Source organism: Corvus cornix, chromosome 4, assembly GCF_000738735.6.
Source record: "Corvus cornix cornix isolate S_Up_H32 chromosome 4, ASM73873v5, whole genome shotgun sequence".
Taxonomy (NCBI): domain Eukaryota; kingdom Metazoa; phylum Chordata; class Aves; order Passeriformes; family Corvidae; genus Corvus; species Corvus cornix.
The window spans coordinates 45,570,647-45,642,735 of NC_046334.1; the positions used below are offsets into that span (position 1 = coordinate 45,570,647).

Below are 72,089 nucleotides of genomic sequence, written 5' to 3' on the forward strand. Positions count from 1 at the left end.
GGGGAGAAGGAGGCAGGGGACATGGCAAATGCCAAAGGGCCTGTAGAGGGCTAGCATTCCTCTATCTTGGCTTAGATATGCTTAGGACAAACAGTGGTTATTTGTTTCCATAAAGCTCAGGCACCACAATAATTTTCAACAAAGAAAGCAGCCACCCCCCTCCAAATCTCTCATTTAATAGCAATGACTCTGCATGAAAACAGAGCCCAAGTGGTATTGCAGTAAGCTGTAGCTGCACATCATCTGACTGAATTCTAGAAAAGTTACTTGTTAAAATCAAAATAGGGGCATATTCTCTGCAGCTGCATTTTGGAAGCTCATATAGGAACACAGAAACCATTAAAGTGAGCTACCTGCAATTTTACTGTGTTCTGAATTGTTTACTGTGTAACAATTTCACGTAAATAGTTTTTAACTTACTCTGACAATTTCATCTTCTTTGTTGACTACTTAAACTGCTTTTGAGGCAAACACTTCTTGCAGGTCATCCAACCCTTACCAATTTTTTTTCTCTTTATAGTCAAACCCAACAAAACCAGCATCACCACAAACCAAGTTACCAAACTGGCTTTTTTAGCAGTAGGTATGTTTGGTTTTCTCTAAGTATCAGTCACTAGCATAGAAACCTTAAATGCAGCCTAGTATCAGCAAGGTCAGTAGTTGAACTCACTGCCTGAGTTCCCCAAATCACTCAGCAATACCAATGACCTGACACGCAGTACGATGGAGGAGGGGGGGATATTAAGGAGGGCTGCCAATATTCTGGTTTAAGAGCTCATACGAATAGCAAGCGCAGTTTTTATTTGCATGGTGCTGACTTGCTGCCACTTGAATCACATGAGTCTTATTTGACTTTTCATGGATTTTATTTGATCTCTAGGAAAACTTTGGCTTCTCCCATTCCCTGTATCTTTCTGTGAGCAACATGGGTGTAATTTCAAAGGAAATTACACTCTTTCCCCAGTACAGTAAAACAGCTGGAATTGCATTGCATGCAAAATAAAATTACTGCTTCATTAACTTAGTCACTTGTGGACAAGCTCCCACACAGACTTGAAGGGAAAGAGGAAAAGGTAGCCTGTAGAGGTGCATATACATATATGCATGCATATATGTATACACAGCTGTGTTTTTCTATGTACCTGATTATCTACCTTTTCATCTACGTACCTCTCATTGCTGATCTATCTATCTATCTATCTATCTATCTATCTATCTATCTATCTCCCCAAGAGGCTTTATATTATGTGCATGGATAACACATTAATAAACCATGTGTTTATTTTTCTCAAAGGACTACCTCACAAACTTCTCTTTAACTAGTTAATAGTTTTGATTAAAAGGTATAGTTCCGGTTGGGGGGTTCATTTTTGTAAAAAAATTCCAGCGTTTGGTGTGAGAAGGCAATGGCTAGTGCCACGGGGAGTATCCCACAGCGCGCAGGATGCGGATGCTGATGGGTGGGAAGGGTGGCTCTGGCAGGCACTTGTTGGATCCCACAAGCGGTGTTGTGGCCAGCCAGGGCGGTTGGGTACGTGCTACCCGGCTAGGGGACTCCACGGTGTGAACTCAGCACTGATGCTGCCAGACACTTCAACCCGGGGGTACAGCCGCTGCCAGCAGTGACGTGGCTGTGTCTCACACGGCAGTACCTCATATGGCTGGCCTTTGGGATCTTTCTTTCCTGTTGAGGGGATTTTAAGAAACCCCAAAAAAGCACGATGAAGCGCCAGAAGACGCTGAATTTTACTGCTGAGGCCCTCCTGCCGCCGAGCAGGGAGGAGGGAGAGCTCCCGGTGCTCGTCCGAAGCGGAGCATCCCGCTGGGACGCGCCGGGGGAGCCCGGGGCCGGGCCGGAGGGCGGGGCTGTGCCGGGGTGGGCGGGGGCTCGGCCCCGGGCCCCTCCCCGGGCACGAGAGGGGCGGTGCCGCTCGCCGGGGTCCCGCATCCCGCCGGGCGCTGCGGGGCGTGCGGAGCGGCTCGGCTCGGCTCGGCTCGGCTCGGCTCGGCTCGGCTCGGCTCGGCTCGGCGGACGCGGCGCGGCTGCCGTCGGGCAGAGGGCTCGCTTGGCGCCCCGCAGCCCCGGCGGCCGCGGGATGGAGCTCGGCGCGGCGCGGCTGCTGGCGGTCCTGCTGTGCCTGGCTCCCGGTAAGCCCTCGGGGAGCCCCGCGTGCCCCTGGTCCGGGGTGTCGGGGAGCCGCGGGGTCCGGCAGCCCCGCGGGACCCCGAGGAGCGGGGGCGCGGGGATGCCCGGGTGCCGCGAAGGGCGCGGGTGCCGCTTTTCTATGGGTTTGTCGGGGCTGCTTGAGCGGATGAGACAGTGCGAGCCGCCGGGTGGGACGGGACGCGGGCTTGCTGACCCCTCCTGTCCTGTCCTCTTGGCCTCTCCTGTCCGGCCGGCTGGTGCTGGCCCGTCGGAGAGGGCTCCCTGCCTTGGCATAGTGTCCTGCTCGCTTGGCTCCAGCATCAGCTGTCGTTTCCGAGAGCAAAATGTCCCTGGAGCCAAACGCGGGAAACCTGTCATCAGCGAAGGACCTGCTCGGAATGCGAGTGATTAAAGCACGGGGAAATGCTGGCGAAATAGGGAATGTCCCGGTCTGGCCACGCTTTCTTGTTGCCCGTGGAAGCCGGCCGAGCTGTCACGGTCGGAGCTGCGGCTCGGCCCGGTGAGGCGGGATTCCTGAAGGTGATGGCAGCAGCTAGGGCGGACTGAAAATCTCTCCCTGTGGTACCCCCCAATGTTGCACAAGCTGGGCTTGTGCCTCAGAGCAAGCACTGCCACCCAGATCACAGCCCTCACAAGCGTCAGTGGCTCCGGGTGCGTGCAATACAAGCCGTTGTGCTAAGAGTTCAGTAGTAATAGAGTTTTGCCTAACTGCTTAGGAGGAGAGAGAGAACCTTAGAAAATCAAGGGATAAAATAAATTCATGGGATCTCAAATTTGTGATGAACTGTTAAATAGTTTCTTCACATAATTCATTGACCAGCAGTCTCAAAGAAGTATATTCTATTTATTATAAGAAAAGTTGGTAATCCCCAAGGAGTGAGATCATCAAATGAAGGTTCACTTCGTTTCAATGTCCCACATCCTCTTGTTAGACCTTGAAGTTGGCAACACAAGAAAACAGGAACTCCACCCTGGCTGGCTGAATTGTAATGCTCTGCAGCTAGCTCCTGACCATCTGCCTTTGCTTCCTGTTATGACAGAGTTTTTGAACTTTTTGGGATGCGTGAAAAATCATTATTTACCCTTCGCTGCTAAGTAGGTGATGTGAAAGTGTCCATTTAAAACATGCTGCATATCCCTGTATATAATACTTTTCTGATAGAGTAGCATTTACTTTGTTTAGTGGGTTGATTTGAGGGGTTTCATACATGTTTTCGCAGGTTTATTTATTTCTCTGGATCAGCCAACCCTTAGCATCCAAAAAGATGTCCTCACAATAACGGCAAACAACACACTAAATATTACTTGCAGGTAAGATCAAATCTGTTAGCATGATTCTGATGATTGGTAATTTATGTAGTGAGATGTGATCTTCCTCCTGTCATTACTCCTGTTTTCTCCCCACTCCCTTTGTGCCTTCTGCCTCACTTTCCCCTGACAAGTTTTAGAAATTATGTGGGAGGGTTGCAGCAAGAGAGAGCTGGGGAGTGTAGGGTGGCTGGGAGGAGGAAGAATCAGCTGGGTCCTTGTGGATCCTGCTGGTGAGCCATAATCTCAACACTCTCTTTTGGGTGCTTTGTCACTTAGATTCAGCAGAATGTAAACCTCAAGTAGCTTCCTTGTAGCTGTTAACAATAGGGTGTGTATGTGAATTTGTCTACGTGGTTTGACGCTCTTTCTGTGTGATGGGGTGAAGCCCACCCCTCTCCATAGCCACAGAGGGGCTGGGGTTCACCACCAGGGCATCAGTGCTGGCACATATCACAACTGTGTGCTCCTCTAACATTTGCTTTCCCAGCGGTCAGAGACCACTGGAGTGGTCGTGGCCAGGCAAGCAGAGCAGTGCTGAGAAGCGTATCTCGGTGACAGACTGCAGTGATGGCCCCTACTGCAAGACACTTACTCTGAGCAAAGTCATCGGCAATGACACGGGGGACTACAAGTGCCTTTACAGGGACAACCAGGCAGCTACAACCATTTATGTTTATGTTCAAGGTAAGTGCTTACACTCTCAGGTGTCTCTTTCCCTAGCATCAAGAGAAAAAAAGGGTATCAAGTGTCTCAAAACAGTTTTGATGCTAAAATTTATTAATCCTAGAATTTTTGATCCTATGAAAATTTTTTCTTGTTTTCATGTTGAGTAATTAAATTCAGGTATGCTAGTTGCCATCAACACAAAAGCTTTCGTACCTATAATTCTGAACTTATCGGCCATATGCAGTACGTGGTCTGCTGATCTCCACCCAGAATGTAGCATACATATCTCTGCTGAGCTCTGAGCCTGTCCTCATGAATGCAGAGCTATTACTGACCTCAGCAGGAGTTTCATACGAGAGAGGATTACAGAGACTGTATATTTGTTAAAAATTACAGATCCAATCCCATGTATAATTTGTACTGATACCATTAAAAAAACTCAGAGAAACCACCCAAACCATAAACTTCCCTACATTTGCTGACCGTGGTGGTCAAATCTATGTAGGCTGTTAGAGCTCAGTTTTCAGACTCGGGCTGTCAGTTGTGCTGGCAGCAGCACAGCTGAGTGTCGCAGACACTGCAGAGCCTCCAGTTACACGCTCAGCTTCAGTAAGTGCATTCATTGTGGCATCTGCCTTTTTGCACTGCTGGCTTCACCCTCGTTCCCATGTGCATCCTGTTTCCTTTTTATCGTTAACTTATAGTTACCACTTGGAGAAATGAGATGTAATCATGTACATGAGTTAGCTTGTTTTATAATGTCATGGACCTATTTTTTTTGGTTTTTGGTCTGACTTTGAAAAGGATGCTGCCATCAAGGGAGCCAGTGTAACATGTCACAACTTTTAACTGATATTTCCTGTAATACTTATGCAAGGAAAGTCACACTAGGGTAAATCAGTTTTTTGTTGGCAAAAGGACTGCTGTAGCGGGAAGCCATTCTCCAAAGCGCACTCTGCTGCTGATAACTGTTTTGAGAATAATGATACTCTAAATCTGGGGGGTGGGGTATCTATAAAAACATGTACCTCCCCTATTTAGTCTCATTTTCTCAGTGCTTTATGACATAGAAAATAATAAAACTGATTTGTGAAATAATAGGGAAAGAAGAAAACTGGAAAAGTTTTCTCCATAATCATGTGCCAAATAATACCCATTTATCTATTGAATATTATTCTAGATTACAGATCACCATTTGTGACTTCAGTTAGTGATCAGCTTGGCGTTGTATACATCACTAAGAATAAAACTGTGGTAGTGCCGTGCCTTGGAACCGTATCAAATCTCAATGTATCTCTACATGCGGTAAGGAAAAAGCCTGTTATTTTTTCAAGAGTTAGTTGAAATCACTGTGGCATAAATATGTTGCTTGAAGTATAAATATATTTCTTAAAAACTTCTTTCCATCCTTGTGAGTTTTATAGTCTGTGATTACAAGGTGAGTGCTGTACCTGTACTTGTCTGTGGCACTGCACTCTCAAAGCGTGTACTAATTCCCTGAGCTAGGATGTTAAAATGGGGGCCCTGCAGTTGTGGACAATGCTGGAGGTGACAATTCAGGGTTGTTTGATTTTTGACTATGTATTTTATCAATATTTCAAACAGAAATATCCAGAAAAGATATTTGTTCCTGATGGTAAATCCATTTCGTGGAATAATAAAAAAGGCTTCACTATACCCAGTCACTTAATCAACTATGCGGGCATGGTCTTCTGTGAAGCTAAAATAGATGATGAAAGCTACCAGTCTGTGATATACATAGTTGCAGTTGTAGGTAAGCCAAAGTTTTTTATTTCTCTATAACCAATGTTCTTTTGCTTTCTACAGCATACTGAACCAATTACCTTTGGTTGGACACTAGGTTATTCAATACTGACAATGCAGCTAATGCAAAATGGATGTTGAGATTTATATCAGTTTTCTTTTAAATGCAATGTATTGTGTTCTTTCTGATTGGTCGTTGGGATAAGTGCTTCTATTTTTAGTGTTTTACATAGATGCCAGGGATTTTGATTTTTTTTTTTCTGACAATGCAGACCTTTTTCCTAAAATCACTTATCCACAATGCAACTCATAGTTGAAGGAAGTGAGAGGCAAGCATCCATCAGCAGCAGATGAAAAGAAATTGCTCTGAAGGGGTACCAAAGGAAGGGTGGATCTGAAGGCTGCACAGCAAGCTGGGTTATCTTGTCTCTCTAAAGACCTGTATCTTGACTCTCACAGGGTTTTATGCTTTCCTGGTATATTTTGTCAGTTGTTCATCCAACCCCAGAAATAATGTGATAATTCTGTGGAGGCTTAAGTCTGAGCTGAAACTCAGCAGCTATTTCTCCTTCAGCTGAGGACACAGTGACCATTTAAAGTATCCAAATGGCACCAAGGCAGTCTCTCCTGGCTTGTCAGGAAGGCATAGCAGCCCTCCCCTCTTTACTCTGTGCAGAAGGCTTTTACTTCTCCACCAAATTCACAAGTCCTCCCTCTGATTTGGAGGAATTTCAGAATATCTGTAGAATTTCTGCATTCAGAATACTCTGTTTTGAGTTTTTTTACTGCACAAAGTAAACTTTGGATAATTTTGCTAATGCTCCACTGTTATTCTCTGTAAAGTTCTTGCTTACTGCTGGGAATGGGTATATATCTCCTTTAGTTTTAGGTCTCATAAGGATAAGAAGAAGGTGTCTAAGGCAGAGGAACTGTGTGAGTCACTGTCTCTTGCTTGCTCCCCCCACTGGAGGGGCTCTGATCAAGTGCACACATTCTGCCGTGTCACTGTCTGACACAGGGCTCAGCTGGGAAGTGCTCAGGGCAGGCACATCACTTCTCTCCAGGCTCCTTTGTACACCCATTATTGTGCTGCACTGGGGTATCAAGGAGCTTTTTTGTAGCTGGGGTTTCGGTAGAGTTTTGGTGCATTCACCTGGGAAATTTGGTGCTGAGTGCCATAAAGAAAACTCTTCTTACCCCCGTGTTTTATGCGTGCCTTTTTCTTCCTCTAGGGTACCGAATTTATGACCTGACAATGAACCCGCACGATGAAGTAGAGCTGGCAGTAGGAGAAAAACTTGTTCTCAATTGCACTGTAAGGACAGAGCTGAATGTGGGAATCGATTTTAAATGGGACTACCCTTCCATCAAGGTAAAGTTGTACTAACTTACAGGTGCCTTCATCACAATGCAATTTGATCTAGGTATAATGTCACTTCCCCCTTCAAAACATTGAGAAAGAAGATGATAATATACAACGAAATTTCTGGCATATACAAGTGTGCAAAAGGTGACAGAAGGAATTACAATGACATTTCCAAACATTTCTGTCTTTTGTCTATTACAGGAAAAACGTGCCACTATTAGGGATGTAAAAACCACTGCAGGAGAAATAAAGAAGTTTGTAAGCACCCTTACCATTGACAGTGTGTCCTTAAGTGACAAGGGTCGATATACTTGTGCAGCATCCAGTGGTCGTATGAACATGAAAAACAGCAGTTACTTTATTATCCATGGTATGACATCGTCCGCTTCAGTTTTGTTGGTTGTTTCAGATTTGGGATTAATTACTGGGATGCAGAAGGCATCTCGATGATGAATCAAATGACAGAAATGAACCAAACTGCAGCTACAGTATTTCTCTTGCAACTAGTATGGGATTATTTTTTTATCACAACCTTAGTTAATAATAAGATTTTAAAGGATGCTGTATGTTACTGTAAGCTGTAGAATCCCACCAGAAAGTGGGCAGTAGAATAAACTGATGTAAGCCTCCATCCTCTTCTGCATTGACTTCCTTAAGGTCCTGTAAAACTCAGTTTGGGTAGGTGGCTTTGTATAAGGGCTGCCTGTTCTCACTCTTGGTGAACTAAGGCTAGATTTTGGTGGCTCTGTGACACAAGAGTCTGGGTCAGCATGAATGAAGCTAAGAAAATAAAACTTTCAGCTTTTGCGTTATGAATAGATGAATCAAATGCAGTTTTGGTCATACGGAAATGATGCAAGGGAAACAGCTTTGGCTAAGTGAATAGATAAGTATGAGGCCACATCCTACACCCTTTTCTCAACCCCCTCTTGGGCACAGCCCCAGCTCCACTAACTTACTTATAGAAAAAAATTACCAGCATGAGAATGGCTCATTTTTAATCACCAAGTCAGACAAAGAGATTTGTATTTTGAAGGAGACTGGTTTTCCTGAGGTCTGATTTCAGGAGCCAGAATATTAATGGAACTTTTAAGAAGAATCACTATGCCCACAATAAGTTTGAAAGTTATTTGTTTCAAGATATACTGAATTTTCTGCTGGGTTCTTTCTGTTCTGCTCTTCAGGAGCCAAAATGAGATCATGTGTTATACTGAATATACCAGATACTAAGTCTAAACCATTCTAAATCTTAGTCAAAAGTCTAATTCAGTCAAAAGGCTAATCACTGTCTTATGTCTGAATGCAAGTTTATAACTTATAACAAGTAATGTAAATAATTTCAAAGTACTCTGTGACCGCAGTGGTTCAAATACATACTTGAGAATAGTCTGAGAGTATCTAACTTTATCACACTGTAGTTTTGAATAGTCTAATTTCCTGGAATGAGTATACTGAGAGAGTTTTATGATATGTATATATGTGTATGTGTATACAGGTGTGACAGTTGGCACACTTTCCTGAGAGCTGAGTCTTGTCTCTGCTCTCCAGAGCTCCTCGGTGAGGGAACTGGTCTGTTCCTCTGTGTGAAGGAAAGGACTAGGTTTTCATGATGGCATCTCTCCAGAGTCCAGTTGGGAGCCAGCTGTGCTTTACCAGTGACCCATAGCCCTATCACTAACTTCTATTTGTCATCTTCTTAGGTGCTAACCCAAATGGAAAGCACTTTTGTTTTGGTCCACAATGAAGGACCATTTAGTTTAATTCCTTTTTTTTTTCCCCAGAAAGTCCTTTTATTCATCTGGAGAGAATGGACAATGTCGTTGAGACAAGGCTAGGTGACACAGTCAAAATTCCTGTCAAGTTTAAAGGATATCCTCCACCAGAGGCTAAATGGTAAGAACTGGGATATAATGTGTTTGAAAAAGTGAGATTTTCTTAGTTAAAGAAAATAATTAAATATTCAAAGTGCTCTGTATTTTCTTCAGGTATAAAAATGGAAAAGCCATCAATGCGAATCATACAGTTAAACTTGGCTATGCATTAGTGATCACTGAGGCAACTGAAAAGGACGCAGGGAATTACACAGTTGTCCTTACAAATCCCATTAACAAGATGCAGAAAAGACATACATTTACCCTGCTGGTGAATGGTAAGTGGGGTATCAGAGGTGCCTTTCTTTCATGTGTGGATGTGGTATATTACCATCCTTAGGCTTAATTCATCCCATAGCTATGAAGATTTAAGTACTGAGGAAGAACAGCCCTTGAATCTCAGCCCTGGGAGGGCAGAGGTGACCTGTCTCTCCTGTCTCCAGGATGTGTCAGTCAAGAGGCTGCGGACTCTGGGTGTTGGTGTTGTGATGATACTATGTGTGGGGTGGGTTTTTTTGTTTTGGTTTGGGTTTTTTTCTGTATATTATTCTTTGCCTCTGTGTCCTGCTCTTTTCCTGCCCTTCTTGCTGGCTGTGCTGCTAGAGTCCTCCTCCACCCCGCTCCATCCTGGTCCTGTCCCGCCTCACCCATCCTTCCTGCCCCACACAGGCTATCCCTCCTCTTCTGCCCTGCCCTCTACAACCCTCCTCCTCCTCCTCCCCTACCTCCTCCTTTCTGCTCCCCAGGAAACAGCCTGTGCTTTGAAGACAGCAGGTCTTGAAAAGGTCAGCGAAGCTACGTGCAGTGGGATCAGGCCTGGGGAATAATGTGCACTTAATGGCTGGGAATGGTGGTGAGAGTCCAGGAACTGCATTTGAAACCATGGAGGATTGAAGGGGGATTTTGTGGGAGACCCTAAGTATCCCGATCCTCAAAGTGTTGGGCAGGTTCACTGCTTCCCCACATGTCCTTGGAGATGCTCTGTGTTGCACTCGGGGGCATGGTGTGAATTGGTCACCCTGGGTCTAATGGCATGCACGCTGGGGAGCCTTCAGCAGGAGGTGTGACCTGCTGCTCTCTCCTGCAGTGCCCCCCCAGATCGGTGAGAATGCGCTGATGGCCCCCGTGGACTCCTACAAGTACGGCTCGGCACAAGTGCTCACCTGCACCGTCTACGCTGTCCCACCGCCCACCACCGTGCTCTGGCACTGGCAGCTGGAGGAGGAGTGCACTTTCAGCCCCCAGTGAGTGCCACGTCCTTGCTATCTTCTCAGCTTATGTAGATCTTAAGGGATGTTTGTGTTGGGTTGGGGTTTGTTTGGTGCCTCCCTCATCCAGGCTCATTACTGAGTGCAAACCCAATGGCCAGTGAAGAAAAGATTGTTGTACTTAATTTGCAGATTGCTGCAGGCAGGCTCTGCCAAGGTCGTTGTTGGCAGAGGCGAGGGCCACCCGCAGAGAGGATCCAGCAGTGCTGGCATGTTGCTGTCGGGCTCTCTTGAAGGGCATCTCGACTTGCACGGGGTTTCAAATGCAGCTGTTCACATGCCCTTCCCTCAGATCCCCCTGTGGGCTGCAGGCCCAAAACTCCATCCCAAACAGAGGAAATTTGCTGTTTATGCTAATTACGCGTCCTTGTGGTGTTTTTTTTCTTGTGCTCAAGTGCTGAGTGTGATGGTGCTCTTTATCTGTGTGAAAGTGTATCTCAGAGGAAGTGCACTGATTGATGTTGGGGAATGATAGAGAGTGCCTGACTGAGATTCACGCAGCTTCCCTTATCTGGGCCTGCCATAAGCCCAGATTTCCTTTAAAAAAAAAAAGGCCAGGGACAAAAAAAAAAGCATTCTTCTTTCCTGTTGTTGTTTTTAAAATGATTCCACTAGTTTCTTCCTTTGGTGCCTGGTTGCTTCCTACACAATAGCTACTGTCCTCAAGAAATTCTTCTAGGGAGTTCAGTAATTTCTATGTCTCTCTGTCTTCCTTTGAACTAAATCAACTTGGATCATCCATTTATGAATGGAGGTTTGTTCCCAGAATAGCTGCTTTCCTCCAACCATCCCGACTGAGCTGACACAGGCAGATTAATTAGGAAATTCACCTTTAGGCTTGGGGGTCCTTTACTTTGAAGAGCATGAAGGTGTCAGGAGGTTATAGGGTGAAATTTAATAGAAATACTTCCAGAAGCATATGCTTCCCTCACAGATGCAAGCTGTGGCCAGTGATGCATCTGACTTACAGATACCTGCATATTTTAAGGAGAACCCAAAATCACTCTCTTGAAGGGCAAATATTCCTCTTATCTAATGCATATGTGTCTACTTACATTTCAGGAAGGTTCGCTCAGGAGCCAATCCATATGCATGCAAGAAATGGAAAGTGATCTCAGAGAGAAAGGGTGGGAATCAGGTTGAAATTAAGCACCGGGTCGTTACTATTGCTGGGAAAACAAAGGTGAGCAGATTTTCTTTTCACTTGGCTGGGGATGATTAACCCTGTTCAGGCAGTCCACATATCTGGAAATACATCACTAGAGATGAGACTCTTTTCACCTATTGTTAAGCTCAGGGATCTACTCTTAGCTAGCCAGGCAAGCTCCTGCTGAAGCCAAGGGGCAGATACACACTTTCAGGTCCTTTGAACACTGATCTGAAGAGAGTCTTCATGGAGGAATATAACTGACTTAGATTTCAGTAACTACCTTTTAGTGGTCTGAAGTTAGATGAGTTAATCTTGCCAATTAACTGTAATTAGAAGCTGAAGAGACTGAAAAGCAGAAAAAATTGTGTGTACAATATTTTTTAACACGTATACCAAAGTCCACCTTCTGCTTCTTCCCGCTTCCTTTTACCTGGTTGTTACACAGTTAAGGACAAAAATGTAAACTTCAGAAGGGGACTGTGCTTCTACCATGCCATGGACTTGTGCTTTGGAGGGATTTTTGGTTGTGCAGATATCTGCAGAGCCCTTTGCTGAGCTGTTGAGGTGGTTGGGTGTTACTTCAGCACTGATGTGGTATGAAATTGCTTGATTGTTCTTTCGTAGACTGTGAGCACCCTCGTGATTCAAGCAGCAAATGTATCTGCTTTGTACAGATGTATGGCTACAAACAGGGCTGGGTCAAGTGAGAGAGTGATCTCCTTCCATGTGACCAGTAAGTGCACCCTGCCAAGGACAGCCATGTTAAATTAATGTTATTTTGTCTGTTTGCTAGTGAAAGGCACTTCAGTGCTGTTATCTGATTCCCGTCCTTTATGAAATCCTTTAATTCTTTTGGATTTTAGGTTTACCTAAGGTTTTCTTTAGGCAGCCTTTAAAGTTGCCACTAATTTCAGCCAAGTGATTAGTTCTGCTAGTATCAGTGGAGTGGCGGGCCAGTGAAGGTGATGCAAGATGGGCGCTGTTCTCCCAAGAGTGACTACTTTTAAGCTTTTACAGTCACTTAAAAGAGCTACAGAGAAAATATGGTAATGTCACAAAATGAATGAAGACATACTGTAAGAGCTAAGACTAACATTTTCAAAACCTGTGGCAAAGAGCTTCTGTCTCCTTAACAATCGGTCCCCATATTCACACGCCAAAATTTTATTTTAATCCAAATTTTAAAATTAACTATAAGATAGTGCTGAGAACCATCTTAGGTTGCTGTAAGTTTCTACAGGAAAAGCAACTGTATTCGTTACACAGTCTTTCATTTGATCCATTTGAAATATATTGCTTTTAATGAGATTGTACTCCTTAGATAATTGATTGGTTAAATGACTGATTGATTTGATTGCTCTTTTTCAGTGTTTCTTTTCCTTATTTCTAACCAGATAGGATGACAAAATCTGTATTTCCAAAATTACTTTTTCAAGTTAATGTTAGCCACAAAATGCAGAATCAAATAGGAATTTCTTTTACTTTTTTAACTTGCAGGGGGTCTTGAAATTAATCTCCAGCCTCAGAATCAACTGACAGAGAAGGATAACATGTCCTTGCGATGCACAGCAGACAAATTCACCTTTGAGAAGCTATCATGGTACAAACTCAGTGCTCACGTTTCACAGACTCCCTTTGGAGGGCTGCCCATGCCTGTTTGCAAGAACCTCAATGCTCTCCAGAAGCTGAATGAGACAGTTTCAAATACCAATGGTGAAAACATCACCTTGGAGCTCATCCTTCGTAACATCTCCCTGCAAGATGGAGGGGACTATGTTTGCATTGCTCAGGACAAAAAGGCTAAGACACAGCACTGCCTGGTGAAGCACCTTACTGTTCAAGGTACTAATCTCTTACTCTGAAGCAAAATGAGTGGTTGTGTATGAAAATCATTGCAGTAGTGGCAGTTTTTGGTGTGTTCAGGCTTTGCATGTGTTTGGTTAATGGTGCACTCAGTGTGTTAAATAGATTTAAACCAGTTGTTGTAACACACACTTCTGGGGCTTGTCCAGGCAGCAGGGACTCTTTCATTAATGCCAGTGAGGAAACACTGACTGAGCCACTGTACTGTGCAAGGAGATGTGTTTGGCTCCTGCTGAGGTAATGTGTTTAGCTCAGTAACTTCTCAACTCTACTTTTCAGAACACATTTTTCTCTGTAGCTGTATATGCACATGTGTATTCATAGCATTAATGCTGTTGCTTTGTGTGGCTGTCTCTCGAGTCTGAAGCAGTGCCTATAATTTAAAACTGCCATAAGTGATACTGGTATTCAGGCACAAGCAATGCAAGCTGATAATCAGTCAGATTTCACAAAAATAGTGATGACTTTGCTTTGGGACCTAGATGTCTAGGTTGATTAGGGAGATTCAGGAAAATACTTATACATGTTCATGGCCCATCTTGAATGGATGTTTAATAGACTAAGAGTGTCAAGCCTCTCATAAGGACCCTGGACGTAGAAATGTGAGGGAAGCAATTTCTCAAGTATTCCCTCTTCCCTCAGCAGTCTGAGCAGTTACAAATTAAATCAGCTAAAGCAATTTATATCAATACTGTTGAAATTTTCTTGGCTATATTAATCCTTTCATGTCATGTGGAAGTTGAGCTATGATCTTAACATGAATGCTGTGGCTCTTGGTGTAATAAAAGGATCTGATACTTTGTTACTGGGACATGAATGGCTACTAATTCATCTTTTTATTAATAATCAGTAATTTTACTGTATTTTCAAATCAACAGAGCCCATAGCACCCACACTTGTTGGAAATCTGGAAAATCAAACAACAAACATTGGTGAAACTATAGAAGTGTCATGTGCAGTGAATGGCATTCCTCCTCCAAGCATCACGTGGTTTAAAAATAACGAGACCCTTGTGGAAGATTCAGGTGAGGATTGCTGCCTTGCTATTGTCATTAAAATGCTTTCTTTCATGGGACTGACTGCTGATTTTCACCATGAAAGTTTCATTTTGAATTCTTAACAAAAATTAGCATAAAAATAGCAAAATTAAGAACCATAATTTTTTTCCAGGTATTGTTTTGAAAGATGGGAACAAAACACTAACCATCCGTCGAGTGAGGAAAGAAGATGGAGGGCTATACACCTGCCTTGCATGCAATGTCCTCGGATGCAGTAAAGCAGTGGCTTTTTTTTCAGTGGAAGGTTGGTGTTAGCTTCTTTCCAGATTGTGCATAATACTGGCTATCCTGATGGGAGATCTGAAAATACGCTATGAAATTTGTGAAAAGTCCTGACCGTTCCTAACAAGCTCAAATTTGGTGCTGTCATAGCTGTCATAAAACAGCTGTTGAGGTTGATGCTTTCTTCTCCACTATGCTGTTTAGAGCTTTTCAACAAAAACTGCATCTATCTTACTTTTTTTGCAAAGAAAACTCTGCCAATCTATATTACATGCAAACCCATACAACAGAGCTACATAAACATGCAGCTATCCTGGGGCATCTCTGTTGTCTAGGTAACATAAATGACATACTATTTTTTTTAGCATAGGATGTTGTACCTTTCAAAATTATGTCATTGTTCTCACAGCATCTAAGAAAAACATAGTGAAGAGTTTTTGCAGTCTGTTGTGATTGCTGTCCCATTTCATTGAAACAGGTAGTGATTTTGAGTTAGGGGACTCCAGCTTTGGTCCATCACACTCTGAAAGCAGCATTTGTGAGACCCATCTGTCACTTGTTCCAGTCCTGTTGTGGCACACCAAAATACAAGTTGCAATGACAAACAATAAATCCTAGCAAGAGGTTAGTCTGTAATGTGGGTAGCTGGGACCACGATGGACTTTCAAAAGTTGCAACAAGAAGCCTCAAACTAAAAGCTCCTTGCTCTTGGTATTAGTACATTTGCATATTTTAGTCACTGAACCCTTCACAAACCTCTGTCTTTACAGTCAAGGTGGTTGTCTGATCTGTTCCATTAAGGTAATTAAAGCAATATCATGTTATCCTCATAGGTCCCTTTAGGATATTTAGATGTTGGGCAAATGTTTACATGGGGTGGAAATTATCTGCAGATGATATCGATGTAGATCTCAGCTGATGTGGTAAATATGGCTGGGGCACGTCTGTAGAAATTTGAAATCTGTGTGAGACATACTGTTTCACTCCAAGAAGTTTTTAGTGCAGCTCATTGGGGTCATGCAATGGAGTGTGCTACTGTGTGGGAAAATCTCTGTGGTGCAAAGGATGAAATACAGGAGCATGATGTGGCAAACAGGAGCTGAGGAAGAGAGCTGCCTCTGTGCACTAAAAGATGTTCAAGTGGTATCTGCTGGCCACTATTTTATGGGAAAAGGAACGTTGTAAATAAGACCTTATTATCATGGGTTCTTGTAGATCCACATTTTTCATGGCCCAGATGAATGATGTCAAGAGACAAGAGAGAGATTGTTCCCTGGGTCATTCTCACAGCTCTTTATTTTCTATATGATGGGGGTATCTTTCTAAAGAAAGAGTAATTAGTTTTTGGTATTCTAAAACAATTATTTCTTTCCAAAATGTGAATTTTACTTTTTTTATATTTGTCAAAGGTTCAGACACTGTCCTCGGAACAAAGTTGATGCTGAGAAATTGGATGGTGTGTAAAGCAACATGGAACTGTAATATTCCAACGTAACCCCCCAAGCTTTTTGTTTTGTTTAGATTTCGTTTCCTTGCTCTATGTTGCACTTTTAAAATGAACCTTCAGAACAAGGAGCTCCATTCTTTACTTTAATGAATGAACAAAACAAATATGCTTCCAACTATCACTCAAATATTCATTTATTTCTTCCCAGGCGCTGAAGAGAAAACAAATCTGGAGCTCATTATCCTCGTTGGCACTGCAGTGATTGCCATGTTCTTCTGGTTGCTTCTCGTAATCATCCTCCGGACCGTTAAGCGGGTAATGAAAAAATTCTCATACTGTCCTATCAGCACTGGTCTTGCATGACAAATGAGAGCTGACTTGAGGCCTTTTGTGTTGCTTCTTTCCATTGTTCTTAAATCAACAGACACATTTTTTCTCTCCATGCCATAACATTCTTCCCTGGAACCAGGAGTGCAGAAATTTGTTTTTAATTGAACAGGCCCTTGCAAGAGAAAAATGTTTCATCTGGTTCTGTTTATTAAAAAAACAAAAAGAGAGAGCGAGAAAAGAAAAGTGCCAGTAATTAACAATGATCGCACTCATGATGACATGGTGTAGGGAAATGGTAGCCTGGCATTTCTGGGAACTAATGAAATACTCTAAAGTGAGAAAATGGCATTTTGCCTGCAGGTTGCTAGCAAAAAACTGTGCAACTGCAACTAATACCATTTTCCAGGCCAACGGAGGGGACATGAAGACTGGCTACTTGTCAATCATCATGGATCCGGATGAAGTTCCTATAGATGAGCACTGTGAGAGGCTCCCATATGATGCCAGCAAGTGGGAATTTCCCAGAGACCGGCTAAAGCTAGGTGAGTTTTCATTGCATAAGCCATTAGTGATGCTGCAGCCAGCACTATGCTGGAGGGTGTTTTGGGTCCTGGCTCACCACGGGACTGCTCTGCTGCATGATCCCTAAGTGGGCTCTGTGTTCCCATAGGATGTGGTGCATCCTGTCTACATTTCAAGTCCTCTGTTAATTTCTGCTTCATTAACTCATTTTGGAGTTGCTTTTTATTCTACAACTTTTGCCTGCTGTGCCAAGCGAATATGTTTGTGTTCTCACTTCAAGGTAAACCTCTTGGACGTGGAGCTTTTGGCCAGGTCATAGAAGCAGATGCGTTTGGGATTGACAAAACTGCTACCTGCAAAACAGTGGCAGTCAAAATGCTTAAAGGTAAAAATAGTGACTAAAACTTCAACTTGAATATACAATATAGGGATATTTGTCAACACTATAACTATTGTACCCATTGTTGTAAAAGTTTAGTTTAACAGGTGTTATCGTGAAGCAATGATTAGAGAAAGTACGTGCCTTTCCCTCACTGATAACTGGAGCAATAGTGGTTTCCTAGCCACTGCTTTTATAATTCCACTTAGGTTCAGAACATAAAGTTGCTCCTGCAATCAATTTTCACATGTCCATTTTTGCCTTATGCATCCTCGTGGGAAGTTTTCTGCAAGTCTCAAGACAATGGCTTAGGCACGCTCCAAACTGAGTTGTAATTTGGAATAGCTTTCTCCTCACTTTAAATCATATTATACTGCCTCACATTTGCCACAGGAAAGTTGAAATGTGTGGTTCCCAGACACATTGTTCCTAAAGAACATGTAATAGGGCAGCAAAATGGGGCTGCCAGCAGCTAGGGGCTGTATTCCACCCTGTGCTGTACTGGCATTGCTGACACAGCCTACCAGCCAACAAGGCTCCTCACATGATGGGCTGGATAAATACCAGAAGAGAATGGCTAGGAGGGAAAAACCTTTCTGTCTATGATGCTCCTGACCTGTGTTGCTTTACCTCTGCAGAAGGGGCAACCCATAGTGAGCACAGAGCACTTATGTCAGAGCTGAAGATACTCATTCATATTGGCCATCATCTCAATGTTGTCAATTTACTTGGAGCCTGCACAAAGCCGGGAGGTGAGTAACTTCTTAGTGGGTGAGGAGGTGCTAATAAAAACCCTATTTCTTCCGTTTCTGCTGCATAGGCAATTAAAATTCAAATTGAGGATTGGAAAGAGTAGTTCTTTCTTAAAAAAAAAAAAATCTGATAAGAGTGAGCAGGCCAGAGGTGAAATAAAGGTGGAATAAGGGCCATGCAGCTCCATCCCTTAGTTGTTCTCTCACTTTGCTTTTCTGTACTTGAGATATATCTTTATAGTGGACAGCCCATGTGTAACAGACTTCAGAGCTGAGTCTAACACCAGATTTAACCAGTTACTCTTAGTCTTGTCACCAGCTACAGCATGACTGCAAGCTGGGACTTCCCCTTTCTGTCTTTGGATGGGCTGTTGGTGCCTCTGTGTGTGTGTAGGAGGGGAGATTTCAATTTGGAGTCCAGCTCTGGGTGGATGAACCTATTTCACTTTATAATCAGGGACAGATGTTTTGTTTAGCAAATCTAGTGCTACAAATTAATTTGGAAGAAATTCAGTGTAAAGTAACTCAGTAATAATTTTTCAGGGACACTAACTTGTTGGCTTACAATGGGATGAAAATTTAATTTGTAAAGTTCCATGACAGAAGTCAGTAGTTGAAGGAAACATAATCCATAAATATTTATTTCCTTGTTTATTCCATAATAAAATAGAAATGGCCAGTATGTGAAACCTAGGATGGAAATTTTTCACCACAGCATATGCCTATATGAAGTAAATTTGAACATGAAATACCACATTTAGATTGTACATTAAAGCATCTATGTCTGAAATCAAGATTCCAGTTTTAAATTTTTAGTACTTTAACTGCCTGTAGAAAAGTGCATGGATAATCATGTGTGTATTTTATTGCAGAGGTTAATTGCACTTAAGTTCATTCAAATATTTATGTCACATCCTTACAATGTCAATTAACTTGGGCTGTTATTGGTGCTTCAAGTATAAGCACACCACTATACTTTCTGGCATGTGAAACTAAGCCTGTGATTTTCAAAATTATGTGCTTTGTTTTCTTCCCTTAAACAGAAGAAAAATGAATAATTTCAGTGTTTTGATTAGATTTTATTTTTTTTTATTACTGATATTTTTTAAAACCTTTGGCTGTCAGAATACTCTTTGAACTGTATGTGTTTCTAGCTGGAAGTTATGCTGTGAGATAAGGTGGGATATTAATGGTCTAATGAATTGCTTTATGCGTTGTACAGGCCCACTCATGGTGATTGTGGAATATTGCAAGTTCGGAAATCTGTCAGCTTACCTACGGAGCAAGAGGAGTGAATTTGTCCCCTACAAGGTAAGGAGTCAAGGTTAACAGTAGCATGTTTGGTTTGGTGGGGTTTTTTCCACACACAATGTTTCTTCTTCTAGTGCAGGCTGAAGCAGCAATCCTTGGGGACGCTGAATGTCTTAGTGTACTTCTCATGGGAATGAGAGATGGCAAAGACATCAGAGGTCATCTAGTCTTTCCCCTGGCCCCTGCAATGTAGCTGTTTTGTTATTGTTAGCTTAAAATGTGCAAAGGAACTGGGCTTCCACTATTTCCTTTGGCAGACTGTTCTACACTTGGCCATATCTTTCAGGAAGTTTTTTCTGATTATCAGCCTGAATTTTTTCCTTTCCTTAAGCTCCAGACCACCTTAAATAACTGCACTCCTTTTTTAGTGTATATATCCATCAGATATCCATAGGTATCTACTATCACGTGATTATCTGTTCCCTTGGCTCGTTGCTGAACGAGGCTATACATTTCTTTTGCTGTTAATAGTTTTGTATAATTGATGTAACTCATGAGTTTACATTCAGCTTTTCAACTCCCAAGTCCTTTGCAAACAGGAGCTCCATCACAGCACCCCCTCTGCACCCTGATTTGAAAGAAGGGGGAGGATGAAGACCAGCATTTTCAAACTCATTTCTGGGTAGCTCTGAGAGGAGTATTATTTCTTTACAGGATCCCTCTGGAGGATCCATGCCCTCTGAGGGTCAGATTGCTGTCTGAAGAACTTGGCTGTGTGTACCCAGCACTCAGGGTCACCCTGGGGACCCAACCCTTTTCCACCCACAGCTAAGAGGGAGGCCTCTGGGCTGTGCTCTGCCATGTTGGTAGACTTGAATCTTCCTGCAGCTGCTGTGTTTAGATCAGAGCTTCTTCCCACTGCTTGTTGGTTCTCCAGGGGGTTATTTTTCTTTATCCTTGGAGAGATTGTTTACTATTTTGTATTGGCAAAGGCAGCTCACTGCGTCTTCTTGTGAGGTAAAAAGATAAACAAATATCTGAGAGGCCTTGAAGGAAGAGACAGGGTTTCATGAGGGTGCTGACCCTTGCTTACACAAGCGGCAGGAATGGGATTTGGCAATGGTAAAAAACAGCTCTGCCAGTGAAAAAAATCACCAAACCAAAGCAATGGAGAAAATGAAAATGTTTTGGAAGACGCCTCTGGGGCTGAATTCCTCCCTAGAGGCATGCAGTGGCTTAGGGGAAGAAGGAAATAAGTCAGATGGCTGTTAGAGTTTTGGCCAAGGTAGAGGTTTAGCAGGAGGCTCTTTGCAGCAGCAGGAGGTAAAGCCATAGCAGTACGGAGAGGCTGGAGTGTATGAGAGGGTTTGGCAGCATCCATCCATGTTTGTTTCACAGGTGGGGGGCACCAGGGGCTGAGGAGACCAGCTCCTCAGTGGGCATTTAGTCCCCAGCATGTGGAGATGTTGCTGGGTTTGGCTGGGACGTGGTGAAAGCAGGCAAAAGTTGTGCTGTGGAGTGGCAGAGGGTGCTCCAGCTGGTGAACCTGCATGGCCATGGGTTGGGTTTTGCTGGTACTGTCAGTGCACCGGCCTGGTGCCCCAACCAGCGCTGGCTTGGAGCAGAGCAGCTGATCATGCCTTCACTGGGTTGCTGTCCCTGCCTTCCCTGGTCACCTTGGCACAGACCATAGGGAGCACCACTGCCTCTCCAGTAGAAGCTTCTGGCATGCTTTCAGCTTCTGATTTTTCTCACCCTCCCCTCATATTTCTAGACCAAATGTGCCAGATTTCGGCAGGGGAAAGAGAACTACGTTGGTGATGTCTCTTCTGACCTGAAGCGACGGTTGGACAGCATCACAAGCAGCCAGAGCTCAGCAAGCTCTGGCTTTGTGGAGGAGCGGTCCCTGAGTGACGTGGAAGAGGAGGATGGTAGGATATGTCTTCTCCTGGTGTTGGAACATGTGTCATTGGTGGGGCTGATGAGGGACACTGGGGACTCTGTGATTTCTGAAGCTCCCTCAAAGCTGTGTGCAGGCTATTCTCTGGTTGACCAAAGTTCCTGAGCTATGGATTATCTAGATCAGGATCCCAAACCCCTCAGCCCAGTCCCAGATAATGTCCTGTCTGAAAAGGGTCTGTTTTTAGTGTGAAGCCTTTTGGAGATGTGTGTGTTTAATGCCCCTATATCTTCCGGTAAAATCACAGAGCACAAACTCCAAAGGCAGTGCAGAGAGGGATGCACCAGGGTGCTAACTGAATTTCCTTAAAGTTTACCCAGAAGTTAAATACTGTGAAATGCTATTTGCTTCACTGCTTGTTAGCAGAGAGCTTGCTTTGCCTTCCCTCGGCCCAGGTGGTCTGTCAGGAACAGGAAGCCTGAATTATCCGCTCATTCAAAGCCTCCCCAGGATGCACATATCCTCTGCAGTGGTTTCACTGATACATTTGCCATGTCCTCCTTTGGCAGATGCAGCACAAAATGCTCAGTGCTGCCATTTCAGAGGCTGCTAATTTCACCTAGGGTGACATCATCATCAGTATGTGAACAGGGAGAATGATCTTGCAGTTTCAATGCAATCCAATAGGTAATGTCACACATACATTTCCACACCATCATGGTCCCTTTCCAGTACTCCCTGGTGTAAACATTCACCCTCTGAGCTGGGATGTTACCTGAAGCAGCCCTTAGGTTAAGGTTTTAGCCACCAGTGCTGTAGTTCTTGGTAGATGCCTGCTTAAAATGAGGAGCTGAGCAAAGAGTTGTTTATTTCAGCATGAACTAAATGCCTAGGTATCTTTGGATATTTGAGTACATTATTCCTCCAGGTTACTAGAGGATGAGGTTAGGGTTCTTCTACACTAAATTAGCAGGGCTTTTTGCTGAATTGAAGTCTTTCTCCCTATGGCACATTCTTTCCTCATAAAGACTAGGTGGGGCCTCCCTCTCCTTCGTTTCTAAGTTCAACTGAAACCACAGAAAGTTTTACTGTCCTAGGAACTTGTGAGCTGGGTTTCAGTTGTTTTGCTTTTGGGATTGTTTTGCAAATCTTTCCTCTGGTGGGAACTCTGGAAATAAGCAAGGAGGCCTAGGGTATAGCCCATCATCTCAAAATTTATTTTACACAGGACTAGTTTGATGTAAAATGGGTCGTTAGTGATAATTATACAGACAAAAAAAGTGCTTGATTTGCTCTTCCAGTCCAGTGTGGCATAAGGTTCACTTGGACTTTTACCTAACAGCAGTTATTGGTGAAATCAGTGACAAAGGGCATGTTTGACTGTCATCTGATTCTTTGCAGCTGGTCCTGAAGACCTTTGCAAGAACCCTTTGACCATGGAGGACCTCATCTGTTATAGCTTCCAGGTGGCAAGGGGAATGGAGTTCTTGGCTTCACGCAAAGTAAGGAACTTCTCAGGAAGAGTGGCATGTTATTTATTTGACTGTAGGAAGTAATGCTGTAGGTCTATAGAAGGAAACAGCATGTTCATCTTTGGACTAGCAGTCACCCGCAACATTTTCTTTTTGCTCTAAGACATACCCAAATCATTCATGCTACAGAGTGAAACAGCGTGTGCATTTATTGACACAAATGTTAGTGATCTGTATAAGGTTTATGGGCCACCACTTCACAGAAGAATGGTTAAGTGGTTGGAGGAGGGGAGCTGACTTCTAAGGACAGTTAAGGGAATTAGGGACAAATCCCTGGTAACAGGAGCTAAATGAGAATAAAAGATTTTTCTCTGAGGAGCAAAAAGTTTCTTGTACCTTGTGCACTGGGATTGGAGGGGCAATGTGAGGAGAGACGATACTCAGCTATGAAACTTCATGGATGACTCCTTGGATAATCTCTTGCGGAAGACACCCTGGCAGTCAACAGCACCTCACTTGCATTTTGGCCTTCTAGAATTATTTTTCTGTAGTTTGAGCCTAAATATGTAGAGCACATATTTCAAAGGATGACAATTCCAGCAAGAGTGAGGAATTGCCTGCAGCTGTATAGAAACAAAAAATACTTAGAAATGGGAAAAGAAAATAGAAGCAGGAAATACAACACTGCTCTAGAGTGCAGGCTAGGTGTTCAAGAGCAGACTTCAGAGTCTTTTTCTAAAAACATGCTCTTGCCTGCCTTTCATGCATCTTGATTGATGTGCATATGTAAAAATACCTTCTTCCAGAATCTGCAGTTTCAGTCCATACTAGAAGCAAACCTGTAGCCACTTTCAGAGCCTGATTTTTTTACTTCAGGCTATTGAGGCTTGAGTTTTGAACTGTTTGGTTGTTAACTAAGCTGTTGTTCTGCATAGGTAGAGATGTGGACTTCTTTCTCTGTAGTAAAGATTAGTTTGTGTTGGAATCAAGTCAGCATTTTAGTGTGGTGTTTTTCAGAGAAATAGTGGAGTACACAGATTTGAGTGAACCTAAGTAAATCTAAAGGTAATCAGATCTGAACCTGTTTTGTGTCAGCTTCTTAGGATAATTAATTAGCTAACTTCAAAGGCCCTCTCTGCACAGTGGATAAACAGATGTATGTTTGGACTTGAGAACACAAGTCTCCCTGAGCCAAATCAGTTGTGACCATCAAAAAAGCACTTAAAATCAGCAACTGTTGATGCTGAGGTTTCTTTTTCTTAAAAGGTTTTAAGAATTATCTGCCCTTTGAGAGTAGGAGAGCACATATGTGAAAGAGATCAGCCCTGTGGACAGAGCTGTGACCACAGGCAGCATATGATGTTGTTTACTTCTCTTTGCAGTGCATCCACAGGGACCTGGCTGCTCGTAATATCCTCTTGTCAGACAATAATGTGGTCAAAATCTGTGATTTTGGCTTGGCTCGAGACATCTACAAAGACCCAGATTACGTCAGGAAAGGAGATGTAAGTTTCAGATTATCTGTTTGATAGAGAATTAATATGAAATAAGGACTTCTTTTTTCTTTTTTTCCCTTAAAGAAGTTTGTGGAAACTCAGTGTTTTGCTAAACTGTGATACCATTTTGTTTATGAAAATGCTTTTAGGCCAGACTACCCCTAAAATGGATGGCACCAGAAACCATTTTTGATAGAGTGTATACCATTCAGAGTGATGTATGGTCCTTTGGAGTTCTGCTGTGGGAAATATTTTCGTTAGGTGAGTCACTTTAATTTTACTGAACCATCTCTAAACAAAAGAGTCTGAAGAAAACAGTCAAAGTGTTCTTGGATCCTCTGTTGCATTTTCTTTTTACTTCTTGAAAAATTCCTATATATTTCCTCCATCAAAATAAAACACCAAAATTTTCTTCAAAATGCAAATGTAGGAACGTAGGCTTGAAATGCTTCTTCATGCAATTTCAGTACGTGATGATGTGCCTCATTTACTCAATCAGTTGCTGTTTCCATCATAAGTATAAATTGTTTACACATCCAAATACACCGAATTGCCTTATTAACACAAACCATAACAAGTTATTTGCTTGAAAATTAATCCCAAAATTTTAGAGTCTAATGCATTAAAATTACCGTTGCTTTCATTTTAGGTGCATCACCGTACCCTGGAGTGAAAATTGATGAAGAATTTTGCAGAAGACTGAAAGAAGGAACGAGAATGAGAGCACCAGATTATACAACACCAGAAATGTGAGAAACTGTTCTTCCAGCTGCCCACCTTTACCCCACACTACTACAGGTGCAGGAGCAAGCAATAGGTGCTGTTTTCTTTATGCTGGTATTTTAATTGGTTTTGTTGTTCTAGGTACCAAACAATGTTGGATTGCTGGCATGGAGATCCTAAGCAGAGACCAACTTTTTCAGAGCTTGTGGAGCACCTGGGGAATTTACTGCAAGCCAACGTCCGTCAGGTACGTGAACTGTATTCTCTGGTTGCTAAAACCACCAGCTGAATCTGTCCTGTTCTGCCAGCCACCACAGCATTCCATAGTTGGGTACTGTCTGCTGGAGCTGTCACGGAGCCTGGGCTTCTTCTAGCGCTCCCATTACTGACCACCAGCTGGGTCTCCGACTAGCAGAGAGTGACTTGCGGTGTAAAGATCCCGGAGGCTGTGTTGTGGTAACCACAGGTCACTCCGCCCTGCCAGTAAGCCTTCCCATGACACTACTGCTGTCTTTGCTGGGGAGTTGTTGGCACAGGCTCAGTTCCCTGCTCTGCTGCTGATTTCTCTGCATGCTGCAGACGCATTCCAGCAGGTAGCTCCTGTTGATCTTACTGTGCCAAAGATGGTTATCTTCGTGTATGTGAGGTTGTGGGCTGCAATGCTTTTAATGGCTATCCTGGAAAACAAGGATACAAAAACTTCATTGCCTGTGAGCAGCTCCACGCAAATTAATGTATTAAGGCATGACCTGTGTGCAGGCATTCCAGTAAAAGAGCCCACTGCGACCAGGTGGGTACATGGGCTTCCCTTTCAGGCTCTCCATCTTGTGGCTTCCTCTTCAGTTACTACAGAAGTGGACAAGGCTGGGGCAGTAGATGGGAGCCCACTGAATGAAGGAGGATTTATTTGGCTGTGTGCTCCCCTATTAGACAAACTCTCCCTTTCTAGCCTATCAGTGATGATGCAAATTACACTGCCCCTCTAAAACATCAGGTTCATTTTCTTTGTGGCATTGGGACTCAAACATTATTAAAATCTACTTCTATTTTTTCAAAGATGTCAATAAAAAGTCCAGTTTATACATTATGTTACAGTAGATCATATAAAAATCTATTTTTTTAAAATTCAAAACTACTTGAAAGTGGTTCTTATTAAGCTTCTTTCTTTTAATGTAGCTGCTCCTGCAGAGGTGGTATACTGTTCACAGTTTAATAAAACACCCACATTGTTGGGCTGATGCATTCGCCATGTACATGCATGTATCTGTTTATGTCTGTGTGTCTCTGTAGCCTATTTATTTTTTGTATTTTTTCACTGCATTCTACAGGATGGTAAAGACTACATTGTCCTTCCTTTGTCAGTATCACTGAATATGGAAGAGGATTCGGGTCTCTCTCTCCCAACTTCACCTGCTTCCTGTAGGGAGGAAGAGGAAGTCTGTGATCCTAAATTCCATTATGACAACACAGCAGGAATTAGGTATTTTATATGATGGACATCCTACTGGGGCCTCTGGGAAGGTTTTGTTCATGCTGGGGGAAGGGAAAATGAAAGGAAGAGATTTCAGCTGCCTGGTCCATATTTAACCTTCTCCATAGGGATAAGAAGGAATTTGTAAAGCTTTTGTAGGCAAAAGCTTGTTTCTTACCTTCCCAATTAGTGATTTTCTTATTTATTTTAAATGTTGCTACCCTTTCAAGATTTGGTATTCTCATTCAAAAACAAACAAACAAAAAAAGCAAAAAACATGACAATATCTGTTATTTGTTTTTGAAGAACCAGAACATATAGAAGGTTTTACTGGTCCAATTCAGTTGTGTTCGCAGTGTTCTTGTGTTGCAGCTGCCAAGAGTATTAATGATGATAGATCTGTCATTAATAATCTCTCTGGCGTTTCTCCTCCTAAAATGAAATACTGGAAAATAGGTCATGAATTGATAGCCAAGAGGAACGTGATGTAAATAGTGTTGTCATTGGGTTTTGTCCACTGCTTGCTTCTGGTGGGCTCCTAGGACATCCATAATGGTAGATGCTGTTGGGTATCATGGCAGAGGTGACTTTCCAGTACGGAGTTTGTACTAATGCACTTCATGGGCTTATATTGGACACTTTGAGGACCTCTGGCTTGGGATGTAAGGGAGAAAGGCATTTTCTCATCCAGCGCAGCCACTGAGATGCTGGGAGCTCTGGGTTGCTCAATCCAGTCTCAGAAGAAGGAGGATAGAAAGAGATGGATGCAACCATCAGGGTGGAGACAGAGTCTGTTGGCAGGTTTCATGTGGTTTCCATGAAGCAGAGCCCTCTGCCTCGCTGCGTGTATCATACTCACCACAGACGGAGTTCCCGATGATTTGGGGTACAGCAGGAGAACATTTCTATGTGGTCCTAGAAGAGACTACCTGGGCACAATACATTTCACACTTCAGCTGAACTTATGATCCTGCAGCTGAACCCATGTTTTAGTAGTGGGACAGTTCAAACTATACATGTTTAAAAGACAAAAAAGCATGATTTAACACTGAAAATATCACACTTATTTTCCACTTTTAATACTTCCTATATGGCTTTTCCTGGTCCCCATTTCCTCTTATGAACAGAAGTAAAAGCACTCTGTCAACGTTTGAAGGAGACTTTGAATCTCTTTTTTCTCGTCTTATAGGATTGTGAAAGCACTTGTGGAAATCATGGTAGGAGAGGCAAAGTGAGGAGGTTAAGTCATGCTTAGGGGCTTTATTCTTACGTTCTGGTAGCTGAAAACGATTTTGTAAGCATGGATCTTGCTATATAGGTAGTGGAAAAGATTGATCTGTTCAGAGATGTCTTTTTCAATCTTCACAAAAGTACTAACTATGAGGAAAGGCTGATAAATATAATCTCTTAATCAAAGCTGGAGGAGGATAACAAGCACAGGGAAAACATGGAGAGTCTTAAAGAATTCTTAGATTGCTGATGTAAATTAAAATCAGCAGGATGTCCTAGCATCTGCCATATTTCGCTTAGTAAATAGATATGCAATTTCTGAACCTTGAAAGATTGTCATTAAAAACAGTCAGGTGAGGTACAGAAGAGTTAGTGTAAAGTGTAAAGGTAATGCCTACTCTTAGAAAGAACAGAAAAAATGTAATTCTTAAATCAGTTTAATTTGAATTCTGGGAACGATTGTGGAATAAATGTTCAGATAAATAATGGTAAATGCCTACAGGAAAATAACTAAAAAATGGCCAGCATGGATTCATCAAGAACAAATCAAGTCAAAGTAATCGAAGTTTCATTCTTAGAGAGAATAATTGACCTGGAGGATAGCAGAGAAGATGCATTTTGATTTCCTGTAGAACATTTTTGGCCTTTTCTTAATGGGACAATCTAATACAAAATGCAAGCAAATGTCAGGAAATACTCTGAGGACATCAGCTGAGCTCTCACTGCCACCGAGCAGGAGTCAGACTCCATGCATAGCCTCTCTCTGCCTGCACACTGTTTCTAGTCCTATTTGAACAGTAGTTTGCTTAACCAGGAGGATCTCATTCACTGTAGCCCTTGTAGGCTGCCTCTTGTCTAGGCTGAGCAGAGGCAGGTCTCCCATACTTGGGAAGTCATTCAGATCAAGAGGCTGGGCTTCTCAGTCCTCACCACCCTGGAAAACTGTAGTGCTGGCCATGCAGCTCTGTGCCTGGGTGGACATTTAAATGCAAGCACAGAGGGAGCTTCCAAACTTAGAAGGCAAGTTGTGGAATAAACTTCTAGTCGTACAAGATCAGGTTGTCCAGGAGGGTGAGTGGACTAGATTGTCCATTTGATGGTTTTGGTCCTGGTAGTGTTGGATGGGAAATAGATTAGATACCACTGCAGAGGAGCAGAAGACATGGCCAGTGCAGAGAGCTTGAAAAGAACTGGTTTTGTTAAGTTTAGGAAGAGAAAATAGAGAGGGAACATAGTAGCAGTTTTCAGTACATGAAAATTTGCTCCAAAGAGGGTGTTAAATAATTGTTCTGTGTCCCCAGCATTAGGAAAAATTTGATTTGCAGCAAATACTTGGGTTTAATATTTGAAAATCATTCTAAAGTGTGATTGAGCACCTGAGCAGGCTACAAAAGGAACTTGTAAAATCCCCACCAGTTTAAATAAATTTCTGTTGGAGATAAGCAGGATTCAGCAGAGCTAGACTCAAAGCTGGGAAAAGGGGTGAATGATACTCTTAACTGTCCCTAGCTTTGCACTTCAAGTGGATGCAGCTTACTCTACTAACTCCATGGATTTTCCTTCATTAGCTGTTAAGAACATAAATTTGCCCTGTTTAACTGGGACACCATCCATTTCATTCCATATTCACTTAGGCAGAAAGCTGAGGGTGCCGTTTTGTTTGCTGTATTAGTATCTCCATGAAAGTAAATTTTATTTTTTTGTCCAATATTTTTTATGGATGTCATCCTGAACCAGAGGGCTTCTTTTGGAGAAGAGCCTTCAAGAGAGATTTAGCACTCCCTGTCCTGATCCCCACGGCTGAAGGGCAGCAGTGTGCTGAGTCTGCTGTTGTTGTCCTAGGTCCAGCCAGGGGTCTCAGAAGTGCTGTCCGAAGGAAGAGACACACGTCTGTGCTCCAGGCTTCTCTGTTTATTATACTTCTAAGCAAAGCTTGCAGGAAGTGAAGCCCTCCAGTGTAACTGAGGAAAGAAGCTGTTTTCTCAAAGTCGTTTCTTAGAATTTGCTCAGAGATCAATATTGTCAGGAGCAGAAGGTCAGAAATATGCCACTTTCTAGGCTGTTCATCCCTTTCAATAAATAGATATTTTGAAGTTTGCATAATATGTTTTGACAAAAGGATTAACTTCTCTGAAGAGAGATAAAAGGGTTCTGATATCATTGTGCTGTTTGCAGCCAAGTTGTGGATAGTGGACACAGAATTTTATTGTTTTGTTTTCTTTGCAGTCAGTACCGACAAGGTAGCAAGAGAAAAAGCCGCCCAGTGAGTGTGAAAACATTTGAAGATGTCCCTTTGGTAACCACTGTAAAAGTTGTTCAGGAGGTGAGTTTGTCTATTTATACATGCTTCCTTCTATTATACATTTTTTTTGTGTTTTTATTCTTTTTCCATTTAATGCATTTCCAACATCTTTGCAGGAAAACCAGACAGATAGTGGGATGGTTCTTGCATCTGAAGAGCTGAAGGCATTGGAAGAGAATGAAAAACAAGTGAAAATACCCTTTAGGTAAGGCTTATAGGATTGAATATGACCTTTTACCTGCAGTATGTCAGAAGACTGATTGGTTTGTAGAATTGTTTGGAAGACAAAATCTTTTCTTAAAGTATTTTCAAAAACAGAAAGCAAAATTGTGCCCGGTATGCCTGGTCATCTGCATTTGGTATTAGGAGAGGAGAGGTAATGCAGCTTTTGGAAGCCCCAGTCAGCACCCAGAAAGGACTTGTATTTATCAGCTGCAATAGTATCAATCAGCCCTCGAAGCTACTGAGCTGGTGCACAAAACTGAGCACAAGGACCTGTCTGAACTCTTGGTTTTGGTTTTCTGCGTGCTTTTTCTTTCTTTTTTTTTTTTTTTTTTTAAATAGCTGACACACAAATTTTCAGGGTGTACCTAGGTGTATTTTCAGAGCATTTTACAGGGGTTTCATTGTACAGTTCACAGGAAGCACAGTGGTGTGCATGGAGCTGAAACCTCACGTATGCTGTCTGAGAGCTTCTCAGGAATTATTTTTTTCCAGAACAACTTCAGTGCAGACTAAGATATACTGCAGTTACAATTGCACCACAGCTGAAGTAAAGCCTCTAAAAGCTTTCTCTTAATTTCATCTGTGGTTGCAATCTAACTCCTTGTATTGTCATAAAATTAAACATCTTTTTCATGCATTAGTGAAGTTAGGGCATATGAAAAGGTTTCTCCTTATAATCAAATGCATGTTTAAAAAGGCTTGAAGCCAGGTTTAAGTACAGCCTTTTGCTTTGGTTGTTGTTGTGATGGAAAGCAGCTGCCATCTGGAGTCGCCCAGCTGCCCTCCAGAAGACAGCTCTCTCCACAGCTCTCTCAGCCCTGTTTCTGGTTTTTTTTTTTGCAGCACACTGGTGCCCAGCAAGAGTAATGAGTCCGTCATGTCCGAAGCCTCCAACCAGACAAGTGGGTACCAGTCAGGATACCACTCGGATGACATGGACACCACCGTCTACTCCAGCGAGGAAACGGAACTCTTGTGTGCCCAGGAGGCTTCGCCCCCACTCTGCCGTGCTCATGGGCTCCCCTACGAGAGCCCCGCGCCACTCTAGGGTGAAGCTGGCAGCTCCAGCTCCCCCTGGGATGTGCCTTCATTGCCTGGGCTGGTGGTATTCAGGTTTGACGTATTGAAAGATGGCATCTGTAAGAAAAGACATTTATTTTTCCTGAAGATGATGCAGAAGCATCTGGCAGCAAAACTGCGCTGTGCCAGACTGGGGTTCTTTCCTCAAGAGATGCTGGTGGCTGAGGGTGCAAAGCCCCAGCCGTGGTGTGTGGGCTGTGCCAACCCCATGGCAGGAGCTGACCCTGTGGAGATGTGGAGCATCTGCCTGATGCAGGCAGCATCACGGCATTCAACTTAAATGTTTCTACTTGTACGAAATAATGGCACATCCCTGCTTTTGTGGGGGTTTTTTTGTTTGTTTTTCCCCTTGTGTGGCTGGACTCCAGGAAGGAAACAGCACGGCACTGGCTTCTTGTTTCTCAGAGTTATTCCTTGCTTGTACCTTCACAAACAAAAAAAGGAACCTCCAGCTCAAGGCTCTGGCACTCACTGACAGCCTGAGACTAAACATAGGCTGGGCTAAATATAGGTGGGGGTGATGGTCTCTGTCCTTGGCAGAGGAAAAAGGCTGCTGTACAAGTCCTCATGAGCTGCATTTTCTCAGTGAAGTTGGTTAGCAGGGAGAAGGCAGAGCATTGAGCCAAGTGATGGGACTCAAATGGCAGGGCCGTGCCTGACCTCTGAGGATGGCTCTGCTCCCCTTTCATCCCCAGCACCCTTGACTCACACCAAATGCCTGCCTGCCTGCCTCTGAGCTGCCTGAAACTGCTGCAAAAAATATTCCCCTCCCCCCGAATCACCACTTACAACAGGGAGAAAAGGCAATGTCATTTACCCTAGGACACAGGAAGCTCTGTGGTTCTGGTGGGGCATCCTAAGGGCACCCTACCTCTCATTTCATCCCCCCTCCCACAGATTTAGGTCTGACTCTTTCACTTTGAAAACTCAAAGTCTGTTTGGAGTGGCAGAGATCTCAGTTTAGGTAGCCTTGGGAATCCGTGGCTGGTTTCATGGCAGCTCTGATCTTCTCCGAGTGATGAAATTGTGCCTAATTGTTGGACAACTTCTTACCTGTGCTCTTGTAGTCCCAGAACTCTATTGATAGACACAGTGAGGACTACAAGATTTTAAAGTGTAAAGCTATTTCTACTGAGTTCTTTTTGTATTTTTTTAAGTATTTTTTTGTTTGTACTTACTATAATGTCAAATGCTGGGAACCATGAATATAAGGCATATACAGTATTTATAGCCTCTTTATGTAGAAATAAATGTAATATATTAAAATATAAATATATATTATATAACAGATATTGTACTATTCACATTTTGTATCGGTGTTCTGTAACATTGCAAAGGTCACAAAATTTTTTAATAGCTAAAACTTTTCACTTCATTAAAAGGGACTGGAAATTTACAGTGGGGGGCTACAAGTAGGTTTGTTTTCTTTCATTATATCCTTTCTGTTGATAGGGAAGATTCTAAAGTACTACTTGTTTCAAGTCTATGAACATGTGTAGTCAAGGAAACTTCAGTGGTTTTTAGCAGTTGGCAATAAATACCTTTAGAGAAATGGGCAGAGGAAGAGACTGCTTGTGCAAGCTGAATCTCCTCTGAAAGAGTTTATTATGTTCAGTTGGGGATGGTTGATCTAATTGTATAGTGGCTTTTGCCTGGGGAGTGGCATTTTCCCTTAAAGCCTTATTCATCTTTTCCCACTTGTGTTTCTTCCAGCTCACTTCTCACTGACTAAATGTCGTCTCTGCTCTTGTGCAGCGAAGTCTTCCTTTATTTTAGATCTGTACTTAAAGCTCCTACCTTTTCACTCTGTTGTCCAATTTTTAACTTTCTCTTCTGCACTGTGTAGGCCTTTGCTCTCAGGGCAAGGCTGTCCACTGCTAGGGACATAACAGCTTATGCTAAAATAAAGTGCAAGGGAAGTTAAGCCACAAATTGCAGACTTTAATTCAGCTTCTCTTTATTGCAGTTTGAAATGAGACAGGCTACTGCGTAGTGAGAACACTTGTCTAGGAAGTGAGAGATCTCACTGCTGAATTCTTCTCAGGCTGAATATGGGACTGATGTCTTCTGCACATTATGTGCATTGCCCAAATACAAGATTATGAGATATCAAGGTGTAAATGTTTCTCTATTGCTCCCCCTAAATCTAAAGCATTTTACAGCGAGGAAATCAGGAGCAGGGAGGTCAGATAGAAAAAAAAGGGAGAGACTTCCTAAATTTTGTGCAAGGGGTTCTATGAAGGACTTGTATTTTCATGTATATATTTGACATTTGTCTTGCTTCCCAGGCAACAGTCTAGCAATCAGAGTATGCTCAACAGACAATGCTACATCCTTTAACATCCCCCCTCTGCAATATTTTTCAATATCTTTAATGAAAATGCTCTTCTATGTATTATTACACAAGGGACATAAAGTACTGACACTGAGAGAACGTTGATGAGGCACATGTTGGAGAGTCCTAACAGTGAGGTGGAGATGGAGGTGTGTCATTGATACCTGCACTACCCAAAGTTTGGGATGTTCAGTTTAGACATCTCATCTTGTAGCTTTTTTCCTCTCCAGCTTGGTGTAACACACAATATGTGCCATATAAATGCAGTCAGAGGCTTCCCTGTGTGTTCATGGTACCTCTAAAAGAGCCACCCACCACGATGCAGACTGATGAAGTTTCAAGACATAGCCATGTCAGTTACTAAGTTCACGCTTACAATCCTAATCAGCCAATTAAGCTCTCTTCTGCGTCCAAATAGTTTTAAATATGCCTGGAAAATGTGGCAACTAGCACACACCTGCTTTAGGAAAGGAAATTGGTTTCTAAAAAAAAAATCAACCCAAACCATATATTCACTGTCAGAAACAAGCAAAGGTTCTATAAATGTGTTCATATATTTGGCATCCAGTTACACAATTCTTTTCTTAAACCATGGCCATTACATCCTTTAAAACACCTGGACTTTTTGTTGTATTCTGAATACAGCACATTCAGCGGAACCCTAGTCATGCCACATCTGTCTTTGAGATGCTTTAAATTCCAAAAAGGATATTTTCAATGAAACAACAGACATATAATGCACAGATTTGCAAATGCCTTGCAAACCAGTCCCAGCTTTATCTCTACCCTGCAGCCATGCAGCAAAGCGTCAACATTTGGATCAGCATCCTTATCCATGAAATTCAGCCTGGATCTGAGCCCAGTGAGCTACAGATAGAAGGGACACTTACAAGATTATGTATCCAAACATATCACTGTGAGCAGCTGGGTTGGAGTGAGGAGAAGCAGTGATGGGATTGACTTGTCTTGTTCAGAGGAACTGCCAGAATGAACTGTAATGGCTGGTGGGTTAGGATGTGGGGAATCAGGCACAGCCATGCCAGAAATAGGCAGTTTCAGGGCTTGGAGATGGCTCATGTCAGCTCTTATCAATGTAAACACAGCCCACCTGAAGAATGCAGGGGTGTTCAAGCATGGTAGGTAGATCCTTCTCCCTGCAAAAGACACTGTAAAATGTATCTCATCCTTTGCATGGAAATGTCTTAGCAAATCCAGCCTAAGCTTTTCTTATTAATGCATCTCCAATTGCAAACAAGTGCATTTCACATGAGAATAAAAGTGTTAGGATAATATTCCGTGTCTTCTAATGCGGGCATCCCGAAAGACCGTGCCTGGAGACTTTTGGGACAGAGTGCTTATTAATTATAAAAGCAGTATGTTACTAAAACCACTACAATCACAGAGCTGCTGACATTGGGGACAAAAATTTCCTTTTAATGGCATCTCTTTTTATGGTTCCAAGGCTGCAAAACATAACTGGGTAGCATGGATAGCCTCCAGATACAAAGCTGGAATCTGCTATTTTTATGCGAAACATTCCCAAACCATGAATCATCTGAGGTTTCCCCTCATCACTGATACTTGAGTACACACCCTGTGTTACCTCGCAGTATGGGACCTCACAAAGCAACAGCAAGGGCAAGGAAAACAAAGTTAACGTTTGTTCTTTCTAATTGACAAATTTATTAGGGACAGGAGTTAACCGACAGAGACCTTTTCTTTGGACTTCAGCCCTGTATTTTTATTCTGCCTGGCTGAGTGTTGCATTCTGTGTTGTGATATATGTCCTCAGCTCCTCAACCCCTGACATTCAGGCTGATTAAGTCCCCGAAGGTCATTGGGAAACATAGCAGGAGCTTGTAACATATGGTGCTGATAAACATCTCAGCATCAGAGATAAGGAGCTGGTCAATGTAATCTTAGGAAGCTCAGGTTTTGTTGCCATAAAACTGTACAATGTAAAGCCTAATCCCTACACAGGTTTAATTAGCTGTTAAACATATCAGATTCATGATGAAGGGTGTTCTGGTTACCTAGGCATTGTTCACTGGCTGCCACCGGTTGGTTCAAATGTGAAGTATCTCTTCCTTGCAGCTTGTTAGGATGACATGTTATGGTGAATGATGACTGCTCTGTAAGTTTTGGGGCAGAGCAGGGGGGAAATGAATTCAATTTACAGACCCAGCTGTAATGTCAGACACAGCCTCTGGTGCCAGGTAATATGGAAGTGCCGTGTGGTTTCCTGAGTCCTGGTCAAAAAAAGACTTCCTTATAAGTTGGAATGTATGAAATGAAGTTCAGTTATCTTTTCCAAGGAGAGCTGAATCTGTTCACCATCCTACAAAGCTGTTTCCCTGAGCTCCATGCTGCTCTCTCTTTCAGTATAGTCATGCTAAGTGACTTGATTAGCAATGTTTTCGCAAAGAGTGTTTAGTTTTATTTCTCTCAGTCTGTTTTCCCACTACAGTCAGAAGCATGATTGCCACTCATTGTAGAGAGATGTAAGGTAGTTTTCGTCCTGCCTCGCTAAGCAGCAGTACCAGTGAGAGAGCTCAGCAGCCTAGACTTCTGCTTGGCCCAGCATCACCCGTTGTAGTGATGGCTGTGTGCCCCATGATAGTGGGGCACATAGCAAAGTCTGTTTGAATCATTTGAGGCTGAAGATGGCAGGTTGTTTTCCATCACTTACTCCCAGTGTACCAGACCCTGGATCTGTAGACTCTGGTTAACTCTGCAGCTGGTGGGGGTCAGCAGGCAGAGGTGGCCTTGGTTTTGGGACTGACACGGCCTAGACTTGGCAGTGCTGTATTGCACGGAGCAGGGGAGAGGAGCCAAAGACTGAAAGAAAATTTTAATAATCGTGTATATCCTTTTTAATTATGCATAGGTACTTATACTGGAGAGTTGTGCTTTAGCACCAGGAACCAAGGAAGAGCAAAGGGGTTTTGCTTGTTAGAGACCTTCAGGTTGCACTGTCAAACTGGAAGACCAGCACTGCTTGCTGCTAGTTTCGTAGAGGCTGCTTTACAGTGCATGTTTCATGCAGAAGTAGGGCCCCTTTATTCCTAGGAAGGACAGTTCCTGACGTTTTCTAGGGTTTCACTTGTACATTTGCTCCATTTATTTCTCTGTTCACCATGTTCAGGCTATGGTTTAAGAGCTGATGAGTTGGGCAAGGCATCTGAACCAGCAATGGACCCTTATGCTTAACATCCTTTGATGGATTTTCCACTTTTTGAACTCATGTGTAACCCTTAACATCTGCAACATCCTGCAGCAAGAGCTGTTTGCATGCAGATTTTCACTTGATGGCCAAAGCTATTTTCCAGTACATTGATCAAGTTTTCCCTACCCGCTTCCTTCATGTTATTTAGGATTTTATAGACAGCTATCTCCCAGTCTTTCCCTTTCGAATCAGAGTATTCCTGTAAAATCTGTTTGCATCTCCCCAAACCTGTAAATAGGGCCCCTTGGTGAGAAGGTGACATCTGTCTGGCATGATTCCGAAGCAGGTCTCCGCAAGATACCCGGCTTCCGTCGGGAGGAAGGAGGGTGTGGGACAGTCAGCAGAGGACCGTGTTTTGTCAACTGACTCGCATGACGGATGTACCGCAGCATTGGCAAACATCAGTCAATGTCAAGACCCGACTTTGCCGGCATCTTCTCAGCACTGCTATTTTTGGCTGGTGAAAGGTTTCCCGGGGTTGGGCTGGACTTGTCTCCTGTGTGCAGCGTCGCCCCGTTCCCAGGCTGTTTGTGCTGGCTCCTGGCTGGCTGCAGGGAGGGATAAGGGGCAGAAGGCAGGGGCTGGGTGACTGAAATGCAGCACAAACAGGAGCACAATTTACCACCATGAACCAGCAGAACAGAGGGAAAGCCAGGCCTATCTTATCAGTGACTTACTCAGTTAGACTCAGGGGTATAAAAGTTCTCTTTAAACTTTGGGTAATACCCATAAACAGAGCTCTTAGGAGATAACTTCACCAGCAGAACTTTTTTGGTGCACTTATGTGTAGTTTTGTATTACAGTCACAAAGGCATCTTTATATTGTCTGATAAACTTCTTAAATTGGCAACAACTATTTAGCATTTCAGTTTAGTTAAGTACTAAAACAGCAGGGAGTGTGCAGCTAATGCAATACAACTATTAATATATGTTTGGTAATGCTATCAGAACAATGGCTTTAGTCATCTCAAGCCTGCTTGCAGGCTAATGTTGCTAATTTTTCAGGAGGATTATTAAGTTTGATGAGCAATTTGCTTCTCAGTATAATTATATAGCTATTAAAGAAATCAATATTGTATCATGTAGAGTCCCTTAATAGCTGTATTTCATTGAGTCTGTTATGGGGCCAGCTTTGAAATCAAATAAGGAGGAATCTTTATAATTCTGCTGAAACTGGGCTTTGTGTTATGAGATAGATGTCTTAGACATTGAAGAAAAGGCTGCAAAATCTGTCCTCAGTCTTAAATCTTTGTATTCAATTAACAGTTTTACAAGTAGACTGTAAAAAATCATTGCTGCATGTTTAAAAATTTTTCCCCTCTTCTGACTCCTAAACATCATTAAAATTCCTGACCACTATATAGCTTTCAAGCAAATCAATATATTCACATAAATATGCATATTCAAATCACCATGTCATAAACCAGTTTGTCAATTACTCCAAAAATTCACTAGCCTAAGGTGAAGAACTCTTTGCCACAGAAGTGTCTGTGACAGATTTCTCATCTGAATTGATGAATTGCTTTTTATTTTTCATTATATGATGCTTTTTCTTTTTTAATAGCATATCCTTAGGTTTGGGCAGATCAAAGTTCATCAGAGCTTATATATCATGGCAAAAAATGTAAGGTACATCTCATTTCATGAGCTGTACTTGCACTATATATACTTTCAGTATAGCTCAGCCCAGCATTTCTCTGACACTCTGACATTAAGTGTCAGAGTTGGGCAGTTTCTTCAATAGAAGAAACTCCCTAAATTTGCCTTAGGACTCTTGGGCTTAACTCTTACCCTGTGTTGTGTGGGGTTTTTTGTGCCAGCAAAGGACAGAGATGACTGAAAACAAATTGGGGTGGGGTTATTTGGTTGCTTGATTGGTTATTTTGAACTCAACTCCTGGGACATAGTTTGCTGAGCATCACAGCTATAAAAAGGGACACGGCAGCTGCAGGAGAGAAAGCTGTGGGTGCTGGCAGTAGTGGAGAGGCACAGCTTCAGTCCTTCCTCCAGCTAACACTGCTTGTGAAACTAAAACCACTGCAACCTTTTTCGGATGTAGCACAGTGTGTCTATGTGGCTGTGAGCTGCAAATGGGGGAGAGTCACCCACTGCTCCCATCTGGGGCATTTTCTGAAATGGTAAGAAAGACATTTTCCCCTATCCACTATGTACTTCGTTTTTCTTCACTAGTGAAGGAACTTCAAGTAAACTTGGAGATATTCCTTCAGATGTGTAAAAGTCTTCATCAAAAGAGTTCTCTGCATTCCTTTTATTTGTGTCACAGACAATAAGATAATACAGAGAATAGATAGTACTTTGGTTGCTCCTCACATAGGTTTTGTTTTACAGAAGTAGAGTTGAAGGGAAAACCTGTTTTCTATCTCTTCCAGCATAAGAACTAGTGACCATCAGCTGCAAACACATTAATACAGTTTTCATCTGTGCTTAGTAAACTTGTGAAATTCTTTTCCACAGGTTGTAAAAATTTACATCAGTTGAGCAAACTGTTGAGCAAATTAATGGCAGAAGAAAGCATTCAGAGGTACTAAATACATAAAACACCATCACAAGTTCAGGAAATCTCTGAGCTGCAAATCATGGGAAACTGAGACAGAGTGTTTGGGAGAAGTTCTCTATCCTGCTGATTTACTGTTCCTCTGGCTTCCACTGTCGACTGCTAAAGCTCCTAGAATGGTGCTTTGGTGTACTGCAATATGATCCCCTGAAGCTTTTATAAGTGAACTTGTAAGCTCTAATTGTTAACTAAAACACTGTCTTGACACTAATTCTCTGCAAGTGTTGCCGTTTTTGGGCTGCATGTAAAAGATGATAAATGTGGGTTTTCCAACACACAAAGTGCTCTGCAATGAGCACCATATACATTGGTAAAACAAATCCTGCTAAAATTGCTCTAAGTGGTTCCAAGCCCTTGAAAAATGACTGTGTCTCCAAAGAGAGGGTGAAGGACAGTGGACCAGACACTGTACTTCACATGCGTGGCTGCAGCCTGCAGTTCGATTTCAGTGATGCTTCATCATCACCAAGTACCAGCTGCACAGCTTGTACCTCTCTAGCAGCCTGTTGAAGAGCCATGTACCTTCTGGGTGAGAGATTTTGGGCCCTGATTTTCAGCCTTTTTGCTGCAAATAAACACTGCATTCCTGACATTTCAAGTACATAGGCAGAATATCCTCAGCTCCATCAGGCTGCTAACATGTTGTGCAGAGGAAACCTATTACAGCCTCAGGAACTGATGAGTTTCCTACTCATTCTCAGCAGATTGACTGGTGCTAAATATATATATCCTGTACTTCCACATAGTCTTGGTGAAGAAGTCAACCTGTTTACCATTTTTTTTTAAGATGGAAAAAACCAAAAGGTGAATGTAAATTGGTAATTCATAAAGGAAAAACTAAATCACATTTTTCTTATCACTCCATGCTTCTAGCTCAAAGTTCACTGACCACAACATCAGACCGTGCTCAGCAATGCACAGAGAGGGAAAGCTCATTGACACCATTGGGATGCCTGTGTAGTTAGTAATTTTACAAGGAAAAATTTCCTCGAGCCTAAAGCATGGAAATTCTAAACAACTGCTGAAAGCCCATGACATGTAAAGGCTGTTTACTTTAGTGTCTATGGATGTTTCCCTGTGGCATCAACCATTAAGAGAGAGTCAATATTCGGGCCTCAGTAAAATCCCCAGTGACAAAACATAGCTGGATACACTGAGCTCAGTCCTGCCGCTGGTGGGACTTGTGCATCCACAGCCTCTCTGCAGACAAATGAAAAACTGCCCTGAATATGAGCCTGAGCAGAAACACCCTGTCAGGTTTAAAGCTTGGTACTTGGTGCAGACAAGCACCAAATATCTGACAGTACTGCTGCAGCTCTGTCAGGCCATGCACAGCAGGTATGTGAGAGATCTGGATCCAGGGGTTGTACAAACCATGTGTGATGCAATACAGGTTAGAGGCCTTCACAAGACTGTAACACAGCAGTTCACCTGTCTGACTTCTTCCAAGCCTTTCCCATAAGGCTGGAGAAACAGAACAAAGAGTCTGATAAAGCTGCCCTCTGGAAAACCCAGCTCCCTGTTTCAGCTGACACCTCACTACTATCTGTGTCCTTTTCCAGCAAGTCACTGGCTCACTTTAAGTGTTCTCCCATGTGAGAAGCATAATGTAAGCTTGTAAACAAGTTTATTCTGCAAATATCTCTGTAAATCTGGGGTGGGGCCACAGGAAATTTAAGACACAACTTACTTTACTCTCCCTTAAAAATACTCTACCTTAAAATTTTAAGTTTAGACCCTAGGTGTTAACTATTTAAATAGGTTGTTTCTTCCTTATTCCCTTGTTTCACTACACTCTGACACCTTAACATTTCAGTCACCCTCCCTGCTATCTTTAGAGCAAGACTCTAGAAAGGCTCTGGTATAGCTTTCCTTAGTCATTGCTGGGAATAGATGGAGATGCAAGCAAGGCTGTGACTGGCATTGTCAAAGCAGGAACTAATCAGCCCCTGGGAACAAATGTTTGCTGTTCTGCTAGGAAAGCAGTAGGGAAAACTCAAGTTACATCTGGTTTTCTCTCAACTCAGCTCTCTGCAGACAAGGTCATGTTAAAATAAAACTCATTAGAGGAAGAATATGCTAATACTACCTGAGACTGAAATAAAAGGGGAAAGCAGACAGGTCTGCCCTCTAAGCGTAGAAGCTGAACTAGCTGTGGCTCCTGTTCTCGCGGTCAGATTTCTTAGTGCCTAATAAGTCACAAACTCCATCTGAAGTATTTTGCCAGCACTGGACTATATATAAAATAATAAAATGGAAAATAGTAGATTCAAATAGTTAGTTGACTAAAAAGTTACTGCAGGGGTCAGGAAGGGAGAACAGGCAGACAGTGTGATCATATTAGAGTGATTTCCTGCCCAGGATCTGCAAGAACCATCAGAGTGATGTTATGCAAAAACTTAAATGCCATACATATTATACCACAATGATCAAATACATTTTTTAGACAGTCTAGGGAACCAGTTTTCTCTGAAGTTCGCAGGATTTTTTCCCTCTTATAAACCTCCTCCCTGTGAGGAGCATCATCCTGCAGAAAGAACTGTGTGAAACTTTGTTCTCATTGAAATCCAAGAGTGTTTCACCCTGGATTTTAATCCAGCCAATATTTTAAGTTTTGCTGTCTCTGCAAGAACCGTGCATAGAAAAATCACCTTTCACTGGCCTCACAGTTTCTGAAGCCCATGGGACAGTATCTGTGGAAAAAAACAACAAGTCCAGTTAGACAACAATAACCCAGGCTTCTCCCTACAAAACAGCAGTCCCCTCCCAATGCAGCTAAAGGAAGCAACAAGCCAGATGAGGAAGGTAAACCTGGGATCCTAAAGGAAAGAGTCTCTGGTATTTATAAAAGTCAGAGGTTCACACGGAAACTTGGTTACAGCACTGATCCTCTCCAATCTATTTCAGGACACACAGCCCTTTTTCAGCTATAGTATTTGACTCATTAGTGCTGGAATATTGCACCTCTTTTTAACTCCTTAAGTGGGAAACCTTGGACTGATTTGAAACCATAGTGACAGCTAGAATGTATGAAGTGAGAGCTGAGAGCTGAAATTCACTGCATGAGTGAAAACAGAGAGAAAACCAAACCACAGCTTCAGCATGTGAACTGTCAGCAACAAAGTCTTTTGACCCATCTCGGTCTCCTGTGAAGGACATACCCACTAGGCAAAAAACAGACAGGGAAATTGCCTGCAGCAGGCATTGTGATGAAGTGCAAAGAATGCTGATGCATGCTACACATCAAATGTTAATATTCTCTGAAAGAAGTGCATGGAGTGCATTTAATGTCTTCTCACAGGTTCTAGAGATAACTGAGTTTGGAAGGGACTACAGAAGGTCTCTGCTCCAGGCTCCTGCTGAAGCTTGGCCAGCTCTGAGGTTAGATGAAAGTGCATTTCACCACGCCCTTTGAGATATTGATAAAGATGTTAAACACAAGAGTTTACAAGATGGACACCCATGGTACCCCACTTGTTACCAGCTTCTAGGTGGAGGATGACCCATTAACCCTCAAACCCTGATTATTCAACCAATTTTTCAGCCCTCTAGTTATCCACCCATCCAGAGTGTAGAGCTTCAACATGGGGTTCAAGATCATTGTGAGCAGCAACCTCTAAAGCCTCACTAAAGGCTTTAGGTAAACAACATGCACTGCTCTCCTGTCACCTGCAAAGCCAGTTACTTTATCACAGGAGACAATCGGGTTGATCAGACATGACTTACCACTCTTAAGTCCATGCTAACTGATACCAATCACCTTCATTTCCTTATATGCCAAAAAATATCTTGCAAGAGTACTTGTTTCAAAATTTTCCCAGGGATCAAAGTGATGCTGACTGTCTGCAGTGCTCTGGGTTGTCCTTTTTGGTCTTTTCTGACCATGTGTGTGTAGCTTTTCTCCAGTCATTAGAGAGAGGCCTCTCCCAGTTTCACTGACTTTCCAAAGACCATACAGAGGGACCTTGCATCTCATTGGACTGTAGCTACAACTTTTGGAGGGTCCAGAGTCACTTCAGTCCTTCAGTTAACCCCAGAAAGCCAAGAAAAGATTTTGAGGTAGTTGGTCCTCAGCCTTGTGAGCTCTTCTGGGGGCTACCACAGGGGTCTAATCTCTTGCATTTTCTATTCAATATGTCTATATGATACTAGATGAGAAATAAAGGCTCTGTGATGATTAATGGATGTCAACCAGCAAGCTTAAAGGATCAAACTATAGATGACACCTGACTCTTAAGTTTCTGTTGCTCCTGTCCAGGTGATATGTTGACTCAAAGGAGACAGTCCTTTCATTTAGAGAGAATTCAAGACTTAAACCTAAAAAAGAGCTAGATGGCCTCAATCCACACAACAGGAGATATGCTTACATATGCTTAAATATCTACAGCAGGAATAACTGGGATAAGTGGGCTGTCCTAATGAAAGAGGTGTATAGCCATTTACGACCCAAGATAAAAACATCTTTATCACAGAATCAGAATATTCTGAATTGAAAGGGACCCACAAGGATCATCGAGGTCCAAATTCTGGCCATGGACCATCCCAAAGAGTCACATCATGTGCCTGGGGTAAACTGCTCTTTCCATCCATAGACAACTGTAACATTTTAGCAATTAATGCTGGATTATTCATCACTCACTTGTACCAATGATGGTTCATTCTTGGATTGTCTGCCTGGAATGTTTGGACTCTGCACTGACCTTTGTGTGCTTTCTGCTGCAGTCAATGTAGAAAGCAGCAGCCAGCCCAGCCAGAGCCACAGTTACATCTTTACATGCATTATACCATTATACAGACGCTATTGCCTTTCAAGTACCGGGAGGACACCAGTACATGTAATTTCATATGTAGCTCCTTGGAAAGCTCAGAATAAGTGCCTGGATCCTCACAAGTGCTAGGGCTTCCACATGCAGTTGTGATCCATAGAAAGACATGCCCAGTTTTGTTTGGCTCAAGATTTTTCTGAGAGTCTTTTTCCAGTCATGTGAGATATTATCCTGGGAAGGACAGGCAAAATTCTGCTGTGTGGGGAATTCCCTCCCTTGCAAATGCTGGTGAGGCATAAAAAAAGGTGCAGGCTCAGATTAATTCTACTGGAAGGTGAGTAAGCCTTTTGTCATCCTGGAGAATCTCACTTGGTTTTTTGCCATTGTACCTGGGTAATTTCTTGTAAGTACTCTTGGATTTGTTGACCAAGAGGAATTGTCTATAAGGCTATGTCTACATTAGCATCAGTGCAACTCTGTAGCATGATTCATGAGCTGGTGCCAAGGACTCAGTGACCACGCTGTATGTGGCGAGGGGAGGTTGCTTTGAACTGTTTTTAATCTGACTCGGAGCCCGAATGCCCTTCAGTGGCTGGGGCACATCAGTTGTGTTTCTAGAGCTCACCCTTTTGTCTGGCATCGTCTGAAGGGATCCTGGTTTACACAAGCTGTAATGTGAGCAAAGAATTCAGCCATGAGCAGGAGTGGAAGATTTGCTTCTAAAATGTTCATTCAAAAAGGAACAAAATTGCTAAGGTCAGTACAGCCTGAGCTACCCACCCTGAATACTGGTCTTGACTGTAGGAGTTTCCATATCACCGTTAGTCCAGGTCCCTCTCCTTGTCCAGTCCTTTCCTACGACTTGTTAATATAAGCCTTCAGCTTTTCTCAACAAATTGGTTTGAACTTTCTAACCTCAAAGGTTAAGCCTGCTGCTCAGTGAGTATCTCATATTATCTGCCTTTATAAACTGGAAGAATGCCTGTGTCATCCCAGCTGTAGATGTTTGCTCCACTCCTGGCAGGATTTTAAAATTGCAGGTTACACCTGTTTATCATCTGGAATGAGAAAAGCAATGTGACTCGCTCTGTAGCAGTACTGTGTTTATCTGACAGCTCAAGCTCAGGATCATGAGATCCTCAGGAGACCACATTTCAACTTGGTATCCTGATTTGTGGCCTCTAATTGTTTGTTTTGAAAACAGAACTGTCACAAGCATCGCTTGAAAACGGAGCTCTGGGTTTTAACTATGTTGTAGCAGTCACTTGATATTACTGCTAAAATGAGAGAGCATGTTGGTGTTAATTGAGGTCAGCATCAGATGTGTTTTATTGGCTTCTGATTGCTACCATTACAACCATTATTCCTACTGCTTACTTTTCTGTAACTTGCTCATCCATCAGGTAGTATATCAGTTAAGCAGGTTTCTTCCCATCATAATGAATAGCAAATGAGGGATAATAAGAAAGTCAGCTTCTGCTCCTTGAAATTAATGGAAGCGTTGTCATTTCACCAGCATCATATCAACCTAATTGTGCTGAAAGATATTATAGCATTCCCCTTCTTTAAAAAAAAAAAAAAAGAAAAAAAGGAAAAAGTTAGGATTATGCACTTAAATCAGTCCTAAAACTTAAAACCTGCCATTTCAAAAAGGGATAAGAGAGAGGGGAGAACCTGTCAGCACCATCACCTTGAATAATCGTGGCTTCTGGTCTACTGATAAACACTTTTCTCTGTTTTGACTTTGGGAAGACACCCTAGTTTCTGGATGCCTGGAAATAATCACAGGGCACATAATTCACAAGTACGTTCAGATGTGGTTGTGTCACAGGGAATTTGATGTATAATAGAGGGATATGTTGGACAGAAGCTCTGGGGAAGGTCATACCATTCCAGGCCATCTCAAGCAAGGTCCTGAGATGGTGGAGGAAAGAGCTAGTACGGACTAACAGGAACCTTCAACAAAGACCTACAAAGAAACGAGGTGTCTGTATCTTTTTCTGCTTCATGATTTAGAAAGTGTGCTACATCCTCTTTCCAAAGCATTTGGTGTGTTTCTCCAAAGAAACAGGATCTTCTTTTCGCATCAGCTGTTGATGTTCCATGAATCCATCCTTAAAGGGAATGATGTGCTTTTTAAGCAGTTTAGAGTATTTCCCAACACTGCATTCCTCACTAGGTAAACCACAATTTCTTTTCCTTCTGCTCCTATTAGCTTGCATTTATCTGATCATCTGGTTTTGTTTCCATTTTTCTAAGTCAAGTTCATGTGGTGCTTTTAGTCTTAGTGGTAATTTTGATTTATTTTAATTTAGGTTTCAAGATTTTATAAGGGAGCAAAGGAGGAGAGAGGTTTTGCAATAACCCAACTCAAATTTGTAGGGAGATAATGGAGTTTGAATTCACGCTTGAACATTCCCTTTTCTGTCCCTGGTAAGTAAGGTGAGAAGTCATCAACCGTGAGCTCAGGGATGAAGACAACTGGCCTGGGAAAATGATTCCCTTCACCTCCTGAATGAAGTGAGAACAGGTAAAGATGACTAGGCAGGGTAGCAGATATGTTTCTGCCCAACTGGCCCTGCTACCCAGACACACCAAAGGAGTGCAGTAAAACAGATCAAAAAATAAGTGGTGTGAAGGATGACTTGTTGCGTTGGCCAAGCTGCATGTTTTAGTCAGATCTTGGGAAGAGATCAGGCTTGGGAAAAGATAAAGTGTAAGAGACTGTCTTCTCACTCTGTGTCCTCCAGTTTAGGTAGTTGGAAGCCTCTATTTCTTTTGTTTTTATTATCTATTTCCACACAGAACTTGTAGCAAATTACCTGAGAAGCAAGACCAGGATGGAGCTTGCTCTGGCTGGTCAGGGCTTTACATCGTAACCAGCAGGGACAAGCCCCAGGGGCCAACGGAGGTCAAATGAGATGTGCTTGGAGGGACAAGGTTTTAACACTGAGCCATGCCCACTTACAGGATAAGGGTTGCATGTGGATAAACTAATTTTACTATCAACATTTGGATGTCGTCAACACTCATCTGTCCTGGAATTAAGCTGCATGCTTTTGAAATAAGGCATTGGGTTTATCTGGTTAACAAGATGACTGGCAATGACCTAATATTGAAGTATAATATTTACACTGTAAAAATAAGGATCATTGACTAATAAAAGATTTCAATTAATGGCAAGAAAGCAGTGATTCATTTATAGAAAAATTGAGCCTAACTGTAGAAAGGCACCTTAAACAAGGGTTGAAAGAGCCTTGGAAAAAGAAAATCATCATTCATCTTCGCACGTCTTTTGATTGAAGTTGTTTAAGGAATCACCTTTCAGAAGGAAAACAACCATAGCATATAAACCACTTTGGCCATTGTTTATCCAAGGCAAAACATGGGGACACAACTCAAGTGTGTATAAACAGTTAATTTCATGGGGAATTAGTCTGTATTTCAGGCATCAACAGGGTAGCAAGGTACAATGTGCTTCAAGCTGCCACTGAAACTCAGAATGCCTATGACAAGGGTTTTAGCAGAATTTGTAATGTTATTCAGAATATTTATTTTTGTAATAATCTTTCTGCTCTGATACTTAGTTTTTACCTGCCACAACAACCAGTAAAAGCTGAGGTAACAGTCCAGAATATTTACCCTGCTTACTTATGACATTTAAGGTTGAGATGCTTCTCTAAAGTCAGTCTTTCCCATCACAGCCTATAATAACATATTTTAAATAGAAAATTATTGCATAAAAATAAATGAGAAAGAATAAAATCAAAGTTTAAAATTTACAATATAAATTTTGTATTTCAGGCAAATTTAAAATAAAAGTAGGAGCTGAGTGGCTCTGCTTCTGTATATGGCATTTAACATGGAAAAAAGTCAATAAGAACATCATGGTTGTTACTTCCAGGAAGCAATCTATTTTTAATATTACAAATGCTTTCCTGTTTTCTTCTAGCAGAGATTTCTTCAGAGCATATGAAATTCAAGGGTTTAAACATTTTTTCCCCTTGTCTGTGGTATGCAATCACAGAAAGAGATCAACATATGTTATTTATTTTAAGAAAGCCTCTGCACTGTATCAGCTGGGCAGGGTAACATTGATAGGCTTTACAGTTCACAAATGTCACCCTTGTCCTAGGTGAAAAGCTACTGCTGCTAGAAAGCTCATGCAGTGTGTGTGCATCCAGTGTACGTGGGATACATGTTCTGAGACTTAGAGCAGCCAGGATATCTACTGATCTGCAATTAGATTATCTATGTTATTATTTTTAGTTCTTATTGAATTGGAAGCAAAGTGAGCTGAAAAAGAAACCATCAAATGGCTCCAACTGAGATCAGTGATAAACAATGTTTTTTTTCACACAGCAAAAAGGAGAGTAAACACAGCCCAGGTTTGCTCTGGTGGTGAAGCTTGTAATACAGCAAGAACATCCTTTTCAAATTCTTGCCCAGAATGCTGCAACAGGAGAGAATAAGGTGTGTTAGAGAGACTTCTCCAGGCTTTACACAATCTCTGTGGCGCCTGCAGCACAGTCTGGAGATGCCAGGAGAGCAAAGAGAAGTACGTATATGCATAGCTGCATGTACAGCAGGTACTCATGTAGATGGTCAGGCAACATGTGGGGTCCTGCAAATTAGAAGTAAAATCCAGCGATGGAGCTGATTGCCTTTGCTGGATAGTGAATATCTATGAAAAAATAACACTTCTTGTTTTAATTTGACAAGAACTTCAGTCAGTAAAGCCAGTCATGATGCTGGTGTCAGGATGCAGCTTGATAGTACCCTGATTTTACTTTGCAAGGTCCTTTTCTCAGTGAGAGGACCCTACAACTGTTCCTGAAAGCTGTTAACTGCTTTTGCTGACAAATGCCCAAACGTTGCACAAACCACTTTAAAAAAAATCATGCTTGGATTTGTCCGTGTATTATACTACGCCTGTTCTTTACTGCAAATTCAGAAGCTGTAATGACCTCCAAATGGATGTCTGAGTTTACCTGTTCACTGAAGAATGAGACATCTGGTTTTCAGCTCCAGTCAGAATCCCTCACTCTCCAGAAAATCGTTGAAGTTTTGTCTTGTGACTACACTGTTTGCTAATCTTATGCAATGTGTACTCAATATTAAAAAGCCTACAATTGTTATTTATGTACCCAGACTTAACCATAAAACTGATTTTCATACACTCAGATGCTTCCTCAGTGTCCACTTCAGAGAGTCATCTACATTTGTGATGCTCCATCCTCTTCTGTCTGACCATTTCATATGTTTTGAAACAGAATTGTTATCATTGCAAACTGAGTTGTTTTCTGGTCCTTCACACTTTGTCATGAGTCACACCAGAACTGCTGACTTTCAGCAAGACACAGAGCTGGAGTAATTAGGCTCATTAATGATCTGCAGCCATCTTCCTTGCTAGCACCTGCTTCCTTTTCTGTTGCACTACTACAAGAAAAAATTTAAGTAATATGGCAAATTCCAGAGCCATTCACAGTCATCTGGCATCCATCCACTGACCTTGATCCACAAACTGAAGACCAGCTGAAAGATCTGGAAGTTGGTTCATTGCCAGTTTATCCTGGAAATCCTTGGTAGCTTTCTTATCCGCTTTGAATACGTGATTTGGTGGTCCTCCAGCAGCTCAGGTAGAGCCATCCATTTCCCTCCCAGCCCGAAACCCCCATGCCTTTGTCTTCACTCTCAACTGTTTCCCCGGGCTGCTCATACTGCTGCCTGTCTCCAAGCCACTCACTGATGGTCTGTCCACAAGCCAGGTGGCTCACACTGTTCTGTGACACCATGAGAGAAGCCCCATTCATGTAAGGGCATTGACAGGCACTCCTGCTTCTGTTAATCTCCCAAAGACAACAATGAATAGAGAATAACAGGTTTAACAACTTCAGGAATGACCTACATGATGGGACAGAGTGCACACTCAGCAAGTTTGAAGTACTAATCAGGAGGAGTGGTTGATAGACCAGAGCATTGTCCTGCCATGCAGAGGGACCTGGACAGGCCAGAAGAATGGACTGGCAGGATCTTCATGAACTTTAACAAGGGGAAATGCAGAGTCCTTCATTTTGTGAAGAGTAACCCCAGACACCAGTACAGGCTGGGGACTGAAGGTCTGGAAATCAGGCAGATATGGCCTTGAGGGTCCTGATGGACACCAAGTTGAACATGAGATAGGCATGTGCTCTTGCAGTCTAGAAGTTCAACAATCTCCTGGACTGCACTAGGAACTGGACTGTACCTGGACTGTCTCCAGCAGATTGAAGAGGGAATCTTACCCCTCTACTCATCATTGGTGTGCTAGGAGTGCTAGGTCCAGTTCTGGGCTCACCAGTTCAAAAAGCACATGAACATACTGGGGTGAGTCTGGAAAAGGGCTACAAAGACAATTAAGGAACTGGAGCATCTCTCAAATGAGGAAAGGCTGAGAGAGATGAGACTCTTCATTCAGCTTGGAGAAAGGAAGTCTCAGGGGGATTTTATCTATGTGTGTACATACCTGAGGGGAAGGAGAGGGAGTCAGGCTTTTCTCAGCAGTACCCTACGGGGAGAGAACACAAACTGAAACACAGGAAACACTTTTTTATTGTGAGGGTGACTGCGCACTTGCATAGGTTGCCCAAAGAAGCTGTGGGCTCTCCATCTTTGGAGATATTCAGAACCTGACGGGGCATGGCTGTGAACAAAATAGCCTGAGCAGAAGAGTTAGACTGGGTGATCTCCAGAGGTTCCTGCCAGCCTTGCCCATCCTGTGATTCTTTGATCTTTGCAGTATCTGAATCTGGATGATTCAGTCTCTCCGCTTTCCATGGTCAGAAACAGATTAAAAACCAGTCATAATAATAATAAAAAAACCCCTGATCTGATCCTTTATTGTTGTGGATGACTTCTACAATATCCTCCAAAATGGAGGGCCACAAAGTTCTCTTTCTACATTAAACCAGTCACAGTTCTTGACACTAGCTCGTGCTATTTGAAGATCAGATCTTCCCAGGAAGATAAAATCAGAGGATAGAATCAGGGATCATATATAATCTTGGATTTTCTCAGAGGTGCAGTGCCTCTTTTTCCTGGGTTTTCCTGAATTCAAATAGAAAAGATATCAGATTTTGTAACCAAAAGTCCTTCGTCAAGTATATGACTCCAGTCAAATTAACTCCTTCTGAGAGCATGACAGGACACTTCACTGTCTACTGCTAGTGTATCTTTAGTATTAAGTAGTACCTCTCGCCTTTCTGCTGCTGCTTTTCTCCCAATGGCCCTTGGCATTGCTAGGTCACTTCCTAGGACAAACATAGGATGTGAGCCATAGAAATACATGAATGCTTTGGTTAAAGCCTCCTGTGGACTCCTGTTTTGCTCTGACCTGACTGACTAGAGGAGTCCAATGGCTTCTTTATATTTTTCTTTAGTAAAAATAGACCAAATTTAGGGAGGTAATCCAACATACAATAAAGTTTACTTCATTAGCATGGGACCTGGTTTTGGCAGACTCTGGAAGTGGTAAGACCCAAACGTCACAAGTAAAACTCTACTCCTCAGACCTCACCTACATGTATAATACCTGACAGTCTCTAGAGAGACTGCACCTTCAAAGAAAAATTACTGATGACGAGATATACAAAGCATTAGTCACAGAATCACAGAATATTCTGAGTCGGAAGGGACCTGCATCTGGATCATCGAGTCCTGCTCCTAAGGGAATGAGCCTGTGCAGCGACCAAACCTATGACCTTGGTGTTATAAGCACCATGCTCTGACCAACTGAGCTACTCTCAGGGTCATGATTAACAGATTCACTCCAAACAAGAATACACTGAATTGTCAATTATTAAGCAATAAAATGGACCTTTTTTTAGTTTTCACCACTCAGGAACTTACACTGTAGAAGTAACCCAAGGCTCTAACTACTGACTCTCTAACTGCAAACATGTAGGCACTTACCACAGCTATTTAATACAAAGTACTGGTCTGCACTGGCATTTGCAAATGAGTTTCCGTGGATGACATTTTCTGTTATGTCTCTTCATTTTTAATTCCTTTACTTTCATTACCTGCAAGTAGTGATTTTTCTATTATATTTGTAAAGGTACAGCCAATTAAAAAAAAAAAAATGAAGCATGAAACGACAAGTGGCCACTGGGCAGGAAATGAATCACTGACTTTGAGTGTGCTAACTACAGATAGTGCAAATATACAGAACCACTTTGAAAACTTTCCAAGGACAATGCTCTGTTAAAACTATAACATGTATTCTGAGGATATGAATGTATTATTACGCAACTCTTCGAAAACAAAAAACCTCAGTAAAAAAGCCCAGGGATGTGTTTGGATGGGAACATTTGTTTCAAATGGGCTGACATCTACTACTCTCAATCTGCTGTCTACAGCCAGATCTCTGTTCTTCTTTCTAAGAAGGACTCAGCAGACTACAGAGTGAGTTACATTTATTTATTCTTGCCAGATAATTTATCTTTTTTCCTGCACATAGGTATCAACCCCAAAGGATATTGCCATAACATGTTGACATATTTTGTCACACAATATGTGACTATTTTTTTTTAAAAAGGAGAAGTAAGGACTATTTCCACGCCCTGCTGTGACATTTGGCATTTTTCAGAACGTGTCTTTGGCCATTTGCCAACATATTGACATTTTACATAATATTTCCAGTTTGATTTGTTTGATTGGATCCCATTTGCTCAAGAGAGCTAAAGATATACAGTTAAGATCAAAGGTTTCTCAGAAACTTTTCGATCTCCTCTACTCCTATGTTGCAATCAGAGCAGAATATTTAAAGAAAAGCTGCAAACTGTAGACAAAATTTAATCCTAACTCATCCTCATTGATTCAATTTAAGTGATGGGAAACACCAGCAGTTTGAATAGGATCCATTGCTTCCCAACATTTTACACCATGTCATTAGTAGAAATTACGTTTATTTCATTATGGTTTTAGGTATGTGCAGAGGGTTATCTAAAACTCAAATAAAATATTGACTTTCTTTCTGAGAGTTCTTCATTGAGACTCCTGTTTGAGCTGCCCAGATGTGGCCTGGATAATAGGTGACTCAACCAGGGATAAAAAAACTCAACAAAGTAGAACATCTGTGGTTCATTTTGAAAAACATCATAAAAAATAGTATAAAGTGTGAAAGTTCATGCAGCTTTATTTGAACAGCCTAAGTCGGAACAAACCTGCTGCGTTTCTTTTCCCTCAACTTTCAGCACAGAATAAGGCTTGTCCCAGCCGTTTGGCCTTCAGCTGGACCTGCAGCTGGCTCAGCTCTCAAATGCAGAGTTGCTGGAGAGTTTTTATTCAAAAAAAGCCCAAGGGAAAAAAAGCCAGTAACAGCTGCTACATACTCAGAAGAAAAACCTAAACTAGCTAGTCCAGACTATGGAGGCTCCCTTTCCCATTAGGCTGCAGGCTCCTTCACCACACGGAGCAAGAAGCGCTGTGCACTGTGCCAGCAGCACGGAGATGGCCAACCCACCATCACACACACCAGCTCAGGTTCTTGGGCAGACATGTAACCTCTATCCAGCTGGCTCTCCTGCCTGCTGTGTGGGAGGTGATGGCTATGATTCTTCAAGGACCTTCCACAACTCTTTTGTAAACAGCCTGGCTTTACTACTTAGCCAGAGAGGGTCATTATTTCACTATAATGACTTGATACATATATGAGAACATCAGGTTTCACTGAGTGGTGTTTGAATGGAGTCAGGGGATGATCAGTGTGAGGACTGATACACCCATGCAGGTGGGATATGACATGCCATCTGCCTCTGGCGGCTGCTGGGGTTCTCCCTCTCACCCACAGCATCCCTTGGCACAACCCAGACAAACAAAGATCTGTCATGAAGCATATTCACCTCCATTCTTTCTGCATGACCATTTCTCCTCCCAAGAGTGCTCCTGCCTCAGCAGTTTCTGGAAGAGGTCCAGCACTCATATGAATTCAACAAGAGGCAGAGAATTCACCTGAGAATTGCCCTTGATCAAACAGTGTGATCAGACATGTAAGGCTTTGGCTTCGGCTTCCAGCTGCCAGCTTTTGCTCTGTCTCTGGACCTTTAATTTTTTACTTGTGAACGTAAATTCAGTGTAATCAAACCACCTTTCATTTTTCTATTCTTCCTCTTTTACTGCTTCCCTCTTCTGCACTTTTCTCATGAACTTCAATGTCTCTCATAAAATGTGAACACAGACCTGTACATTACTCTTACCTCTTCCTTACACTGGAAAAAATGGTCTCTGCTGCTTGTCCCTTGCATACGCCTTCAGACGTCGCACTAAACCTCTGAGGTTGCTACAGATCAGGATTATTTTTCATGCACAATAATTACTATGGTATTTCAAGATATGGGACCATCTGAGCTCAAGGCAGTAAAGCAGGGCCCTTTCCCCATCTTGTTTGTTAGGTTGTGTTCAGCCCATGGAAAAAAGGCACTGGCTTTGATCTTTGAGTCTGTATACTCAAATGTACATATTCAGATGCATGAAGGAGACTCTGGAGAAGTCATAACAGTCTCATACCATCCCAAACACTTATCTCCTGCCTCGACTCCAGTGCCTTCTGCCCTCTCAGAAACACTTTCTTCACAGAGGTTCCTCCTAGACTTTTATTTCATATTTCTTCACTCTGATACACAGCATCAAAAGTCATTTTTAATTAAGTCATTCACTAATAGATATTGCAGAATGCAACAGGTAATAGGAATAAAACTAAGATAAACTCCACCTGGGTAAGGTTATCATAGAGATTTTAAACCTCGCAGGCTGAAGAAATGTTTCTCTCTCAACCAGATGTCTAAGGAGTGCAATGAAACAACTTTGATTTGTAAATCACAATGTAAAAAAACAAATTCAGGTGCCACTCATACATGTAATTCATGTTATTAGCAAATATTTGCATTATGAGCTCTAATAAGCTTCTAAGAAATAAGCCATTAATGCAAGGTTGTGTAATTGCTCTTCATAACTTGGATGCATAGAGAAAACAGTAGGTAAGCCCCTAAATACAAGAAAATGAAGAATTGATATGTTGCACCAATTGACAGCTTTCAGAGTGAAGTGACAAAGGAAGAATAGAAGAAAAGGAAGGTGACCTTCCCTAGCAACAGTGGTTTGGATGGATTGATATAGGCAGAGTTCCCTACCAGGAGACCAACAAAAATACAGAAAGATAAGTGCAAAGTGACAAAAATCTAAGGAAGTTTTTAGTAGCTTAATACAGCACGCTAAAATAAGAAGGACAGGCTCTGTGCCAAGGGAAACTAAATCCTTATAAACTAAATTACCTTCCTGATAATACTTTTTCTAAGTACTGATGCTTTATAACATAATATAGAAAACTCTGACTTCAGTGGATCTTCTTCTACCATTCTGATATAAATAAAAAGCATAATAAGAAAAAGCATATAAATTTTTTGCAATTAACGTGTTTATTTATGGAGTTGCATTGTTTGTTGTTTAAAAATTTTGTATCAAAGACAGGTTATTAAAGTTCCCTAAACCCAAACTTCTTTCAGATCTCCTTGTGTTCTTGTACTACTCACTGCTTGCTCACTGTCCTTCTGTAAAATTGACCATACCTGATATTAAATTACTGATTCTTACTAAAATGTTTCAATGTGCCAGTATTATAATGAACCATGATATAAGATCCACATGGTCATAAAATCATAGAATCACAGAATGGTTTGTATTAGAAGGCACTTTAAAAATCATCTGGTTCCAATCCCCTTGCCATGAGCACGGATGTTTTCCACTAGATCAGGCTGCCCTGCCCTAGAACACTTCAGGGGTGGGGCATCCACAGCTTCTCTGGGAAACCTATGCCGGTGAATCACCACCCTCACAGTGAATTTCTTTCTAATATCTAATCTAAGATCACCCTCGTTCTATTTGAAGCCATTACCCCTTGTTTTATTCCTACATGTTCTTGTCAAATGTCCCTCTCCAGTTTTCTTGTAGGCTCCCTTTAAGTACTGGAAGGCTTCTACAGGGTCTTTTTGGAGTCTTCTTCTGTCCAGGATGAATAACCCCAACTCTCTCAGCCTGCCTTCATAGAGAGGTGCTCTAGTCCTTTGTGGCCTCCTCTGGGATTGCTCCAACAGGTCCATATCCTTATGTTGGTGGCCCCAGAGCTGGATGCAGCACTCCAGGTGGGGTCTCACCAGAGCCGAGTAGAGGGGCAGAATTTCCTCCCTTGCCCTGCTGACCACGCTGCTTTGGATGCAGCCCAGGATACGACTGGCTTTCTGGGCTGCAAGCACACATGGCTGGGTCCTGTCCCACCTCTCATCCACCAGCACCTCCCAAGTCTTCTTCCTTGGGGCTCTCTCAGTCCTTTCTTTGCCTAGCCTGTGTTTGTGCTTGGGATTGCCCTGATCCTTGTGCAGAACCTTGCACTTGGCCTTGTTGAACCTCAAGAGGTCCACACAGACCACTTCTCAAGCCTGTCCAGGTCCCTATGGATGGCATCCTTTCCCTCCGGCACATTGACCACACTGCCCAGTTTGGTGTCACCAATGAACTTGCTGAACGTGCACGGTCCCACTGTGCATGTCGCCGACAAAGGTGTTAAATAGCACCAGTCCCAATGCTGACTCTGAGGAATACCACTTGTCACTGGTCTCCACTTCAACATTGAGCCATTGACCACAAATCTAAATGCAACCAACCAGCCAATTCCTTATCCACCAAGTGCTTTTTTTGTCCATCAAATCCATGTCTCTCCAGTTTAGCGACAAGGATGTCATGCAGAACAGTGTCACATGCTTTGTACAAGTCCATGTAGATGGTGTCAGTCTCTGTTCCTTTATTCACCAGTCCTGGAACACCATCAGAGAAGGCCATCAAATTTGTCAGGCCCAATTTGTCCTTAGTAAAGTCATGTTAGCTGTCGCCAATCACCCATGTGCCTCAGCATAGGTTCCAGCAGGATTTCCTCCATGAACTTGCCGTAGTTCCCCAGGTCTTCCTTCTTTCATTTCTTAAAAGTGAGGATTATAGTTCCTCTTTTCCAGTCACTGAGAACTTCACCCAACTGCCATGACTTCTGAAATATGATGGATAGTGGCATAGCAACTTCATCTGCCTTTTTAGGACCTGAGGATGCATGTCATTAGGTCCCATGGACTTCTGCACCTTCAGATTCCTTAGATGGCCTTGAACCTGATCTCCTATAGCAGGCGATTCTACATTCTCCCAAGCCCTACTTTCACCTTCTGCAACTTTAGTGATGTGGCTGGGGCATTTGCTGGTGATGACAGAGGCAAAAAAGTCATTGGGTAACCAAGTCTTCAATTTCCTTCCGGAGTGAGCCCATGTTCTCTCTAGTCTTCCTTTTATTGCCCACATATTTATAGAATCTTTTCTTGTCACCCTTGACACTTCTGCACAGATTTAATTCTGCCACTGCTTTAGCTCTTTTAACCTGGTACCTGGCTGCTTGGACAAAGTCTCTGTATTCATCCCAGGCTACCTGCCCTTGCTGCCACCCTCTGTAGGTTTTCTTTTTTTGCTTGAGTTTGTCCAGGACCTGTTTGTTTGTCCATTCAGGCCTCTTGGCTTTTTTGCCTGACTTCCACTTCATTGTGATGCATCATTCCTGAGCTTGGAGGAGGTGGTCCTTGAATGTCATCCAGATTTCTTGGGCCCCTCTTCCCTCCAGGGCTCTATCCCATGGTAGTCTACCAAGTAGTTAAACCTTATTTTCTCACACATTTTAAGCAATCCATATTTATATAGCAATGCAATGTATACTTTTACACACTATGTCCAATAACCTTAAATAAAGTATTTTAAAGGCTGTTGTGAAGCACAAAGCATATACAATCAAAATACATTGGCATAATTGAGCTCTTTAATCTAGAAGAGAGTCTCTGCAGTTGCCATGTTGCTCTTCTTTAATAAAGACGGACTGGAAGCATTCTCACCACCACTGCTTCCCTTTGCTGCTTTTATTTTCCGAAGCAAAAGGAAGGATACCCAGCAAGGCAAGCTTTCCTCGGGGTTGCAGAGCCATCTAGTGTCGGAAAGACAAGGTTCTCACATACATAATTTCTTTCCATTTACTCTTCGTTCCTTAAATGTGTTGTCATTCTGTATCTTAACGATTTTATCACTGTTTCTCAGGTTCCTTTCCGTTCTCTGCATTTATCTTATTTTCTTTTCCTTTTATTTTCAGTCTTTAGAAATTTGGCATGATAGGACTACCCTATACCTGTACACAAATTATGGCACATCCGAGTTTCTGTGTTTGTTTCTTCCTTAGGATAGAAAAGCTGAAGGAACACAAACCGAGGGCATATAGGGATGGATCTCAGCAAAGATTTTTTTATTGAATCCTCTGCAATACCCAAGGGTCAATTATACCTCGGTTAGCCCTCATAGATGTTCATCTAAAAACCTAAAAACATCTGGAACATCCCTGATCCAAAGGCAGGAATTTCAAGTTCTATCTGGCCAGCCTTTCCCCTGTGGTTGCTCATTTTCACTAGGGAAGTTTGCTCTCAAATCTAGGTTCAGTCTGTTTCTTGCAAATTTAGGTGGCTTCTTTTTGTCCTTCGTTGGAAAAAAAGAGGCACTTGACCAGTGCTGTCTTTCTTGTATCTTTTGCCTGTTGGTGGATGTGCTTCCTCTTCTACTTTTTCTCTGTGCAAAGCAAGTGTCTTTCTCACAGATTTTCCTGTCTGGGGGTGTTTGTGGGACCTCTCTGCTACACTCTCTGCCCTCTCCTGACCTGTCTCCGTGTCTTGTCTCTTACTCCCAGAGATGTGGCAGTGTCAGATACTGCTTCAGCCAAGGCTTTGTTAGTGCAGCATTAGGGCGGCACAAGGGATGCCTGTGCCTTACAAATGATAAACCTGGTGCTGAGCTTGGGTGACCACCTCAGGTAGGGGAGAGACAGTCTGAAGGGCTGCAGACAACCCAGAATACAGCAAGCAAAGGAAAGTTTGAGTGCAGGTTGCTCAGAGAGAGGACTACAGGGTCTATTGGAAACATTATCTCCAGTTCCAGCTGGCTTATGAACACTGGTGGCCCTCTGGGTCAGGAGGAGTAGTATATGTAAATTGTGCATAAACATGCACGTTTCCTACTGAATGTTTCAGGTCACTGGATACAAAATAACAACTATTTTAGAGGTGGAATAAAACTGTGTAATTTGCCAGATTAGCTGGAGAACAACTGAGCTAAATATAGGTGCAATTTTATTTTGTGACTGAAATACTTCTCTAAGTCAACAGAAAGTGTTTATGTAGATGTCTGTTCTGGGTCCATTAATCAACAATTTAAAAAGAAATAAAACTTTGGGGCCAGAAAGTTTCCTTATTTCAAAACTAGATTTGACCATATAGGATTTGGCAGCTGATTCTGTGTTTCATTTTTATTTGGTGGTATATGTTATCCAATATGACCTGCAAAAGATAGGCTGCTCTATCCCACGCAAGACAGGACCTCAAAGGGATGCCAGAGCAGATTTCAGTGATCTGCTTTGGAAGTGACGAGGAAATAAATGACAGACAAGCTGTTACCCAAGAACAGAGGCAAACGTAAATGATGACCTGAAAAGGACTGATCATAGGAGGGATATTGCTACCTAAACATATGAATATCCATGTTAGATAAAGAGAGGCACTTACCACCCACACTTCTGTTTAGGATCTGAAAATAAGCCCAACAAAATTTCAAAAGCACTCTAACAGAAGGTGGGTAACCTTGGATTTCCATTGAGATGGTTTATTTTTAGGCTGGTTTGCTAAGAAAGATAGTGTGTGTGATCACACTCTTTGTTTCCCACTAATAACTTCTGAACCTGCTAGGCAGGTTGGATGGAAGATCAGCAGTCTCAAGGATATGAAATTCCTGTATGTTCCATGAAAATCAGTCACTGGGAGGAGGAAAGAGACCCCAAAGAGTATCTCTGTAGACAGACAAGTTCTTGGTACAGTTTGGTCTACCAGTAAGTAGATACTGAGCAGACTGTAAATAAATACATGCACATACGCTGCAGACCCAGGCACAGCGGAGCACTGCCTGCTGCCTGCTGCCTTTTGGAGCTCTATTGTGTCCAGCTGATAGGACAAAACTGGGCGTCCCAGGAGAAAAGCAGAAATATGAAACAGATGGTGACACTGGAAAGGGGAAGCTCTTACTCATAGAGTATGAGCTACAGTTATTATTGCTGGTGAGTTGAATGATGCTAGACCCTCTGAAGCATATAAAATATCTGTTTCTTTCTCTGCTATTCTACAAAAAGACATAATTTGTTTAAATAACATTTGTCTAGCTTTTGTTTGGATTAGCTATCCAGCGATCAACTATTTTATTAGCTGGAGATTACTTTAAAAACAAAAAGCCACTCATTTACCTCACCTTAATATAAAAGGTGTTTGTAAAAACCTTTAGCTCACAATAGCTTTTAGGACATTTTGTTACCATGGGAATGGATGTGCTTTCAGACAGACAGCTGCCGTGTACATGAAATACATTAGCAGAACTGGAAAATTAGAGAAATAAGGTGGTGTTCTGCACATCTGTCCTCCACAGGCCTCTCTGCCTGCCTGCTTCCCTTGATGATCCATGGGACACAGGTTCTCCAGCTGCACCAGGAGAGAGGAGCTGCTCTTCAGGAGAAAGGAGGTGCCAATGAGCTTGGTAACATAAGGTTGTGCCAGTAACTGCCTGACAATATCCACCAATACATTAAAGTATCCATTTACTCCAGGCTTTCTTCAGAGGCTGCGTTTTCACTGGGTTATTGAGATATAAGAAATTACTGACAGCTTTTCTGGGGGGGATCCCTGACCTTTCTGGCTAAAGTGGTGTAGAGAAGTTATTCCTATAAACTCCCATGGCTTTCTCCTTCACCTAAGCTTAACCTGTTGCTGAAGAAAATCAGAAAGCAAATTTTAGGATTAGAAAACAAGGTTAAACCACAGACCTGTAAACCCTAATGAACCCCATCTGTAAAGAATCCCACCCCCATCTGCAAAACCCTAATGAAGAACTGCTTTCAATTGCTGGACAAAGGTATGGGTTATTACAAGAATATAAGCAAAACCGATGTGGTTTTTTTCTTCTTACTCGTTCCTATCCTTAGTGCTGTGACATACATGAGAGGAAATGCAATTTATCAGTGTAAAACCTCCGTTTCTGCACATTGTACATAGCATACACACACGTAAACCCCTTGGGCCTTCGCTGGTTCTCTGTATTAATAATGTGACCATGTAATGCCATCTGTGACTGAGCATTCCCAACTTTCAAAGAAGATGACAGTAGGTCCTTCTCCATCTTCCAAGACACATCTGTTGGGCAAGCCAGGGGCTGGGAGACCTCTGCAGCCAGCAGCAGTGTCAGCTCTTGGCTCACTGGTATCCTTCCATGCTGATGAAACTGGAAGCTTTTTGTGGTATCCAAAGTGGAAAAGGTATTTTTATCAACACACAAAATGTCTCCAGTGGTCTGACAGCGTGGGTTGTGTTCATTGAATGCTCCGCCCAGCACGGGTGGTGCAAGAACTGATGGCACAGCAGATGCCTTTGTGGACATATTGTTGGCCGGTTCCAAATCCTTGTCTACCTTCCATCTTAACAAAGCTCGGTCTGGAGTTCTTGATGGCACTGGCAGTGGCCTTCCCACACTGCTGGAATGTGCGACCACTATTTAAAGACCAATCCTTGACGAGACTTTCTAGTGACTGCCCTGTGGTCATGTGCTTCCCCCCATTCAGTAGCCTGTGTTTCATTCCCCTTTAGCTTTGGCAGGTCACAGCTGTGATATAGCTCCTCTCTTAATTGATGCTGCTTGTATGGCACCATGGTAGATGATTTATTGAAACCGTAACAGAGCAAATCTGCTGGGAAAATCATCTGTCTTGTCCAAGGAAGACATTGGATTAGTGTGGCACTATCTGCTTTTCAATGAACCTACACTGCCCTTTCCCTGTTTGTAGCTTACCTTCATGCCTTGAATTACAGCTTCCTCCTAGCAAATGGCAGCTCTTAGGAGGGTAAAACACCTGTACTCAGATCAGGCCAGTACCAATCATCAGCCCTCTTGTAAACAATAGGGGTTTTGATCTGGGGTATTCCTCAGTAATTACTACCACCTTTGGTCATAAACAGGAATTAATTCATCACAAAAAGTCTACACCAGTATCACAGCCTGGCATGAGGACAGGATTTGTCTATAAAATAGAGGCAGGTAGCATGAAGGAGTCTTACTACCATTGCTGGCTGGACTAACCCATCAATTCATGTGCAGCAAAGAGGCATGTGTAAACATTCTTTTCAGCAACAGTGGTTAGATGAAGAGATGAATGAAATTTATTCAGGAATTAATAGTGAAGATACCTGTCAAAACATAAGCAGTATCTGGAAGAAGACACTGAGATTATAGTGGTAATATAACCACCATTCACACTTCCTGTGGCCAAGTTCTTACCTCTGCAAAATGTCAGGCTGTGTTTGATCTGTCTGCTGTTACTACCAGGCACTAAGAGCCTGGTCTCACCATGGTGGGTGCCAGAATTTCCCAGGAATCACATTTGGTTTGCAAGCAAAAACTGTTTGGTCCAGTTGATGTCCTTACAGAACCACCAGTGGCAGTGAGTCACCTCTCTTCCTCTCTTTTCACTGAGGCACATCTTCATTCCAGTGTCATTCATCTCTACAAACAGACCTGAGCCGGTGTAACCAGGATGGCAATTTGCTCCTCTGGATGTGTCCCCGAGGTAGGGATTGCTCTCTTTTCTGTGCAGCTGAACATCTGATCACAGCCACATGATACAAGGAAGTCTGATTAGGTCATGTGAGATGTTCAAATGCTGTTTGGCTGGTGGAAAAGTCCAGTTTCCCATGGAAAGGAAACAATGACTGGACTATAGTCTTTTTCCCTTGTTCTCTGTGGGGTTTGGAGTTGATAGCAAGAGAGAGGACGTGGTGGCAGATCGTTGCTCATTTTTAGTAAAAAGCCCAGCACATTGGAAACACCATCTTTTGTCTTTCAAACAATGTCAACATCAATACTACAGCCCCATGCAGTGGGAGTTCCCGTCTACCAAGACACTGTAGTGATTGTTTCTGAATAAGCACGGGTAACCAGAGCCCTGAGTCTCTCTGAACTAATAAAGAATTATTGGAAGTGTGTTTTGCTGCAATTCTTCTGGAGCTTTTCAGCTGCCACTCTGCACCAAGGTGATAAACACAAGCCCTAGGAGACTCTCACAACCTTCCTCCATGCCGTAGCATATTTTGTAGATCTAAAATAGAACTGTTGAAACTGGCAGTGAGGCACTCCGCTCTGCACACCGCTGCCTCTCCTACATTGCAAGCTTGAGCTGTTTGGTGATTTTTGTCCTGCCCTTCAGCATTTTTTAAGCAAACAAACAATCTTCAAATGTTTAAATGAACTTCAGAAAATGCAGCCGACTAGAGACTCAGATATTAAAATGATTGGGTCAGCAATCAGGTGGTTGTTGTATATAACAGAGTAATAAGAGAGAAATGACTCTTAACCTGACTTTAGGTGCCTCTGAGGCACATTTACATTCCAGCTTGGCAGCTAAGCACCCTTTAGAGTCATCAGAGTTAATGAAATGCAGAAAGCAATTACTCTTGCCTAAAGTAGTTGACTAGATTCGCCCAGATGGATTACAACATCTCAGCTGACAAAATCTCTGGCAGGACAGGCACCTTGACAGTAAGTTCAGTTGCAGGCAGCTACTGCTGTGGTCGATGGCTAGTGTCAGGCAAGATGAGGTCCAGATATCTAATGCCTCCTCAAGATGACCAGGTACAACTGTTACAAGAGTAGGTAAGAAGATGCTATTAGAAATAACCAAAAAAGTGCCAAAGCAGAAGATTTTCGGAAAGATTAGGAATCAGAGAGGCTGAGAAAAACAAAATTCCCGGAAGGCTTAAACAGAGGAAACTAAAGGACTTGCATGAACATCAAAATTCAATTATTTATAACCCACTGAGAAAACATCTCTCCAACAGCACTTTTGGCATGCCTTCACTTCAGAGCTAGTGCAGGGTGATTGACAAGTTATTGTCATCTCCCTAAAGCAAAGCCCACTCTGAATTGCAGTGCCACCCTGACGAGACCTGTGTTGGTCTAGGGCCATATTCACCATCACTCTGGGCTTCTGCTGGTCTGTCACTGCAGGAGGAGGCAACCAGGAGCAGGAGAGGGAAGGGGGAAGCAGATGGCACTTGGGCAGCAGCACCTGCAACCTTGGCACAGGGTCATAGGTTCCAGGGTGGTGAAGAAGAAGCTGGCCACTGACCACACCAAAGCCCAGAGAGGTTGCCCAGTGTAAGGTGCTTCCCAAAACAAGGGTGTGGCTCCCAGGAGTAGCAGTATTGACGTGCAAAACACCCAATAATAGTAAAGAGCAATTAGGTTTTTCTCTTCGTAGGGCTGTACTTTTCTTAGTTGCTTACTAATTGAAGCTCGCCCTTCCTTGCACTTTCCTTTCACAGGGCTTTCAGATCTAAGCAGGAACCCTTGCTGCGCTTTCTCAAGAGTCCCCTTCTTTTTCTTTCTGCTGCTGATTGCAGGATCTGTACAAGATCTGAAGTAGAGATACTCCATGGTCACAGGCTAATAACAAAGCTTCCTTTTTTGCATTTTTTTCTCAGATATAGGGAATTTGTGCCCTGCTTTAAAACAAACAAACAAACAAACAAACAAACAAACTACCAACATACAAAAAAATCATACAATGAGAAGTATACCTAAACCAATATTCAGTTCTGGAAGAATCCTATTTTAAAACACCAGCGGAATTAGACAGACAACTTTAGCACATTAAGGCTGTTGTTCTAAACAGTAGCAAGAGATTTCATTAAGGAAAATCACCCCCTATTGCGAGCTACACTGCGTGACTGTAGCATGTACAAACCTAAGCAATTCTTTGATGAATACTGCCTCATAAGTTACTAATGTCAGATGTATAAATAATGCTATCCCGTGCTCCTGAAGCCTTGTTTCTCCGTGAGGACCCTCCCTAAGGGAAATGCTAAAAAGAGCAGTTCAAAGATTTACATAGGTCAGGATGTAAACCTTGAGGGAAGTAACAGATTTCCCCAAGCAAAGAAACAGGAAAGGGAAAAACAGCAGCTTTCCTTCTGAAAGGGGAAAACAGATAAAGGGCCCTGGTGGCTCCTGCCAAGTCCTTGTGCCTGCTGTGCTGCAGATAGCCCTGCCTTTTATGGGCCACAGAGCAGTGACCATTCATTATTAGAAGAGAATCAACTTATTTTCCGATTTATTTTTTCCTTTTGAAATTATAAAAACAGGCTTGTGGGAGAAGCTAACAGTTTGGGTTGCTGTATCCTGCCTAATATGGTCAACCAGCAGCATTAAAAAGCAGTAACAGGAATACAATTTGCTTGTCCGAGCCTTGTCTCTCACCCTCCCCCCCCCCCCGCCCCCTCCCTGTGCCCCCAATAATTGTCAGTGTCTGCAGTTTGATAATTAGTGTTCTAGAGACAGAGTGCATGGCCTGGCCAGGAGCTGTGGGTCATGGTACCCTGATCTCCCCAGAAGCCCTGGAGGCCAGTGGTCAAGAAGTGGTGTGGCACTGACAGAGTAAGATGCCAGAACACGTGCCTTTCCTCAGAAGCCCTTTCATCTTGATGTCTGGGCACTTTCCCATGCAAGACACTTCAGTGGAAAGTTGATTCATATCTGTTTACAGCCAAATTCAGCCCTGTAAGGCAGATGTGTGTTAAAAGAGTAAAATGCTTTGGCTGGAGGAGAGGGTTTCTATTGCAGTAACGAAATGTTCACCCTTTGACAGTCTGATTCTTCTGAAATTTTCTGCTAGTGAAATGAGCTGCTGTGGGTGAAGAAACGACGTCCCATCCCTCCCCAGATCACAAATGGTTTTTTTGTGATCTCAGGCTGCCAAAAAACGTTTTTACCAGTTTTATATCACCCATGGCATGGGGGTTGGGACTAGGTGATCTTCAAGGTCCCTTCCAAGCCAATACTTTCTCTGATTTCTCTGATTTCTGTGATTTCTATGACACTGCTGAGCAGTCCAGTTAATAACCAGGAAACGTGCAAGCCCTCAGATGCTCAAAGCACAATGAGGAGTTTCCTAGGTGCTTTCCAGGGTTTTGCTGGGAGCTCATGAGAACTGTCCCAGGAGTGCACTGATGCCCTTGCACATTTCACAAGCTACAGGCAGGGGGATTTTGCAGAACCACCTTCCATGCAAGCTCTTGCCACAGAGAGGCAGCCTCCACCAGTAAGACAGAAAGAGAAGAACCCTAGAGAGAACAACAGTGAGAACAGTGAATGGGGAAGAGGAGCTTTGCAGGAAGCGTCAGTAAATGGAAAACAAGGACCGTATGGGCGGAATGTGGGGCTGTGCCTGACCTCCCGAGGCACCCCTGCGCCTTGTACTGCGGGTGGAGGCAGCACTTGAGCGAGGTGTTTTACATGCAGTAACAAGGTTAAGTGTTCCTGACCTGTGAAGGCAAAAAGTTTTATCTGGTGTGAAATGACAGCGTTGTCTTTGCAGCTGCTGGTTCTCAGGACCGGGCAGCAGTGATACCTATCCTGATGGTTTCTGTGCTCTCTCTTAACGGCTTGGGGGATTCCTGAGCTCACCTTCGGCAACCAAGGGACCTTGCTGGTGGAGACCACTCTGTTCTAGCACGGTGGACTGTCAAATCAGAGCAGGAATAGTTTACAGCAAATAGGGATTTACTAAAACCATGAAAACCATACTTGAATTTTGTCTATTATATTAAAAGACCAAGTTGAGGACTTTCTGGTTTTTTTCTAACTGAATATATGGACCTTTGTTTCTTTTTGTTGTTTGGTTTTGTTTGTTTTTTCTTTTTTTACTGGGAACTCTGTGATATCAACATTTCTGAAGACAAAGTCCTTAGCTTTCCACCTGCATGTCAAGGATGTTTTTCTATTAAATTCCTAATTGTATCAATGAGGTTTACTCATTGTTTCAAAGCTACTTGTAACAATTAGCGTGCTGATGTTCGCTGATTAAGAGAAGAAGGGGAAAAAAAGTCTAAGGTAAATAAATCAACTTAAAAATTATCCCTTTCTGCAAACAACAGCTGCACAGGAAAAGGAAGACTGTTAGCCATCTTTCACTGATGCACTAGGCTGATCCAGTAGATGCGTTTCAAGTACTCTGCGGCTGCAAGTTAATATATCCTACACTCCACAGGAAAGAACCATGCAGGAAAACAAAAAAAAGGCAGAACAATTGTGTGAACCAAGTGCCCCATCTTATTCTGAAAACATCTGTGCCTCTGAATGTTTCATTCATTCATTTGGTTTATTTGGTGCAAAAGCTGTGCTAGCATTTGCAGCCTGTCTTGGATAATAATAGAAAAAGCAAATGTTGATGTAGAGGTCCTTTGCCTTTTATTTGGTAGGAAACTAACTTGGAAAACAGAAACTGCTCAGTGGCTGTGGCTATACGGTGTATGATGAGATTTGGTATGGGGGAGGATGGCTGGGTGTGTAATGCTAAGACTATGGAATGAATAAGGAATGCCAGGAGTTTTGGAAATACTGGTTTATGGAGAGCCTCAGTTCAGTAAAAAGTACAGGAATGCTGGCAAAAAAGACTGCAGGGGTGAAAGAAATAAATGAAATGCAGACTCACAAAGTTTGGGACAATTGTGGCATGGAGCTTCCAAAAAGCCAGGATTTTACTAGTCTACATGCCCCAATTTCCAAATTCTGACATGATCAGCACAGAACTCTGGTGCTGAGGAGTACTCTCTAGAGGGTTAATAGTGAACGAGCCACTGCTTCATTTTGTGTAGATAACACAACAAAGCCTAGAAATGCAAATGCATTCGGAAAACGTCTTTGAACAGGTTTTTTTTTTTCTCTGTAAGTTGTTATGTTATGGCGATTTAAGAAAAGTCCTCACTGTTTATTGTCGAGTGTTTATTACAGAAGACGTCAGGAATGGCTGACAAGTTTATATAAAAAATTCCGGATCTTAACATTTTCCCAGTTGTTACTTTTCCTTTCCTACTGCTTCATCTTTGCAGAAGAAAGGGATTAAAGTGATGTATTTTGTCGCACTTTTTCCTGCAGTGAATTAACCCTTGGTCAACAATGACAGCGAAGATAGTGCAGCTCTATAGAAATTAACTTGACAGCCCATAAACATGAGAGGCTGTTGTTCACTGGATTTCATTTTAATAGGCATTAACAAGGTTTTTGGGTTAAGTAAGCAAATGGAACTAGCCCTGAAACTATCATTTCATTTCATAGCCCTTTTCACAGGGATTAGCTATCAGTCTGAAAGGCCTGTGAAGCTTCTAGCTAGCTTTTTAATTCAAATTCCACTGAATCCATCACAATTCCCTGTTGCTCCTAAAATGCTATAAACAAGTAAACAATATCCATCGTGGGTGCTTAAATTTCTTGGTATGTGTCAGATTCTTAATGAGAAATCTGATGTTGGAATGGTGCAAATCTGCACTGCTCTGCCAAGGGTAGATGCTGCCCTTTCACAGATCTTAAGTTATAGAGAGTGTATTCTGAGACAGTAATTTTACTTTAGAAATTGTCAAAGGTACATACACAAGCTTAAAGAACAGCTAAGCCTTTTTCCCCTTCTCTCAAATTCCAGGCAGTTTGTGCCTGGGCTGAACTTGAATTGGGTACAAGCTCTCTGGGTCAGGGCACCAAGCTTGTGTCACTCTGCAAGTTAATCAAAACCAAAGTGACATCTCACTACTGACCTTGATGCTATCGTGCAGCTCATCCTCCTTCTCAACTATCTTACCATCCCAGATGTAATACAAAAACTAACAGCTGGGTATGAACATGAGCATGCTGTGCACACTTTGAGGGTCAAAAAGCACAAAGTAACCACAGTGATGAAGAATCAAGATGAGTGGTTTTAATAATCACTTCTGACTGAGACCAGTGTATGGGAAATTAAAATAATGGGGTTTATATGTGCTCAGACTGAACAAGTCTTCCAGTCTAAAGAAAACATAGAGCTTCCTAACAGGACAGTCAGCACCTGCCTGTAGGAGTTCCCATTGGGCCCACAGGTGGTGATGCCGGGACCATGCTCGACTCCAGTTCTGCACAGAGGCACCAAACCTTGAACACTTTGGTGACCCTGAGCAACTTAATGGAGTTGTACCGCAGGGTGTCTGGCATACCAGAGAGCAGCCCCTATTTCAAACCAGCCCTGTAAAGCTGAGGACCACACTGTAACAGGCATAGTGAGAGCACCCTCCCATGACCATGAAACAACCGAACCTGGATGGTCCTGGACAGAAGACGGTGCTAACACCTGGTGTAGGATTGTATCGGAGCTTGCTCATAGCCTGCTGCACGGATACTGCTAAATCAGGCTGGAGAATTGTGGTCAGAGGGTGCTGATACTGGAGCATGTGACAGGAGGGCAAGTCATGTAGCACTACCATGTCCATTGATACACACTTCTCAAAGTATTGAGTGGATAGAATTGGGTGATTGATGGAAAATTATTTTCCCAGCGATTCACAATTCAATCTACCATGCTTACATTCTTTCCATCTGCCTTAATACAATTGTTTGTATAGATATTTGTGAACAGTCTTTTATTTATGAGTAGGTATTTTTACCAGACAAGTGAATGTATTGACACCTGAACAAAAGGGCTCTCAGAAGCACAAGCATGCTTTCTCTGGAAGTGACTGCCCTGCCACCCTACACATACACATCAACTTGATGAAAATGTGACTAGAGAAACAAAATGTAAAGCACATAGGATTGCCAATAAATGTCATTGATGCATCCTGGTCAGGAAGGAAACCAGCTATTTTTGAAACAGGGTTTCATAAAAATAGCCAAATGTATGGCATGCTCTGAAGAGAAAAAGCAGGAATCAAAAATGCTCAGTAGCCTTCCTGCAGTACACAGCTTATTCACCATCCCTGCTACAGGCCCAGACCCAAGCAGAGCAGAGCCTTTCTAACTCCTGTTAATGTGCCTTCTCCTCTTTTCACTAATAGCATCAGCACATTAAAAAAAAAATCTGTAGAAATAAGCAGGACAGGGATTAGCACTTCTGTGTGGCTCTGATTCAGATTTCTTACTCATGATCAGAAGGGTTGAGAACAGATTTTTCTGTGTTTCTGCCTCATGCTGTCATTAATAGATGTTCACCCTGTCTTGTGGCATACATGAACCTGAATGTGGTTCTTCAGATGATGGGCCAAGACAGAAACTCTTCACTTTCATTCCTCTTTTCAGGAATTCAGAAAGACCCAAAGGAGTTAAGTTGTCCTAGCAAAATCCCACTGCAGGCACTGTGCCTGATGGCTCATTCAACAGTCTCAGGTCTCCAGCAATACCTCCCCTGGAAGATCCTGCCCTGCAGCCCCTGGTAAGAAGAATGTCCTCTGGGAAGGTACATGAACAGGATCCTTGGATATTGTCTGAGACTCAGAAAGCTAAGAAGCTCAGTGCCTGGAAAAGTCTGTGTCTCTGTGCTAAAGAACAGGAACGTAAATAGTGTATTAAGTTCTTGTATTTGACATCTGTGATCTCAGCAGAGCGGAGGAGAAGGAGGAGGTTGTCGTGAAGAAAACATCAATGCATACTACCTGAAGGTTTCTATTTCAAAGATTTTTCAAAAATGTTTTATGTGTTATTTGCAAAGTTGTGTACTATGTAAACATGAACTGAAATATTTATTAAGATACTGAACATCCCTCTTGGCTCCCTCTCTCAAGCTGGCTTGGAACTATCATATCAGCTTTGGGAGGCTTGTGTACAGCAAACAGCCCAGGGGCTTAATTTTGTGCAGCACTTCCCAAACAGCTACAACTGCAAGCTCTGCTTCAGTAGAGTGTGAGGTTGGAATATAACAAGATATTGCTGTTTTAATGCTCCTGTCACATGGGTATATAAGGCAGGGGGGGTAAACAGGAGCTGGTTATTAAAAATCAATTTACTCCAGTGTGTAGTGGAATCTAAAGTGCAGATATCCACCATCATAAGTAATATAAAAAACCCCCCGACTTTGTTGTGAATCTCCTAGTACATGGATTACTTTTTTTTTTTCTTGAAGTTGTAGCTCCTGGAAAAAAGGAAGATTTGAAAATACATTGTGAAAGCATTAAAACATTTCTGGACTGTTAAAAAAGGACACAGATGTATTCTTAGTTTCCTTCTTTGAAACCATTTTTATGTTTTCACAGCCTTTATTTGTGAATTCACTTACTAGTGCATTTTTAGGGTTTCCAGTTCCACCTGCATTGACTACATGCCATAATTACCAATTAACATTATACTTATGTTTCCAGATGATTTTTTTTCCACTCTTCCAAAATTTGAAGTCTTGATTTTATTCTCTAAATTCATTCTAGCCCATAGCATAACCTTTTACTGGGGCCATTCAAAAACTGTATTTTTAATATCTGTTTTCAGTAGCTTTAAAGACTGTTGAACTTCAATGAGTTTGGGAATGCTACCTTCCAGTGTGGGAGTCACTTTCCCTGAACAGTCTGGAGGAAGAGAGGAAGTGTTTGCTTTCCTCACTGCAAAAAGATGATGTCCTTCAATAAAACATATTGCCTTTATGCTTTGAAACGATGGCTTACTTTCACACACATAAGCCTGCCGTGTTTAAATGGCATTATAAAGATGACAAACTCATGCCTCATGCCACCCACGTGAAAGGTCAGAAACACCAGAAGTATATCAACATATATTCTGGGGCGTGTTCTTTGTGTGTTATGATGTTGACCCTATGTATAGGATCATGTGCTATTTCTCTGTAGATGCTACATCTTGCCCAGCAAGCTGCTTTCACATGACTCCAATACATCTGATTTAGCGATAAACACCGGAATAGAGGAAGAGAAGCTTC

The 72,089-nt window shown here is 42.4% G+C and overlaps 1 protein-coding gene across 1 annotated transcript; it reads left to right on the forward strand.

The window, feature by feature from the left end:
* Positions 1–2,037: 2,037 nt before the first annotated feature.
* On the forward strand, positions 2,038–32,682 carry KDR (kinase insert domain receptor). Its single transcript, XM_039551277.1, has 30 exons — positions 2,038–2,148; positions 3,388–3,478; positions 3,966–4,162; positions 5,325–5,449; positions 5,750–5,918; positions 7,141–7,280; positions 7,476–7,644; positions 9,056–9,167; positions 9,260–9,423; positions 10,233–10,389; positions 11,476–11,596; positions 12,188–12,296; positions 13,061–13,405; positions 14,305–14,451; positions 14,597–14,728; positions 16,362–16,468; positions 16,890–17,025; positions 17,286–17,390; positions 18,023–18,136; positions 19,359–19,447; positions 21,162–21,318; positions 22,689–22,789; positions 24,142–24,264; positions 24,405–24,516; positions 24,905–25,004; positions 25,120–25,225; positions 26,307–26,458; positions 29,906–30,002; positions 30,098–30,186; positions 31,050–32,682. The coding sequence occupies exons 1-30, from the start codon at positions 2,097–2,099 to the stop codon at positions 31,252–31,254; spliced, it is 4,023 nt and encodes a 1,340-aa protein (XP_039407211.1). The 5' UTR covers positions 2,038–2,096; the 3' UTR covers positions 31,255–32,682.
* The last annotated feature ends 39,407 nt before the right edge of the window (positions 32,683–72,089 follow it).

Coding starts and splice junctions, on each gene's coding strand:
- KDR (XM_039551277.1), top strand. CDS start 2,097: ATGGAGCTCGGCGCGGCGCGGCTGCTGGCGGTCCTGCTGTGCCTGGCT. Junction 4,163..5,324: donor CATTTATGTTTATGTTCAAG/GTAAGTGCTTAC, acceptor ATATTATTCTAG/ATTACAGATCACCATTTGTG. Junction 17,391..18,022: donor GGCAGTCAAAATGCTTAAAG/GTAAAAATAGTG, acceptor TTACCTCTGCAG/AAGGGGCAACCCATAGTGAG.